This window comes from Salvelinus fontinalis, chromosome 23 (genome assembly GCF_029448725.1).
Source record: "Salvelinus fontinalis isolate EN_2023a chromosome 23, ASM2944872v1, whole genome shotgun sequence".
Taxonomy (NCBI): Eukaryota; Metazoa; Chordata; class Actinopteri; order Salmoniformes; family Salmonidae; genus Salvelinus; species Salvelinus fontinalis.
In genome coordinates this window covers 37910962-37983050 of record NC_074687.1, presented here as the reverse complement: position 1 = coordinate 37983050, position 72089 = coordinate 37910962, and the positions used below count along the sequence as shown (strand labels likewise).

Below are 72089 nucleotides of genomic sequence, written 5' to 3'. Positions count from 1 at the left end.
GTGAGTTTTAATGTGCTTGGCCAGGTGGTCGCTCCGCATGAAGCGCTTGGAACATTCCGGGCAGACAAACTTCTTCTCCCCTGTCAGAGAGAAAGAGAAACCAGACAAGTTTTAACAGTAGGACAGACCAAACCATGTCACTTCTGCATCACTACTATGAACTCATTATGTCATCTGTTTTACAGAACTAATGCTATTATACTGAATGATATCTTTCCAAAGACACAAGAGGACACTTTACATTGGTGATAAACACAACCTACAAGGTATGTTTTCAAAATGTAAAATGTAATGCAAATGTTGAGGTGTGGGAGGGTGCACCTGTATGTGTCCTTCTGTGTCTCTGTAGTTCGTCGCTGCGCGTGAACCTCTTCCCACAGTACATCCAGCTGCAGACGAAGGGCCGCTCCCCTGAATGCCAGCGCAGGTGCGCTCGCAGGTGGGACGTTTTCCCGTACACCTTCCCACAGCCCAGAATGTGACAGATGTGTTGCTTCTTCTTCCCCATGTTGGATCCTCTGAGAGAACACAAACAAACACACTCATATACTGCATTTACAGCCTTATAGATGTGGACTTCCTCTGTTTTTTGGGCCTTTGCGTGCCAATGCTGGTGAGGGGGGGGGGGGGGGGGGGTACAGTAAGACTGTTAGTAACCAGACAGAATATATAATATGTATGAAAACATTTGTCTTTCCCATTCAGACCCCAAAACCCTTGAGAACTAGTATTCTAAACACCATAAGTATTTTTCTGACCACTCTAAGCTGTTAAGCACTGTAAGCGTAGTCGCTATAAGCAGGTGAGCTCACTCACCTCCCCCCAGCCTCTTTGCAATTGGGGCAGGTGCAGGCCACTCTGCGTAGCCGCTTGCCCCCCTCGCCGAGCTGGTCCTCTTCGTCCTCTAGCCTGACCCGCAGGTGGGAAAGGTCACTGGTGTTCAGAGTGGAGTCACTGCCCAGCTGCCAGTCCTCTGAGTCCGGCTCCTCCTTTATCTGGACGTCTGGAGGGAGACCAATCAATCCACACATCAATATCAACACAACCTTTAACAATTGCATGCTAAATGGACTGCAAAAGCCACACAGTGAAAAGTGCTTCTTCGCTAAATGCTTTTAAAAAGATTTCATGACAGTTTGGCTATGAACAAATTCAAATCCCCTGTTCAAACTTGACAATGTGTGGATGGACAGCTTGACACAAAACCATTTGATGATTTACACACCCTTCAAATCTTCAAAGAATTAATCATACGATTGTTTATATCTCACAGATCTATAAAGGGTGTTGATTATATGGTCAGAGAATTGTTTAAATTGTAACATTTGTCATTTAGCAGACGATTTTATCCAGAGCAACTTACAGGAACAATTAGGGTTAAGTGCTTTGCTCAAGGGCACAGACATATATTTCAGCTATTCGGCTGAAAATGTTATTGTTACACACACATGTTTTGTTGTTAAATGTGTGTTCTTACATTAACAACTTTGTTCTTTACTTTATAAGAAAATATTTGCAAATCTGACAAGAATATACAGCTAATAATCCTCACCAGAGAAGCACAAATCATGCCTGATGCCTCAGGAGGCTTATATCAGGTGACTCAATAATTAAATAGTCTACTTCCTGTAGTCTACTTCCTGGGGATCATTTGTTTCAGACCCCCGTGGTTTCCTACATATAGTGCCTTCAAAAAGTATTCACACCCCTTCACTTTTTCAAAATGTTGTTGTTTTACAAAGTGGGATTCAAATTGATTTAATTGTCATTGTTTTGTATGAAAAATAAAACACTAATATATCTTGATTAGATAAGTATCCAACCCTGAGGCAACACATGCTAGAATCACCTTTGGCCGCAAGTTGTGAGTGTTTCTGGGTAAGAGCTTTCTAAGAGCTTTCCACACCTGGATTAAGAAAACATCTGCCCATTATTCTTTTAAAAATACTTCCAAGCTCAGTCAAATTGGTTGTTGATCATTGCTAGACAACCAGTTTCAGGTCTTGCCATAGACTTAAGCCGATTTAAGTCAAAACTGTAACTCGGAAACATTCACTGTCTTCTTTGTAAGCGTCTCCAGTGTAGATTTAGCCTTGTGTTTAAGGTTATTGTCCTGTTGAAAGGTGAATTAAATTTCCTAGTGTCTGGTGGAATGCAGACAACCAGGTTTTCCTCTAGGATTTTGCCTGTGCCTAGCACCATTCCATTTCTTTTTTTATCCTGAAAAACTCCCCATTTCTTAACGATTACAGTTATACCACAACCTGATGCAGCCCCCCCCCCCCCCCCCCCCCCCCACTATGCTTGAAAATATGGAGAGTGGTACTCAGTAATGTGTTGCAATGAATTTGCACAAAAACATAACACTTTAGTCAGGACAAAAAGTTAATAGCGCTGCAATTGTTTTGCAGTATTACTTTAGTGCCTTGTGGCAAACAGGATGCAAGTTTTAGAATAATTGTATTCTGTACAGGCTTCATTCTTTTCACTTTGGCAATTAGGTTAGTATTGTGGAGTAACTACAATGTTGTTGATCCATCCTCAGTTCTCCTAACCATCCAATAAACTCTGTAACTGTTTTGAAGTCACCATTGCCTCATGGTGAAATCCCTAAGCTGTTTCTTTCCTCTCCAGCAACTGAGTTAGAAAAGAAACCTGTATCTTTGTAGTGACTGTGTATTGATACACCATCCAAAGTATAATTAATAACTTCACAATGTTCAAAGGGATATAATTTATTGTTTTACCCATCTACCAATAGGTGCCCTTCTTTGCGAGGCATTGGAAAACCTCCCTGGTCTTTTTGGTTGAATCTGTGTTTGAAATTCCCTGCTCGACTGAGGGACCTTACAGATAATTTTATGTGTGAGGTACAGAGATGAGGTAGTAAAAATCATGTTAAATACTATTATTGCACACCAGTGGAGGCTGGTTGAAGGAGCTATAGGAGGACAGGCTCATTGTAACGGCTAGAATGGAATAAATGGAACGGTGTCAAATATGTGGTTTCCATATGTTTGATACCATTCAATTTCAGCCATAATAATGAGCCCATCCTCCTATAGCACCTCCCACCAGCCCCCACTGTTGCACACACAGTGAGTCCATGCAACATATTATGTGACTTGTTAAGCATATTTTTACTCCTGAACTTACTTAGGCTTGCCATAACAAAAGGGTTGAATACTTACTGACTCAAGACATTTTTTAAAAACATTTTAATTAACTTTTTTAACATTTCAAAAAACATCATTCCAATTTGACATTATTGTGTGTAGTATTGTGTGTAGGCCAGTGACAAAAAAAGTTACATTTAATCGATTTTAAATTCAGGCTGTAGCACAACAAAATGTGGAAAAAGTCAAGGGGTGTGAAAACTTTCAAATGTGCTGTACAACCACCAGTGTTACTAACTATTATGGTGTGCATGTCTGCTGGATGTGTACATGATGCAGGGGGAGACCATACCTCCAGGGCTGTTGGTGTCCTCTGCCTGCTGGTACTGAATCCCTGCCTGGACCAAAGAGTTGACAGTCACAGTCTGCAGGTTGGGGATCTGTTGCGCTTCTCCCTGGCCCAGAGACAGGGTTTGCAATGGGGCAAGTGTGATCTGCTGGGCTGGGTTGGTGGACAGCTGGAGGTTCTGGAGGTTCTGGACCCCCTGCACCTGAAAGGTCTGCCACTGGATCTGCCCTGAGGCCGTGACGGTCTGGGCCTGGATGATGAAGGTCCCTGGGTTGATGAGCTGAACGTTCTGCATGGTCTGTCCCCCTGCTGCCTGGACCACCTGACCATCACTGGTCTGGACTGGCACCTGTTGCAGCTGGATGATGGACTGGCCTGAGGACACCTGGATGTTCTGGACCTGGTTCTGCTGAATGTAGCCCTCCTGGAGGCCAGAGGGGTCTGTCTGCTCTGGGGCTTGGGTTAGAACACCCGTCTCATCCATGGCCTCAGGCAGCTGGGCGGAGGACGTTGGCACATACATGTCTGCATTAGCATTCGAGTCATTTACAGACAGTGTTTGCGAGAGCTGATCACCTGTCTTCTCCAAACTCTCAGAGCTGTCCACACGCTGACTGGTCATGATGAGCTGGCCATCAGAAGTGACCCCTGTTGCTATAGTCTGAGCACCAGAGAGGCCCAGGGAGTCCAAGTCCACACTGCTAATGGGGACAAAGGTGATGTTCCCTGGCAACCCCATAGGCACATTAGTGACAACCTGTCCCTGGTTGTTAAAGGTGGAGCTGCTGATAGAAACACCCTGGATCTGCTGGACATGACCAGTCTGTGATATGAGGTTCTGGTTATTAGTAAGGATGTCTCCAGCCCCAGTCACACTTATAGTCTGAGTTCCGTCAGGCAAGATCTGGATCTGCCCTGTGGCATCTTGGCTCAGAGTGGCCCCCTCCTCACTGGAGGTGGAGAAGCTCAGCTGCTGTCCATCAGCTGTCTGAATGTACTGAATGTTAGGCACTGTGTTGGCGGATGTGTCGCTTCCTGATGTCACAAAGATAGGTTGGCTCTGAAGGTTCTGGAGAGGAAGAACATACTGTCCGTTTGATGTCACGATCCCCCGACTCTGGATATGGACCGCGCCAGGTTCCTCCTTCCGTGTTGTTGTGGGGGTCAAAACCTCCCATCTATCTGGGTTCCCTGTTAACTGGATGGATGTTAGGTCTGTCGTCTGCAGGATAAAACATCTTGTTTTGGTGAATAAAAACTATTCATTTGCATAGAAAGTGCCTCATTGCAACATTGAGATGAATTATGTAATGTTAGAGATAGCAGTGAAATAATTACTTACATTAAAAAAACAGTAAGCCAATTATTTATTGTATTCAGCCAGTTGGAAACGCCATAGCATGATTAGTTATGAATAACTATGTGCATTAAAAAAGTTATTACCATTCATGAAGAATATAGGAATAAGAGCTTGGTGCTGCTTGTTCACACGATTTAGCAACATATTTGAAGATTGGTTTAGAGGTGTTTAATGACCAGAGTATTGTTTGCCTAGAAGGTGCATGAGAACCCTAACTTCATATTTATATTGTGTGAACCAAATATGAGCTCACTACATGATGACCTTTGGGCATATCTCTGCCGACACAACTCGCGTTCTATTGATAAAAGATAACTACATTTTGGGGTCGTCCACATTCTAGCAGAGCCAGTGGTGGTGACTTACCACTACAGCGGCAGCACCGTTACCCCCATCTGATGATGCCGACTCGATCTTGCTGCAGGTAGCTGCCAGCAGAGCGAGCGATGACGACTGAGTGTCCTACCCACAATGGGCGGGTTTAAAAGGAAGAAAGTGGGTGGCCGTTAGTCCGGTGCCACACAGGAAGTTCGACTTTTACTACAAATGTTAAAACGTGTGAACTTCACAAAACACCACGCACTTACTGAAACCCTAACCGAGAAGCATACGAGGGTAATTTCTAAATAGCAACGTTAGCTACCTGATCTCCTGTGCCACAGTCTTGCTGCAGAAACTCGCTTTGATTGCTGTCCACGTCCAAGGCAGCCATTTCCTCTTGTTTCACTGGCTGTTCTGGGGCTAACGTTACAAGGTACAGAATGAAGGAAACGGAGCAAAACAAACCAGCGTTAAATTCAATCTCCACACGGGAAACGGCAGCAAATTTGTTTCTAGCTATTCCACTAGCTATAACGTAACACTTCATGCTGGACTGACCTCCATTACAGCTGCGGTGTGGAGTTGATCAAACTGTCTGAAGCCTTAGCTAGCTAGCTACGTATGTTGTAGTTGTGGCTAGCATGCAGGCTAACGTTCACTGTTGGCTAAGCTGTTGGAAAAATATTAGACAGCTAGCTAACATTAGCTTAGCTAAAGGGTGCAAACATACCGATGGTTAGGTTGAACATTACATACCAGTCATTGCGTGAATTATTTTATTTCGCAGAATCTCTGTATTACCACAAGCGAAACATGCTTACAGTATTCGAAGGCTGGCTGCAATCCGTGATTCTAGTCAATTGTTTCTATTTTGATTGACGGTGCGGGAAACACAAAGGGTGGGGTCTCCAAGATTGGGTAACGCACAGGAAATCCCTCCGTTCTTCTTAAACCCAATTGGCTACCGTATTTTATTCACTACAGTATCATTCGCCAGTGTACATGTCAGTCATCTTCTGACGAATTCCTTTCCTGTTTATTTTTCTCTCAACAAGAATATGGTGACAAAAAATAATATGGAGCCAGGAGCTATGCTGTCCATTGATAACCGTTAATGTATACACGCGTTCTGCAGCCACAGTGGATTTTAAACATACTCTTAATTGATTTCACTGACCTCTCAATTTAGATGATTTATGCCTAGCCTAAATTTAAAGCCAGTTAGTGTAACTATTAGCCAATTAATCTGTCATTGCATGGAGATTTCAGTGCAGGTCGACCCTTGGTTTTTCAAAATAAGATGTGATGGCTGCATTTGTAGCTAGATACTTCCCTTGTGTTGGCAGCTGAATAAAATAGATTGGCCCAATTTAGATGTCAATTTTCACTAATCATAGTATCGATTGTCAACTGTTCATCACCGTGATTTTGACAGTCTGCCAGTAGTTGAGATTATGGGTGCGTTCGTAAATTCACTCTGGCTATCTACTCCGATTTCAGAGCACTCTCGTCTGAGTGTGCCAGAGCGCAGAATAGTTGATTCATTTACGAACGCTCAACACCTGTTGAATATGGCCGGTGTCAGTAACGGCCGGAAAAACAGTGTAAATAAATTGTCGTCAGCAGCACAGTTACCAACGCTCTGGATAACAGCTCTGCTAGAGCGAGTAAAATGGTCAGAGTGATGTGTTCTCTCATTTATGTCTGGAAGTAGCTAGCCTATATTAGCCTTTTAGCTTGGATGCTTGACTAACGTTGTGAGGTCAGAACGCTCGGATCAACCCTATTCCTCTGCCAGAGCGTTCAGTGTACGCTCCGAGAGCGAAACGCTCTAAATTTACGAACGGACAATCTGACAACGCTCGGAATTTACGAACTCCCAGAGCGCACTCTGGCACAGAGCAGACCCTATGCTCAAAGCTAGGAACACCAAAAGTAGTCAAACATCATTGTACACTGTTATACTCTATGTACATATAATATTTTTCTTTCTCTAATAAGTAAACTGTTCAGTTATATAATGAAGTATGGCTGTGGTATTTTATGTTCATATTGAATGTTGGTTTTGGAATTCTCACTGAGGTGAGCTCATGCACCAAAGGTGACCTTTCTTGCAGTAAGAATAATACATTCTACCATACTTGTCATCATACCTAAGGAAATGTAATTTCCACCTTGTTTCTATCATGGAAGGTAGCACAGAGGTCCTTCAAAAAATACTGGTAGGGCATTAGGCAAGGGTACAATGACTTAACAGCTGCTATCCAGTTTACTGCTAGTGCTTTCCTGTAAAGTGAGTTATAGCATGTATCTAATTTTTTCATTAACTATCTTGTACATATAATGCAATATTGGCAAGATTGTGTTGAAATTGAATATAATTGTGTTGTATTGCCTCTCCTCTGTCTGTGATGCAAGGCCCTCACTTCTTCTCCAGAGCATTATTTGCGGTGTGTCAGTTCCTCACAGAGTGCGACCAGAGTGGGGCCATTTCTCTCAACCTTCAATTCAAACTTGGCCCATTACAAGCAGACTACAAAAGCACTTTTCTGGCACTCAGGAGCTCACGCCAGTGAATGGTGGATATTTCCAATCACTCTGCTGTCAATCCAAGTGTCAGGTAAACACAGGCCTACGGAAACAGCCTTTAGAAATTCTTGCAGCTATGTCTGTCTGTCTTACTCCAGTCCAAGGAAAGTTATCAGCAATTTCAACAAAGAAATCCAAGTTAAAAGGGAAAGTAAAATATAGATCCTAATAAGAGCAGACATCTAATCCAATATCCTAGAAGACATGAGAATGCCATGAGTAGACTAACTTTTCATAGCAATTACCCAGTAGGAGTTTTGATGCAACAACGAGCAAGCTGTTCAATACAATGGTCTGTATAGCTCTGTACAGTTCCATCAATATTCAGTTTATCTTTCAATATTACAGTATATTTACACCAAATGTAAGTTGAATTAAATGGCATCACATCTTTCAGTACTACTGTATTTTAGCACTGCAATTGATTGCGTATTCAGTAACAACAATAGCTTACAGTGGGTTAAAAAGGAAAATGAGATAAGCACAAGGTTAAACGATTCTGGATAAGATTAATCATATTAATTAAAGCAGACAACCCCTGTAATATCTGTCATTGTCCAGAATTAAGCATTGAGGCAGAGCGTGTTCTTGGTCAGCCAGGATGAAAAGAACAGGATCAAAACTCATATTAACGTATTGACAGTTGTGTCATGAGGGCCAGTCCAAGAGAGAGGTGACCCCATGGGGAGAAACTGCCCTGCTGGAGACACCTTGTGGGACACTGTAAATGGCGCCTCAGAGGGAAAATGTAAAATGGTGCAAGGAGGGAGAATTGTGGGTAGAATACCAAATGGATCTGGATTACAACTTTGAAAAAGGCCCAAATACGGACACAGAAACATTATTCTGGTTTTCTAGGAGTCACTCGGGTTCAGCTGTGGAGCAGGAGGTCCAAAGTATAGGTACCCACTTATCTCCTGTATTGTAGCAGGTTGGACTTATTCAGTGAAAGTCACTCCCTGAACGTCATTTACGCCTAATGAAACCCGGTTTACTATATCAAGGGCAAATAACACAGGCCTGCAATGTACACAACAGCCTCATCTCAGAACTTGAAAAAGGCATACATTCTGGAATGATGCCCCTTTGGAAAAATAATATTTCTTCCCATTTTGAGTATAAAATGTTACTTCATACTTTCTGGGGGAGAATCATATTCAAATGAATTCCAATCCATCTGTCAGATCAGCCTGTGACCTTTGGGTCTATCAATAAACAACCCGTTTTGGTAAATGTATAGAAATCCTAGATCTGTCAACATCTTGCAGCAAGCCATGGACACTCCCCCACATGATTTCTTAAAATGAGTAAAAAAATGGCATTGACTTTATTGTAGGTTTGTTCAGCCTGAAGGTGACAGTAATAAATCAACTTTAAGTTATGCTCTTCCTGTTGTAACAACTTCTAAATGGAAAGCTACGGTGCACCGGCTTTGACAACAGCATCATTCCGGATAACCTAGACACACTCCAATTCGCATACCGCCCCAATAGATCCACAGATGACGCAATCTCAATCGCACTCCACATTGTCCTTTCCCACCGTGACAAAAGGAACACCTATATGAGAATGCTGTTCATTGACTACATCTCAGCGTTCAACACCATAGTGCCCACAAAGCTCATCACTAAATTAAAGACATTTACATTTACATTTTGGTCATTTAGCAGACGCTCTTATCCAGAGCGACTTACAGTAGAGTGCATACATTTTATTACATTTTTACATACTGAGACAAGGATATCCCTACCGGCCAGACCCTCCCTAACCCAGATGACGCTATGCCAATTGTGCGTCGCCCCTCGGACCTCCCGGTTGCGGCCGGCTGCGACAGAGCCTGGGCGCGAACCCAGCCCAGCCTGGGCGCGAACCCAGAGACTCTGGTGGCGCAGCTAGCACTGCGATGCAGTGCCCTAGACCACTGCCCCACCCGGGAGGCAGACCCTGGGACTAAACATCTCCCTCTGCAGCTGGATCCTGGACTTCCTGGTGGGCCGCCCCCAGGTGGTAAGGGTAGTCAACAACACGTCTGCCACACTGATCCTCAACACTGGTGCCCCTCAGGGGTGCGTGGTTAGTCTCCTGTACTCCCTGTTCACCCACGACTGCTTGGCCAAACACAACTCCAACACCATCATTAAGTTTGCAGATAATACAACAGTGGTAGGCCTGATTACCGACAACGATGAAACGGCCTATAGGGAGAAGGTCAGAGACGTGGCAGTGTGGTGCCAGGACAACAACCTCTCCCTCAAGACAAAGAAACTGATTGTGGACTACAGGAAAAGGTGGGAAGAACAGGCCCCCATTAACATCGACGAGGCTGTAGTGGAGCAGGTCGAGAGTTTCAAGTTCCTCTGTGTCAACATCACCAACAAACTATCATGGTCCAAACACACCAAGACACATTTTGTCCCCTCAGGAGACTGAAAAGATTTGGCATGGATCCCCAGATCCTCAAAAAGTTCTACAGCTGCACCATCGAGAGCATCTTGACCGGTTGCATCACCGCCTGGTATGACAACTGCTCGGCATCTGACTGTAAGGTGCTACAGAGGGTAGTGCATACGGCCCAGTACATCACTGGGGCCAAGCTTCCTGCCATCCAGGACCTATATACTAGACGTGTCAGAGGAAAGCCCAAAACATTGTCAAAGACTCCAGTAGCCCAAGTCATAGACTGTTCTCTTTGCTACCGCACGGCAAGCGGTATCGGAGCGCCAAGTCTAGGACCAAAAGGCTCCTTAACAGCTTCTACCCCCAAGCCAAAATAGTGCTGAATCAAATGGCCACCCGGACTATTTACATTTACAGTCTCCATGGAATTTCCAAACACATATACTTTGTGTGTGCATTGTTTGTACTCAACATGTCAAGGTTATTTATGTGTTTATTTATCATCCCATAAATTCTTTGTAAATTCTCATTCTTTTGGGGTTAAGGCTGAACTATTATGACTGCAACCTGGACTCAGGGGTAGATGTAACATAGTAAATACAAATCTGGACACCCAAATTAGCATGATATATTACGTTTGGTATGGTTTGTATTAATTGGGGATGTCCATCATCCATTTCATATATGTTACAAATTACAATTCATAATATGTTATTGCAATTACAATTAGTTGTTGCTAACGTTAGCTAAGTGGCTAATGCTAACATTAGCTAGGTGGCTAACGTTAGCTAGGCTAGGGGTTAGGGGTTAAATGCCCAAATCAGTAGAAATCCACTTTTTTGAGCTGAAAGACGATGGCTGAAAGACGACTACAACATTTATTCCATGGGACAAAACTAGGTCCAGAGTATGACTGTGGCAGTGAGTAGGTCCAGAGACATGTTGGACAAAACCCACTGAGTCGATGATGGCTCCGAAATACTTTTGGAGTGGGTCTGTGGACTTCTCCATATGAATATTAAAATCACCAAAAATTAGAATATGATCTGCTATGACTACAAGGTCTGATAGGAATTCAGGGAACTCAGAGAGGAACGCTGTATATGGCCCAGGAGGCCTGTAAACAGTAGCTATAAAAAGTGATTAGATTTCATGACTAGAAGCTCAAAAGACGAAAAAGTCATTTTTTTTTTTGTAAATTGAAATTTGCTATCGTAAATGTTAGCAACACCTCCGCCTTTGCGGGATGCACGGGGGATATGGTCACTAGTGTAACCAGGAGGTGAGGCCTCATTTAACACAGTGAATTCATCAGGCTTAAGCCATGTTTCAGTCAGGCCAATCACATCAAGATTATGATCAGTGATTAGTTCATTGACTATGACTGCCTTTGAAGTGAGGGATCTAACATTAAGTAACCCTATTTTGAGATGTGAGGTATCATGATCTCTTTCAATAATGGCAGGAATGGAGGAGGTCTTTATCCTAATAAGATTGCTAAGGCGAACACCGCCATGTTTAGTTTTGCCCAACCTAGGTCGAGACACAGACACAGTCTCAATGGGTATGGCTGAGCTGACTACACTGACTGTGCTATTGGCAGACTCCACTAAGCTGGCAGGTTGGCTAACAGCCTGCTGCCTGGCCTGCACCCTATTTCATTGTGGGGCTAGAGGAGTTAGAGCCCTATCTATGTTGGTAGATAAGATGAGAGCACCCCTCCAGCTAGGATGGAGTCCGTCACTCCTCAGCAGGTCAGGCTTGGTCCTGTTTGTGGGTGAGTCCCAGAAAGAGGGCCAATTATCTACAAATTCTATCTTTTGGGAGGGGCAGAAAACAGTTTTCGACCAGCGATTGAGTGCTGAGACTCTGCTGTAGAGCTCGTCACTCCCCCTAACTGGGAGGGGGCCAGAGACAATTACTCGATGCCGACACATCTTTCTAGCTGATTTACACGCTGAAGCTGTTGCACTTGGTGACCTCTGACTGTTTCATCCTAACATCGTTGGTGCCGACGTGGATAACAATATCTCTATACTCTCTACACTCGCCAGATTTAGCTTTAGCCAGCACCATCTTTAGATTAGCCTTAACGTCGGTTGCCCTGCCCCCTGGTAAACAGTGTATGATCGCTGGGTGATTAGTTTTAAGTCTAATACTGCGGGTAATGGAGTCGCCAATGACTAGGGTTTTCAATTTGTCAGAGCTAATGGTTGGAGCCTTCGGCGTCTCAGACCCCGTAGCGGGAGGAGTAGAGACAAGAGAAGACTCAGCCTCAGACTCCGACTCGCTACATAATGGGGAGAACCGGTTGAAAGTTTCTGTCGGCTGAATGAGCGACACCAGTTGAGCATTCCTACAGCATTTCCCTTCAGAAGCCATGAGAAAGTTGTCCGGCTGCGGGGACTGTGCGGGGGGTTTATACTAACGTTACTATCTGTACTTACTGGTGGCACAGACGCTGTTTCTTCCTTTCCTACACTGAAATTACCCTTGCCTAACGATTGCGTCTGAAGCTGGGCTTGTAGCACAGCTATCCTCGCCGTAAGGCGATCGTTCTCCTGTATATTATGAGTACAGCGACTGCAATTAGAAGACATCATGTTAATGTTACTACTTAGCTTCGGCTGTTGAAGGTGCTGACGAACCATGTCCAGATAAAGCGTCCGGAGTGAAAAAGTTGAATGAGGGAAAAAAAGTTGCGATGGAAAAACTAAAAATATAAACGGTAATTAAAAAGAAAAAAAACAAAAACGTAAAGTTGTCAGCTAGCAAAGTAAAGTTGGCAGCAAAACGCACAGCAACAAAACGCACAGCAACACGTCTGCAAATTCAACAGTGGTGTATCGCTGTATCGATGGTGTATCGCTGCAGACTGCTCAAGTGTGCCTTGAATTCTAAACAAATCACAGACAGGGTCAACAGCAAAGCACCCCCACACTATCACACCTCCTCCTTCATGCTTCACGGTGGGAACCACACATGAGGAGATCATCCGTTCACCTACTCTGCGTCTCACAAAGACACGGCGGTTGTAACCAAAAATCTCAAATTTGGACTCATCAGACCAAAGGACAGACTTCCCACCGGTCTAATGTCCATTGCTCATGTTTCTTGGCCCAAGCAAGTCTCTTCTTATTATTGGTGTCCTTTCGTAGTGGTTTCTTTGTAGCAATTAGACCATGAAGGCCTGATTCACGCAGTCTCCTCTGAACAGTTGATGTTGAGATGTGTCTTTTACTTGAACTCTGTGAAGCATTTATTTAGTCTGCAATTTCTGAGGCTGGTAACTCTACTGAACTTGTGCTTTGCAGCAAAGGTAACTCTGGGTCTTCCTTTCCTGTGGCAGTCCTCATGAGAGCCAGTTTGATGATTTTTGCAACTGCACTTGATTCTTGAAAACTTTCCGGATTGATTGACCTTCATGTCTTAAAGTAATGATGGACTGTCGTTTCCCTTTGCTTATTTGAGCTATTCTTACCATAATATAGACTTGGTCTTTTACCAAATAGGGCTATCTTCCCTATACCAACCCTACCTTGTCACAAATGCATTAAGAAGGAAAGAAATTCCACAAAATAACTTTTAACAATGCACACTTGTTAATTGAAATGCATTCCACGTGACTACCTCATGAAGCTGGTTGAGAGAATGCCAAGAGTGTGCAAAACTGTCATCAAAGCAAAGGGTGGCTACTTTGAAGAATATAAAATATATTTTGATTTGTTTCACTTTCTTGGTTACTACATGATTCCATATGTATTATTTCATAGTTTTGATGTCATCACTATTGATCTACAATGTAGAAAATAGCAAAGATAAAGAAAAACCCTTGAATGAGTAGGTGTGTCTAAAATTTTGACTGGTACTGTGTATATAAATAAATACTACCATTCAAAAGTTTGGGGTCACTTAGAGATGTCCTTGTTTTTGAAAGAAAAGCAAATTTTTTGTCCATTGAAATAACATAAAATTGATCAGAAATACAGTGTAGATGTTGTTAACGTTGTAAATGACTATTGTAGCTGGAAATGGCAGATTTTTAATGGAATATCTACATAGGAGTACAGAGGCTCATTATCAGCAACCATCACTCCTGTGTTGGAATGGCATGTTGTGTTAGTTAATCCAATATATCATTTTAAAAGGCTAATTGATCATTAGAAACCCATTTTGCAATTATGTTAGCACAGCTGAAAACTGTTGTTCTGATTAAAGAAGCAATAAAACTTCTTTAGACTAGTTGAGTATCTGGAGCATCAGCATTTGTGGGTTCGATTACAGGCTCAAAATGGTTAGAAACAAAGAACTTTCTTCTGAAACTCGTCAGTCTATTCTTGTTCTGAGAAATGAAGGCTATTCCATGCGAGAAATTGCCAAGAAACTGAAGATCTCGTACAACGCTGTGTACTACTCCCTTCACAGAACAGTGCAAACTGGCTCTAACCAGAATAGAAAGAGGAGTGGGAGGTCCCGGTGCACAACTGAGCAAGAGGACAAGTGTATTAGAGTGTCTAGTTTGAGAAACAGACGCCTCACAAGTCCTCAACTGGCAGCTTCATTAAATAGTACCTGCAAAACACCAGTCTCAACATCAACAGTGAAGAGGTGATTCCGGGATGCTGGCTTTCTAGGCAGAGTTGCAAAGAAAAGCCATATCTCAGACTGGCCAATAGAAATAAAAGATTAAGATGGGCAGAAGAACACAGACACTGGACAGAGGAACTCTGCTTAGAAGGCCAGCATCCAGGAGTCGCCTCTTCACTGTTGACATTGAGACTGGTCTTTTGCGGGTAAAATGGTATAATTCCATGATATGATAGCATTGCCAACCCACTCTCCCCGTTGCCCCAAGATGAATGGCTTTGGCCACTAAAGTATTTCTTCGTTACGCACTTCACTGCTTTGTTTGGTGTAACGTTAGCTAGAAACCACAAGTGTCTATCCAGATAATGAAAAGGCACCCACACAAGAAAATTCAAGGAACTTATAATTGCAAGTCATTTGCGGCGTGCATGATCGTGAGCAAAGTCATTGTAGGCTATCATTTCACTTCCCATGTGAGAACTATGAGCACAGGCTGGCTTTAATGTACCGAAGCCTGCCAGCAGCCTAGCTACCATAGGTTGCACTGTGTCCATTACAATGTTGAAAAACGCATATCAGCTATCTTTCAACAGTTATCCATATTACCGTAGCATCATCTCATAGAAATAGATCATCATCATCTATTTCAATGGCAGATTCGTGGCCGCAATTAATGGAAGATACCAAAACTTTGGATATAACAGTAGATGGTGACGTCTAAAATAGGCCAGTGGTTTCCATCTATTTAAATCCAGCTCCAGAACCGGCCATAGAGCCAGCTGTCTAATCTTTTGAATACGGTGTAGTAAAAAAAAAAGATAGGTTAGCAAGATAGCTAGCTAGATAAGGTTAGCATGCTAGCTAGCTACACTGACAGCTGTCAGTGGCCTATTTGTTGATGTTAATCAATTCCACGTGGAAATTCTCACACCCGATTTGTGAATATGTATAAGTAGCCTTCGTCATTCTTCGGAGGGGGAACCTAAATGTGCGTTTCCTCACTATGACAGGAAATTACATCAAAATAGAGATGGCAACTTCCTCTGCGGGGAGTCCTTTAAGGTTAGGGTTAGGAGTTAGGTTAAATGGTTAGGGCTAGGGGAAGGGTTAACTAACATGCTAATTAGTTGCAAAGTATCTCAAAAGTAGTTTCAAAGTTGCTAATTAGCTCAAATGCTAAAGTTGTCCTTGATGAGATTCAAACACACAAGCATTGGTTTGCTAGACATTCATGTTATTTGTCATAAGTAACCCTCTGTCTTATGTAACCGTACCAAACGTAACATATCATACTAATTTCAGTGTCCCAGATTTTCATTTACTATGTTATGTCTAGTCTATGAGACCAGGCTGGTGATTTACAATAGCAGGCTTTGGTCTTTCATGAGTGCACTTTTTAGAACTGGCTTTTTACTCTTTGCCATTCTTGATTTGGTGCCATTGTGGTTAGCCTCTGGCCGGAGTGGCACCACTTGATTGATGATGCTGACAGAACGTTTGTACCAATAGACAGAGAGGGCCCTAACAGCTACTAATCGTTGTTGATGTCCCTATATCCAACTACTGTCCTTCATTCTGTAAATTCATTGGAATTGATCTAGATTTAAAAATATAACTACTTTCAACACATTAAATAATTTCAATGTCAGATATGATACCACAAATTGTTCAACCAAGTGTGAAATAAGGGAATCATTTTACAGTAAAGCAAGCAGAGAGATCATCAAAGCTGTTCTCCAATAAAGTCTAAAAACATTCATTTACTTTTTTAATAAAAAAATAAATATATTATTTAACCTTTATTTTATTTAACTAGGCAAGTCAGTTAAGAACAAATTCTTATTTACAATGATGGCCTACACCGGCCAAACCCGGACGACGCTGGGCCAATTGTGCGCCACCTTATGGGACTCCCAATCACGGCCGGTTGTGATACAGCCTGGATTAGACAGCTAAATTAGACAGCTTGAATTATTTGCCTTCTGCTAATGGAAACTATTTAACAAGACATGATATACAGGCAGATGTGGAGTTCCCTTACAGAAAGGAGATCAAATTAGCCCTACTCTGGCTCTTTGATAGCAAGCTTGTTGGTATTAAACACTAAAATGGCCTACTTATGACATGATTAAAGACCAGAATACTTTTATGGTGTTTTTTCTTAAAGGGTACATCTGTATGATTCTAAATAACTTTATTACCTTTCCTAAGAAATTTACTGTCACTGCATTATATGAAAAACAAAACACTGAAGGCAGACCACAGAGAACAATTTGTCAATCCAAGGCCCTTAAAACTACACTAGATGAATGGGCCTCAAAGTAGGGTTTGGGGGTTGGCTAACAACAACAACACCACTCTTGCCTAAAAAGAATGTGAAAGAATGTCTTTAGCCCCCGCTGTAGTCCCTGGAGAAACTTCATGGTTTCACTCACACAATGAGTAACCTAAAATACCCCCAGTAGCTTAACTTACACAAGCATATAGAACATACATGGCAACTATGATGGCTAGAGAAAGTTGAGTGTTCTTAATGGGGCTACTGTAGGAGGAAGACTTGTAATGCCGCAAGACCTACAATGCCGTGAAAAAGTATTTGCCCCCTTTCTGATTTTCTCTATTTTTGATACTGAATGTTATCAGATCTTCAACCAAATCCTAATATTAGATAAAGGGAACCTGAGTTTACAATGAATAAAAACAAAGTATACTTATTTTATTTATTTAATTAACACAGTTATGCAACACCCAATTCCCCTGTGTGAAAAAGTAATTGCCCCCTTACACTCAATAAGTGGTTGTTATTCCTGTAGTTGTTGATCAGTCTCTCACATCGTTGTGAGGGGAATTTCAGCCCACTCTTGCATGCAGAACTGCTTTAACTCAGTGACATTTGTGGGTTTTCAAGCATGGACTTCTCGTTTCATGTCCTGCCACAACACCTTGGGATTAGGTCTGGACTTTGACTAGGCCATTCCAAAAATTCTAAATTGAATTATTGCTTTTTAGCCATTTTCATGTAAACTTGATTGTGTGTTTTGGATCATTGTCTTGCTGTATTACCCAGCTGCCCTTCAGCTTCAGCTCACAGATGAATAGCTGATATTCTCCTGTAGAATTATCTGATACAGAGCAGAATTCATGGTTCCTTCTATTAAGGCAAGTCGTCCAGGTCCTGAGGCAGCAAAGCATCCCCAAACCATCAGACTACCACCACCATGCTTGACCGTTGGTATGAGGTTCTTACTGTGGAATGCAATGTTTGGTTTTCCACAGGAAAAATGGGACCCATGTCATCCAAAAAGTTATACTTTTGACTCATCTGTCCATATAACATTCTTCCAAGAGTATTGGTGATCTTCCAGGTGCTTTTTTAGCTAAATTTAGTCAACTTTTTGGACAAGGGTCCCATTATGCCTGGCGAAAACCAAACACTGCATTCCACAGTAAGAACCTCATACCAACGGTCACGCATGGTGGTGGCAGTGTGATAATTTGGGGATGCTTTGCTGCCTCAGGACCTGGACAACTTGCCTTAATAGAAGGAGCCATGAATTCTGCTCTGTATCAGAGAATTCTACAGGAGAATATCAGGCCATCCGTTTTCCGCCGCCCTCAACATCCCCCAACAAACATGATCCTAGTTTTTGGTCATGATTCCATTTTTGATTATATCTTGAAGACAGTAATACAACTTTATTTCAATGCCAAACACTATGCTTTGTAGGGTTTGTGCAGTCTTTGTTTGGTCAACACACAATTTCTTTAAGCTAGTGCATGCAATGCACTTGCAGAGAAATGACAATTTTTATTCAATCTTTGTGCCTCCATGAGAAGGCCATTTTGTTCTCTGCAGAGAGGGGTATTTATAGAGGCAAGATATTCAGCGAAGGAGCTTGATCCGCTCTGTGTTCTCACTCCTGTGGAGCAGACAATTTCACTTTGCAGCACCGTCCGCAGCTCCAGCCATACCATTCCATCAGCATAAATGCCTCAAAAACACTTACACACAAAGTATACAGGTGAGAAAAACACTACTTCAGTGGGACTAGGAATGTTTTTTTTTTTTTTAGTTGTGCTCCTGAATTGTGGCTTCTATTTTCTTTTCAGAATTTAATATAAATAAAGACTTCTGTGAAGACTATTCGAATGGAAATTGTTTTGGTTTAGTTGTTGCATTTTCCCGGTCATTCAGTAGAATGGCGACACAGAGCAATTATTACAAAAACAGCCTTCAGGCATACCTAAGTCTAATGATAATGGCACTCTCATTAATAATGGGGTGCACATTTATAAGCAGTCTCTTTAAATACAGAACATCTCAGAATATCGGGACTAAGCATGGAGAGGAAAGGTTCATTCAAACAATTTCACCTGACCAATTCTCTTGTGTGAAATAATCAATATCCAACACTTAGGCCTCTACAATAAGAATCGCTTTACAGATACAATTATGGTTGTCCTCTCTCTGCCAGAGCCACTGTCAACTGTGTCTTTTAATTCTGTAATCAGTTGCCAGCAGGACCCACTATCGCCGTCTGCAACCCGCGCGCCAGTCAATACAGACATCCCCAAACACACACAGGCTGGTTTTTGTCAAATGTTTTATTGAGTATAGACATCTGGGCTACTGTAAAACATGCATTATCTCTGGAAGGGGGAGAGGAGCAGGTCGCATTGTCCCTGCTGTCAGCTGTGTCAGGCCTGGCACCAGTGATGGAGATTAATGAAGTATCAAGAGAGTAATACGCTTCTTCAAATGCTCCTACCAAAAGCTGTCAACGTTTAGTGGACCTGTTCTTTGGCAAGGGGGACTGTATGGAATTCTCCTGAACCAAAAACAAACAGGGATAATGTGGCAGAGTGGGCAGTAGGTAGGACTGAGCCGACCTGGCAGGTATCAATCACAATCTCCAGCTTCATTCTGTCTAAAACAAAGAAGACGAATTATCTAACTGCACAGTCCATTCTGGTAGCCAACAGACTGTGACTGAGTCACTTCTTAGTCTTGGGCTGGTTCGGCGTGTTGAATTTGAAAAAGATGACGTCTCCGTCCTCCACAACGTAGGTTTTTCCCTGTTGTCTGTATTTCCCGGCTGCCTGTAAAACAGAGAAACACAACACCTAATTAATGACAGTAATGAAAAACAAGAAATAGCTATAAATAGCAAATTAGCAATGAACACACGTGATCATCTCACTCTTTCCTGAAAACAGCATACACACACACAGTCATGTTTTATTCATGGGGTGACTAGATTCCCACTGAGTGAATAACCCTCTTCTCTGTCAATTTCCATTCATATGTACAAGTAAAATGTTAATAACACTCTTCATTATAGCAACCTCAAACTTCTCAAGGAAACAAAATAAGTTCCAACATTTCTTTTGTATACATTAGATCTGTTTGTTCCCCTTCCCGGGCAAACTCAAAATAATTGACTTGAAGTGCTAATACGGACGGGTTTATGCATTCTGGTTCTGCACAAGGCACAATTAATTAGAAGAATCAATGTCCCTTTAAAGGCTCAGGAGACCATTTAATCCAGACTCTATAGCACCAGAAACACTGCTTGGAGAGGGAGACAGGGGGGGGGGCAAATCAATGGCTATTTGTGATTCCAGAGTATGTATTAAACCAGACACGTCTAACTGGTTCATTTGCACTTGAAAGCAGCCATCTGGAGGAGCAGGCTTGGCTTAAGCAGATATGATTCCTAATAATGTGATATCCCTGTACGCTGGCCTATTCAAACAGCCCGTTCCCACAACTGACATGAACTAGCATTGGCCTTAATGCTGCAGTCAAAAATGCTCCGTGTCCATATATACACGAGGGAACGGGGATTGGAAAGAGAGCATGCAACAGGACCTGAGGCTCTGATGTCAGGCTTCTATAACAATCATGTTCAAACCCCTAGAGCCCTGCGCATTTCACCCTCTACTGACACTTTAGGAACTAGTAACCAGCAATACATGACAGAGGATTTATACACATTTTACAAAGAGTTGAGGTGAAATATTATTGAATTATTCAAATGTTTTGGTCATTTCCAGATCCCTATAGGGCTACTAATGTAGTGCATGAATATCTGCCAGACAGAGGATTTGGAGATCTACTGGGTGACATTAGGAGTCAGTATGCCAAGCTCTCACTACTTGCCAGTGCTAATCACACATCTCCTGCACGGGATTTAGGAGGGATTACTGTCTGATACTCATCTAGAAACTCTGTGATCTCCACATTGTCCACATCCCTAATTGTTTAATCCATATATTCCATTGGTGAAACAAATACTTACTGTTACTTTTAGACCTGCTGCATTTTAAACAGAACCCAGGCCAATTTCAGGTTAAAAAGTATCCAATTACCACATGGTTTGATGTCATCAACAGCTATTGGCTGGGGGTCAAGTTTAATCGTGTTTGAAGCTTAAGTACCACAACTATCTACATAATAGGACTGTGAAGGGCTTTGTACCCACTAATAACAGATGCCAGTCAAGGTTCTGGAGGTAAACCAATAGAGGCACTTCCTCCAGACACGTGCTAACCACTGACACGGACAGATTCATGTCCTGCTGTGTCAAGGGCAGGACCATACAAGACAAACCAACAGCATCAGACACACTAGTCACGGTGGGTGTCGGGAAATTGCTACAATCCATTGTGTGACATGGAACACTTTGGAATGTTGTTCCTTGCCCCGAGCTTTCTTCTGAAAAAAGAAAACGTAAGACCCAATAGCATTAACTCAACCAGGCGGATGAGAGGTGTTGTAGATGAGGCCAATGTCTTACAGTTACCCTGAGCATTTCCACACACTCATAGACTGAGAATAAAAACGTTTAAAGATCCAATGCAGCCATTTTTTAACTCAATATCAAATCATTTCTGGGTAACAATTAAGTACCTTACTGTGATTGTTTTCAATTAAAATGGACAAAAAGAAACAAAAATAGCTAGGACTGTTGGGGAGTGGTCTGAGTGGGGAGGGGCAAACTCAAAACTAGCTGTTATTGGCAGAGAGATTTGGAACTCTTTCTTATTGATCTATTAACCAATTTACCGCCTGGTGATGTTACCAGGCAGGCCAAAACTTAACCCTAACAAAACAGGCTGAGATTTCAGGCATTTTCAAACAGCTCTTACACTAAAAGGGCATTATCATCATTTTCACAGTATTATTCCAACCTCATAGTGTGGACAACCACAGGCAAATCAAGTTTTTGACTGCACTGGGCCTTTATGCGCTCAGCGACATAACCTGCTGTATTTATCGCAGAGCTATTGTCTTCACAAATTCACCATGAAGTACAGTGATTATATTTGACAGAGCAGAGCCCATTTAAAAGCCACATCCCAGTAAAAAGGTCAAAACAAACATTGGCAGTTATAAAAGAAGATTTGCAGGCCACACTTATGTGCTGTTCATCCGTGAAACAGTCCTTATGTAAAAAATGTCACACTTTATTTAACTTGCCCCTTTATATCGCTGTAACAGTGCTGCTACAGCGGCTTGGGGATTTGGTGGCAAAGAGTGTAAAGCTAACGGTCCGCTCTATAGATGTGGCTGGTTAACGCCTGGTGGGGTACAGAGAGCTTCCTCTGAGCCGCTGGTCTGAGGTATAAGAAAGGCCTACCATGAGCCTGTTAGAGCAGATTGGGATAAAGATATGCGCAGCAGGAGTAGAATTGCAGTGTTTAGAGACAGAATCAGTTGGCTTGTCAGGTGCGCTGGCGGAGTGTGTGCAGTAATTTCTTCCCCTGAGTAAAGGTGAAGAGCATTTGCAGTGCGAGCAGTGTGGTGACTGTCAGCTCCACTGATCACAGGAGACTTCCCTCATCTCCTGGCGCACCCCGACGGCTCACCTTGACAGCGTTCTCACTGCCTCCCTCTTTAAAATCCTCAAATTTCATTACTTCAGCCATAATGAAGCCCTTCTCAAAGTCCGTGTGGATCTTGCCGGCTGCCTGTGGAGCCTTGGTTCCTTTCTGTCAGGAGGAAGAAAGAGAAAGGACACACAAGGTAAATTAATTGTTTTGGAGAAGATGGATTACAGCACAGGACTGACATGCTGTTTGATAGGGGGATGGTGAAGTGAGCATGGCTAGGGGGTGTGTTGGGGGTTATTCTTACCTCGCTCCTGATTTTTGGATAGCACTACACACAGTTGTGCATTGGTAGAGCAGCCTTGAGGCCGATAAGGAGTCAGAGCTGCTATCAATGCCCACCAGCAATTTCTGATTCCCATTCCAGGGTGCTATTGATTTCTGTCCAAGCAATCTTGCCTCATTGTGGGTTGCTACTCTGGCCTCAGGTCATCAGAGAGCGAGAGAGGCCGTGTTGCAGTGGGAGAGACACTATATTGACCTGGCTGTATCATACCTGACCATTTTGAAATAGAAACGTTCACTATATTTTATACACAGTGTATACTATCTGCATATGTATTTGTAGAATATTATACCGTCCTCCCCTTTGTCGTGTTTGAACTTCTTCAAAATGTTTTCATAGCACAGCAGATGATTGAAAGGAAATGTAAAAGTTCCCTTTATGGAATATACATTTGAATTTAAACGGAACTTACATTATAATGGAATAACCATGGGAAATATCAAATTGGTTGTTTTAGATGTCCATTCCGAGAACCAAAAACAACTGTTTTCCCTAACTGTTTTATAAATTCTTTCTACATTAAATCCCATTTAGCACTAGAAGTCACAACTGTCTCTGATAAAATACGCAATTTATATGCATTGAAATAAAGCTGGGGGAAATTGACAAATGACCCAAATAAGTGACATCCCTGCTCTGCATCATTATGACTTGTGCCTGTCGACCTGCTCTCCCTCTCTCTCTCTGCTCTGTAGCACTGTGCCTCGAAACTGTTGAGCACCTTTAATTATGTATATAATCAGGTTGGGGTCAACATATTTCATGCCAAAAGAATGATGTGTATTTAATGACTCCAATACATTACCATCCCTATGCAATCTCATTGACGGAGTGCTTGTAAGTTTAACTACCATTAATCAGCATCAAGGTTTGTCTAGGTGGAGAAAAATAGATTAGGGGATGATTTTGTCCTATGCCACACTACAAGAGGTACACATCATAGTAGTTAACAGCTATGCAGAGCAGCCTGATAGATAATGGTCACCTCGAGGCTGCCTAATAAAGCATGCTAAAGGGCTTAGCAGCACCACGTTACAGAGTGTAGTTTTTACAATGTAAGATGTATTGGGTTAATATAGCTACTCACTGATGCTTACCAGACTAAATGCCTCTCACACACAATCAAGGCTAGCTGTAATCAGTTATGTCAAAGGAGACAAGCCCATAGGAGAGAAAGGCTTGGAGGACTTCTGTTACTTTCCTAAACACACTGAGGACATCACTCATGGCTGGGAGGAGGTGGCTCATATATTTAACCACTATGTCTCCCAAATAAAATGTTGCGTTTATTGTTCATCTAAAACTTTAAGCTCAAAGTGGTCTTTTTCTTAAGAACATACTGTACATACTTTCAGTTGAGTTAGTTGTCTTAAATACTGCTCACGTTACTTACATGTGTTAGGATTGACCAATGCATCGGTATGCTACTCCTGAGAGGTAGAATACATTATTAGGACGGCCCTTAATCCTTTTATTCCCTCTAAAACATTTGCACAATACCAGTGTGCCGAGCCAACATCTGTATCGATGTCAATCCTCCTGTGATTCAGTGTCACCCAGCCTCTCGGCGGGCTCAGTAAACTGAGACACAGGGAGGAGGAGCCCACAGCAGGGCCCACAAATGGTCAAATGAAAAGCCACATCAATTTCAGCCCAGACAACCCCCGTCACACAGATTAGGCAGGCACAATGCTAGGGCCCCTTATCTCCCGCGGCAGGAGGAGGGCAGGCAGATCTGCGCTGGATGGAAACATTCTCAGGACGTAATGGGCAAAATCAATTGTTGCCCTCCTCAATCAATGTAGCCCCCCACTTTCACTGTTCAGCAGCTCACCAGTAATTGAAGTTATCCTTGGCCTGTAATGACTAGCTAAAGCAGGACCATGACAAAGTTGAAAGTGGCTGATATCAGGCTGGATGCCAGCAGGGTGGAACGGTGCGCGGCGCGGCCAGCCGCTGGGACAGGGTCTTACCCGGATGGTCCACGCACGGACCTCGTCTGGTCCAGCTGTGAAGAAGTACTCCAACTGTAGGGCTCCATAGCCAGCCTTGATGATCCTTGTCAGAACGCTGTCAGAATAAGCAGGGTGAAAGCAATATCAATTTTCATGTTGTTCACGGTGCTGTAAATGCTAAGTCATTTAGGGTATTTTAGTATTGCTTTGATTCGTAGCCACCTCTCTGGCAAGACCACATCAATCCCAGCATATAAAGTCATTAAATAAATAAAATAGGATCACTTCGTTTAACATAGAGCATTTAATTCTCCAGTGATTTTTTGGGGATTAATTGGCACGCTTGCCGTCTCATTTAGCACCTTTAAGAATTCATCCCAACGTCTCTCAGAGCTCGGGAGAAAAAAAAATCTGCTGTCACAATTTCTCTTCCTCCATAGAGGTTTCCACATACGAACAATACACCCAAAATGCCCAAGTTATAATTATACCTGTAGATGACAGATGACAGTTAAAAACTTAATTTAGAAGAAAACCCTTTGACTGAGTTGTTCCCGTTAAGAGAGGGATCCTTGCTTTATAATGGTAATTACTCTCCCATTTATTATTCTATCAGCACATGCAATTAAAGGAGTGCGTGGAGGGCACAGTTGATAATAAAGTGTGGGGAGACTGAATGCTAATTAACCTCTGAGCCTTGTGCTCGGTGCAGTACTTCTGAATCTCCTCTTCACTCATGTCCTGCAGGACACTCTCCACTCCTCCGCTGAAGGGGATGACCAGCGCCCCGGGGTCGTGACTGTCCACCCACTCCTTGATTTTCACCAACCTGGATGGTAGACACAACAACAACACAGGCAGGATGGAGCTTCGTGGTGTTGGTGTTGACTGACAGAACAGAGTAGCGTTTGTTATCCGTCGGCTGGCCTATGCATATTCATGAGAGAACAGCCCGGCCTGTTTACCATGCCGTTTCGGAACATTGCCCTGCCAAGGTCGCCCTGCGATTGCACAGTTTCACTTTGTTGCTAAGTTTCGGTTATTAACAAGTTCCCAGTTCAGGACTACATTTATGTGACATGTCATGTGTAGGTATGAAAGAATGCATGCAATGACATCCCATTAAGAAAAAGCAGATTGTTGACAATTATATAGTTAAAATGGCAATGCTTTACCCCAAATCCATCCTTACTGTAGGTTGAATCTTTACTGTGAAGGACAAGTAGATTTATTTCAAACCGTTAGCACCCAGTCCAATAATTGCCCTAAGGCCTGGAGGATGGATGTAAGTATAGTGTTCCCACTTATGAACGTCTTAGTCATTCACTACCCTTAAAGCCCTTTTAAGAGGTTTTTCTGCCCTGTGACTCAGCGGGACACCTGACATTGCAGGACAAAGATATCCTCACAGTTAATGGTAACTCTCTGCCAGAACAATGTGTGGGGAGGGGGGTCGGATAATTATGAGATTAGCCCCACACGCTTTCAGCCTGGCCTGGGATTGGACGAAACCCAACGAGCAGCATCACACAGACCCATTTTAACACTTTGGGCCCGACAGAGAGAGCTCCCAGACTTCTAGATTGATTCTAAAGTCCCCTGTCATTATCTGTAATCCTACTTTCCTGTTTAAAAACCTATAAGAAATCAAAGGCAGGGAGTGACCGCACAACCTCAATGCCACAGCTATTCCAATAACAATGTCACCCGTTTATCATCCAGCTATTGGATCACTGGTTCAGTCAATCAAATCTAGTGTATTTCTACCGCTTACAGCTGAACAATACAATCAATGCTAAATATGGGAAAAGAATGACAACTTCAGGGAAATGTCATAGCAGCGTCATAGCGGCGGTTGCTTGGATGCTTTTTTGATCATTTGATTTATCTTACTGAGTGATGCCAAAAGCGCTTCTTACACCATCAATGGATTCTCTCTGCAGTAAACATAACTATCTATCTAGATCCATCGCCTAATATTTCCCTTCCTGCTAAGAGTGAGGCTGTGATGCGCTTAAACTAGAGTTGAGGATTTGACAGCCGCCACTATGAGCTGGCCACCACTTCTCATGAAGGGAAAGAAATAACATTTAGTGGAAACCTCCAGCTTGAAAGCCAAGGAGATGACTGCCTCTCCAAGAGGGGAAAAGAATCCAATCTGGGATAATAACAGCTGTAGCCTGTCACTTTTAGGAGCCCAGCCGTCTATTCGCTGGCAGATTATTTGCATTCCTCAGGTATCGCATTCTCTACAGGCAGCCGAATAATGATTCACAAATCACTCTCCCCACACCAGTCAAGGGCTGTGATCCTGTGAATAGACCATTGTACCTGCGACTGTAATTGGTGAAGACTTGACAGAAGCGAGCTTCGCCAGCCAAGTAACAAAGAGGCTCTTGGTGGAGCGCTGAGGGATGATTTTAATAATGCGGATGCCGAGATGGAGAATGTGAGCGCCAAATGAGCACGAGGGTCCCTGGGTCCTTGCATCGAGTGACACAGGAGCAGACAAACACCTTGCCACAGGAACAAGGTACACCCCCTTCTCCCAACAGAGGCAACGCAGCACTGTCAATTAAGAGATTTGATGTTCTGTCAACATGACTTCTCCGACCAATTTCAGGAACTTCGCCACTGTCTAGTCACGCCACTTTACAGTAGTATTTACATCCTCTCCAATTATTTGTGTGAGAACGCATCTTGACAAATGAATCGGGTAAATGTTCATGCCAAAACATCAAAAATATTGCTTCTCTCCAAGAAGATATTCCATCACGCATACATTGGTAAATAATGACGTACAAAGTGTCATGTGATGTCAGTCCGTCATGTCAAAGTCGGACCATGCAGTTAATAAGTGAAAAGTTGTCTGCACTCAGATGGGTCTATGTCCTGCATCTTAATGTGCTGACAATTTGATACTGAGTCTGGGCCATCTGTCTCAACTATGCACTCTACAATCTAAGCAATGCCGAGCTTAATTCATCAGAAACTGGCAAATAAAATGTATATTCTGTTGTCGAAATGTTTCACTTTCAGTATACAGTTTACACAATGTTGACTCAATCCAAGAATGCTTCAAAGTACCCGTACTATTTGAGAAAAAAATATGTTCCTTAACATGCTGTGCAATTGAGAGTTCAAATGTGTTGTTTGTAAAAGCAGGGTGACCACTGTCAAAGATGCCAAAATATCAAAGTAGATACAATACATTACTGGGGGAAAGAACAAAAGACTATGAAAGAAAAGACACTGTGTGTGTGTGTGTGTGTGTGTGTGTGTGTGTGTGTGTGTGTGTGTGCGTGCGTGCGTGCGTGTGTGTGTCTTGTCACTGTTCCATTATGCCTCAGTATAGAGTGCCATCTCTCACAGCTCTGCTAATAGAAAGATTCAGCACTTTCAAATCTAGATCTCCTTCTCTGAACAAATGACGCCTGAAATTTTTATTCTTTTTATAATGGAATTTCAATGGCCTTCGCTGCAAATCTAGTGGAAATTTTTGCATATCAAGTAGGAAAAATTAAATGTTAACCACGTTTTAATGTGATTAAGGGTGACAGGGACATTATTTCTGCTAATCACTCACCGGCCTAAAAGCCTCAAAGAAGACTGGGGAACGAGCCAGGTTTCTGCTGCTTTTCCTGCTAGTCTCCTAAAAAAAGTATGTATATATATCCAGTATATAATCATTTAAAAGCAGATATAATATATCAATATTTTCTTTAAAACCGCCCTCTTCAACGATTTCTATTTCTAAATGTATTTATTTTCATCTCTATTCAACCTAATATATATATTCATCAAATGATGCATATTTCTGGTATGTCTTCATAATACTCTAACGGTAATTTCTTGCGGTCATGTTGTTTAGATTATTCAAAACAACCACATCCTAAACATGCTGTTATTCGATACCCTAATAGCCTTTTTGTGTCGCCTACATATTTTATTCCACAATAAGCCAACTGTCACGTTCCTGACCTGTTTCTGTTAGTTTTTTATGTGTTAGTTGGTCAGGACGTGAGTTTGGGTGGGCAGTCTATGTTTTCTGTTTCTATGTTTGTTTAAGGGTTGCCTGGTATGGCTCTCAATTAGAGGCAGGTGTTTGGCGTTTCCTCTAATTGAGAGTCATATTAAGGTAGGTTGTTTCACATTGTTTGTTGTGGGTGGTTGTCTCCTGTGTCTGTGTATGTCGTTGTGCCACACGGGACTGTTTTCGGTTTGTTTGTTTGTTCGTTCTTTTATGTAGTCAGTTTTCCCTGCTCATGCGTTCTTCGTGTTTCATGTAAGTTCGTCGTCAAGGTCTGTCTACATCGTTTATTTGTTTTGTAATTATCCAAGTGTATTTCGTTTCGTCTTCGTCTTGTAAAATAAATCATCATGTCATATCACAACGCTGCGTTTTGGTCAAATCCCTGCTCCTCCTCTTCGGATGAAGAGGAGGAGGAAAGCCATTACACCAACAATACCTACACCTACATTAACACTGGTTATTAGCTCTACAATACATGCCTGCAGCAATTACAATACGTCTGTCTATTCAACGGAACAACCTATGGTAAAGTAATGGCAACCTACTAAAAACAAAAGAACTTCCAACACACAGTAGGCTGGAATGAACACTTCCCACAGGGGTGCCTTGTCTATTTGTCTTGTTCTGTGAGAGAATCCTGAAGGGGGAATAATTCCTGTGTTTCCGCCTGCCTGGGGCTGCCCTGGGCTTTGTCACAGCTTTGATCTGCTTAAACGACTCAGGAGGGAGGACACAATGGGAGCTCCTAAAGTACAGGTGCAGCTACCTGGGCCTGTGACCTGGGCCTGTGTCTGCCGTGCATTCATACGGACCGGATTCATTATCACTGCTTAGTCAGGTAAGCCTGTAAAAGGTGGGGACAAAGGGACCCAGCACCTAGGCCCAGAGTGCCTCCTTTCAGATGCAATTGAATGCTGACAGGACTGAGAAGTAATCCTCTAACAATCTCTCCCTCTCCACTACTTCATTACTGACCCACCCACAGGTGGACAGACACACAGCCAAACAAAGCACCTCAGCACTTGAACCTGGATATCACGCACACACACACACACACACACACACACACACACACACACACACACACACACACACACACACACACACACACACACACACACACACACACACACACACACACACACACACACACACACACACACACACACACGTGCTGCTGAAGGATTCCCCATCTGTCTGCTGTTGCCGCTGCTGGCTTGCATGCCATGCACCAACTAATACAATAACAACCCAGTGGCTTTATCCCCCCCTCTCTGTTTCCCAGTTCCCGCTGAACGCTCGGGAGCACACAGCATCTCGACCAGCTCTCCACCCCTCCTCCCTCAGTGGAGGGGGGAAATGAGAGGTATGAGCTCACGGTGCCGTTTGAGGCTGGGAAGTCAGGGGCTCTGTGGGACGCTTTTCATCTTCCCAGTGGTGCGCTCCTGTGAGGACATGAGTGCAGAAGCTCTCTGCTCCTCGTGGCCACGGCTGGATGAAGAGGCGAAGAGAGGCAATACATACAGCCCTGAGAGGCAAGCAGCCAGCACAGAACCTCAGCCTCTCTCACTACTTTCCTCACATCACAGCCAATATTGTGAACTTGTTTCCCTCTTCACGGCTAAGGGAAGCAGAGCGGTACCGGTACAATGGGAAGAGGCTTAATTAAGAGCGTCCTCTTGCTCTCTTTTCTCAAGCTGCACAACAAGGCCATGCTAACAACAGGCTTTTTTGATTGTTTCTTCGCTAACAACTTTCCTTCGTGAAGTACAAATACTTGAAAACAAACATAGATGAAATCCATAGTGAATTTGGCTTTATTGAATGAACAAACACTCAATTTAAAAAAAAACACGAATATCACGATCAGAAATTCAAACAGTAACTCCCAGGAGTACATACTACATCACCCTAAATAATTCTCTATACGGGACAGCAGGGCTGTCATTCATTGCAATTGACTGCGAGCAAGAACACGAGGGGGGAGAAAGTCATCAAGATGTGACAATTGTGACAAGAGCAGGCAGCAGAATGTAAAGCGGTGGATTTCTCCATCTCTCCCTCTCTCTTCCTGGATGACAGCTTAATGTGTACCACATGCAATATTTATTCTCATCTTGTGTCAGACTGTCTACCCGTCCAAGGGAGTACAAAGAATGGCACTTATTAGAATAAAAGCAGAGGGAAGGTAATCAAGGACATATGGAACATCAGCCAATCATGCCCCCCCATCCTTTTTCCCCCCTCCGTTTCCTTTTTCCATTCATAACAGTTCAACAATCACTCTGATAACAAGCTTTCAGGAGCTGTATGTGGCAACACTAAATTCATTTATTTATCTCATTAAAGCTGCCAAGCTGCAGGACACTTGCTGTGACATGTGTGTTTTGTTTTAAACCTTATCGCAAAGATAATAAACAGCACAACTTGCCACAGCCAAAGCTATCAAAATATATCATTAGCCTGACTTAAAACACACAGAGATTCTTATGCTCTCAATAGCACAAAGAATGCTTCTGAGGGCTTCTTTTTTTCCCACCACAGAGCTGCATCTGAATGCTTTGGAAGAGGTTAGCATATTGTGTTACAACAGAAATGGCTGTTCTTATCAAAAGAACAGGGACTGAACTGAATGAGGCTGTGATGATGTATTATATGCTGACACACGGATTCAAACCAAATCCAGTGTTGTCACAACAGTTGATCTAGTTAGTAACACAGAAAGTATGGCAAAAAGTAGTGACACAATAATCATTATGTGTCCTATGAGCGGGTCAAGAGCAAGAGGTAAGCGAGCTTTACTCAGTTAAATGGGACTTCTGATCTGTATCTAACCTGAAGCTATTCCCTCTGGTCAAGTATGTAGCCCGGTTCACCCACTGATTGGCATTGTCCCAATCTTTATTACACAAGGGGACCGTTTTGGGGAACAAGTCGCTGTCTTGTGAGGTCAACAGAGAACAAACGAGTGTCTGCTTTGTTCCTATGGCCAGGACGGAAGGCTGTGACACTCACCGTTAGGATCTCATTAGTGATAACAACAACCGAACAGAGCCGTCCCTGCCTGCATGTCTTCCCCAACAAGCCCCATCAGACCTCACCAGACCAGACCACAACAAAGGCAGCCAGACTACCCAATGTCTTCTACTAATCCAACATGGTGAACAACAACAGTGTGATAGACCAGGCAGACAGACCAGGGATGGTCAATAACAAAGCCAAGTGAACTGATGCTCCGGGACCTTTATTAAAGACCATCTGGATATGGTTTACTCCTCTCCGAGCCTCTCAAAGTCATCCACACTCATTACAAAGCCTAACTGAAGGCTTCCACTAGGAGTGTGTATTTTCAGCAGGGTACATGTCTTCCTACCACAGGAACGCATTTTTTTTCCTCCAGGATCCCACAGTACATAAGGGGAGAGGGGATGGCTATGGACAGAGTGAAAGCGGACCCACTGGTCAATTATCTCCCACATCGCTTTTGAAAGGCAAACCGTGACTCCCTAGACAGTAGTTCCTTAAAACTTGGATGGAGCCAGCGGTTTTGCACTCAATAAACGTTCAATTCTGTTTACAGGAATTATGGTTTGGTGTAGCAGAAGTGGGCTGCTGCCACCGCTTTCCTGTAACGGTTCTCAGCAGACCACAACAATGCCTTCCCTCGGTGACAGTCTGCCTCAAAATCTCATGGAGACCAAGATGTGCTCGCTTGCCAGTTCATTAACAAGTCCTCTAACATTATAGAAAATGTACAGTTATCATTACTCTGCACCAAAATATAAGTTAAACATAAAGTCCATCCTGAAATCAAATGAATAGAAGACCTGAACAAAACATGGATGAGTAGGTTGTAGAGAGAAACCGAGGGACAAACGGAGCACATCCTTTCAGACAGTGGGATCTTAAAACTAAACGTGGCTAGACCATCACCCTGCTGCGATTCACTGCAGAGGTACCTTTACTTTAATTGTCAAAGCACCATCTACAGGCTAGCTGGGGTAGTTCACTAAGCAAACATACCTGCTGGTTCACTTTCCATATCAAGAGAGAAATGAAGAGACAGTCAGTAAGAACAAAGTAACATGTCTGGAGACACACAACATAAGCAGGAAGAAAGCAATAAACATACGACTTATCCACAGACAGACACGTGCCAGACACACACACGCAGACAGAGACAGACAGACCCCTTGCATGTAAAAGCCCCCTGTGAAGAGCCGTACTACCCTGACATTCCTCTCCCCGCTCACGGTACAAACGCTGCACACTCAGAGAGGTCACGCTTTCCGGTTTTCTTAAAGGTCAACACACCTACTTAAGAGGCTCCAATTTACTTTAAAGCACATTATGAGATAAAAAAAACTCTTCAGCAAAACAGGCTGGCTCTCAAGTGGAGCTTTGCGTTTACTAAATGCGATGGCAGTTGGTTGTCTGCTAAGGACCTTGGATTAAATATCTGATAATATTGAGGCTAATGAAAATATTAAAAAGGTTGAAAACTCCACTGACCAGGAGCTTTTAAATTACCAGCTTGTGCCTTGACAAGTGAAAACATACAAACAGCAGACAAACACCCACATTATAAACTGAGGAGTAATGACCCTCTCTAATACACAAACTATGTGACACAGACAAAAGTGTTCCAGGCAGCCTACTGACGCCGAGGGAAGAGAAAGCCTCTTGGTAGACTCTTGTAGATGCCATTCCCTATCACGCAATGCCTCTCAGTCATAAACACATGACAAATGCGGCCTTAATCATTTTTTACGAGCGGGGATGTGCAGGGGGCAGCGCATGGCTGGAGGGGAGAGGGGAGCGGCGCGAGCAGCAGGCAGCCCCCGCTCCACAGAGGAGAGGGCCGCGTGGTAAAGGCTCCTCTGGAACATCACTCGGCCAGCCGGCCTTTGATCTCCACACCGCAATTACGCCAACATCCAAATGAGCATGGAGTCGCCTCGGCAACAGACTTCAAACATGCACATGTACACATTCTCATACACACGCACTGTACTGTACTGTATGGAATTATACCCACGTGCTCCTCTCTACAGTAAATGATGTACCATCTCCAGCAGAGAACCTGGGGATGAAAGGGGGCCCTGTTCCCTCTCTGATCCCACCATTAATGATGGCTGCTTGCTAACGCTAATACGGTTTACTCTTGTTGAAATGAGGTCAGCTTGGTATGTAGAGGTTACAACACTGCACTCCAAACAGGGTGCAAACAGGGATGGTCTAGCAAATGGACGTGTTTTCCTCTGGTAGAATTCTTTCCCTACGTTATATAACATGGAAGTATTTCGCTGATGTAAAGACACACCATTACAATAGTAGGCCTATATATGTCAGGGCCGTGCACAGACCTTTCGGGGGGGCAGGTCCAAAACGCTTACTTTCATAATTCATTACTCGGAATTCATAAAATACAAATTGTCTTTGTATCAGAAAATTTATATTATGGCCTATTTATTTTCTGCAATATCACATTCGTCACTCATTGTAAGCAAGCTAGAGCCAATGACTCCTAGTAGGCTACTAACTAGAGATGAGATGAGTGACATCAGAAAAGTGTCTACCAGCTGACCATAATGGATGATGATGTAAATCTGCTGGTTAGCTAGCTAGTTAGCGATGCTGTCAAAACAAACAATTTTACTTGATGTCAGTTTGTTCTGCTGATGACATTTGCTTATTACTACCAAACACTTGAATTGGCCCATTCTCTGTCCATAACAGTGAGAGACACACATAACAGGTCCAACTCAAAAGTAGCCTACCAGTAGGCCTTTTCAAACTATCCACCCGGCGCCCGTAGCAAGCACAGTGCACTTCATGCAAAAGTCAGGCGAGTGCACGCTTGATGCGGGGGAGGATTTATGAGCTAGTTTGATTTGCAATTCGTTACATTTTTTGGGGGGGGGATAAAATTCAAAATAAAATAATTCCACCTAGCTGCGAAAGCACTTTCTCATAGGAGGGCAAAAGGGCAGGTGCTCGAGCACTGGTTGAGCCCTATCTGTGCACGTGCCTGTCTGTTCCTCAACAAAAGGCCTTTCCATTTGCAACGCTATCTGAGCATGGTGATCAAACAGGAAATGATTGAAAAGGAAAGTGTGTAGACAAAACGTATGCTTGTGACAAAAATATGAGAACATACCATCAACAATAACAACTAAAAAGTATGCCTGAAAGTGAATATGTGATTAACAGACATTGCAAACATTGTACTATGTAAATGAACACCCTTATACCGCGCTCCTCTTTCTTCTCTGTTCACATTAAAAACTGAGATTACAATTTGTCTTGCTGTTTGCTTTGAATAGTCTTTAACCGTATCATCATCTCAACTGTTCTGGGGGAAACAAGGGAGCATGGCGACAGCCAAATGGCAGTCTGGCGTCGCCACAGCAGACTGCCTGCTATTAGGGCTGAGAGCAGGATTTAGTATACATTTAGGGGCAGCTAAATCTACCTGTAATCATCTCCGTACAGGTGTGGGCTCCACTCTGGACAAGGGAAGTGGCCCATCACTTGTCAATCAGAAACACTTTGATGTCTGCATTGTTCCATGCTGAGCCCTCAGGACACAACGGCACTACTGTTTGCCCATTTGAAAACGCCCGAGATTTATTGCATTTCTCACAGTAAAATAAAATCCTGCACATGACTGATGTTCCGCAACGTCATGATTCATCAGATTTATGTGTTTCTGTTGCAGCGTTCCCTCCTCCCGCCGCCAGACAGACAGACAGACAGACAGACTGTTATGTCAGGAACATTTTGAACAGACAGTCATCAGTTGAACAACTTCCCTCCGAATCGAACGTGTCTGCCAAGCGAAGCAGAGATAAACAAACGCAGGAACAAACTGTTTGACACCAAATCCTAGAGTGCAATTGAAAAAGTGCGATACCAATCCACAGGTGAGCGGTTATTGACAGTATGTGACTGTTGCGTAGATAAGACAAGTATCCCTTTCACCTGTAATGGCCATATCCCACTCTGCTCTCCCTGTGGCCAGGGAAGCTCCACTCTCCTCAAGGTGCTCAAGCGAAAAAGCCCGCTCTCATCACCCCTATGGCCACACTAGCACTCTGCAACAGGCCACGGCTATACCATATGGCCCATATATCAGGTACTGCATGAATGGGACATGGAGAACACTGTTTACCAGACCAGAGCTAAACAAATAAACGTGGAAACATTCTGACACAATCTCATTTAGTATGAGTTCACCTCTAGAGTTTATGAGACAGAGATAAGTCGGGCAGGGCTTGAGATGACAAGTCAAATAGAACTGCCTGATTACACCAAGAACCCCACTGACCTGTTTACTAGGAAATAAATACAGTAGTTGAAAGCACATGTTTGTGAGTCACTGTGAAAATCTAAGTTGCAGATGTCATTCTGATCTCACTTGAATTCCATGTAAAATATGTATTTGGAGATGGCGACTCAACCCAGTAAGACATAAAGTATTCATATTTTCGAAGAGGAGCAAACACATGTAAACAGTGAACTCTTCAGACAAAACCAAACATTTGGGGGAAAACAATTGTAGACATCATAATATTTAAAGAGAACCATCCTTGTGATTTATTGGCCCTCTCCATACGACATTCATTGCTATTTTGGCTATGAGTCTATGAATGTTCATTTTTGTTGTCATTTAAAGCCTTTCCCCCTTTGATATCGTATGGAAACGTGCCATTTCTCATGGAAAATGGAAACCAGATGGTCTTAATACTTAACGAAGTGCAGAGTTTGGGGGCTGCTTTGGTTTTGCAGGGTTGACTGTGACTGGAGTGTCAGAGCGGGCTGAGTGCCACCCCCAGGCAAGTATTGTCACAGAGAGACTATCTTATTGGTCTGGAGTCAGTAGAGCAGCGTGGGTACTGTAGTAGTAGACAAACCAACTCCACAGTGACTGAGGGATCACTTTAGCATGGGGAGAATAAAGAAGCTTCACAATAGGACTTTACTCTGAGCACTGTAGGCCTATTGTATCTAACATCACTCATAACTATCTGCAGTTACTGGTTAGAAGGGGGACACGCTTTAAAACTGTTATTGAATATTGGAAATTGACAATGGAAGTTCCTTGGAAAACATTGGTTAAATGTCTCACAGTTTGAGCTGATATCACATAAACTGAAAATAGGAATCATCAATTCATGGTTATGGATGGGTGAGATGTAAGGGAGTCAACAATTAATAGGAAAATACACATTTTGTAAAAGGGAAGGTCCATGGTTGTCCATGCTGGATGTAAAGTCAGTGGGGTTCCTCCCTATTTCTGAGCACTGACTCACCATTTGTTCTTTCTTCTGATGTAGTCTTTCTCTGAGAGGTTAATGAGGTAAATCATTGGCTTGGATGTCAAAAACAAGTATTTGTTCAACACTTCGATCTGTGAAAGAGAGAGAGAGAGGACAAGAACTGAGGATCCAAACTTTCCAAAGTAGCCTTTGAGCAGGATGCGGAATAAAAAGTGAAGCCAAATCAAATTAGGATCTTGTCTGGACTCTGCAGGGAGCCTCTATAAAGCGTTTAGATCAATATCAGGCCGGACTGATGTCATTAGTTTGTTAAAAAAGTAATATAGAAATACCCCCCAAAAAGACAGCATGCACATTCAATTGTGATTTGCATATCAGACCCATTTGGCTCAAAAGCAGGAGTCTGACTTTCAGGCCAGATGAAAAGATAAAGCTGATAAATGGCACTAATACATTTGAGTGTAACATCAAAGTCTTACCTCCTTCTCAGTCCAATCGCGACAGTAGCGGACATGTTTCTTTTCATCCACTACCCAGTTCTTGATTTTGAGCATTACGTCCTGTTCGGGATTAAAAAAGAATGAACAAGAAGCCATTAAAGGAGATGAAAAAGAATATAAACCCAGCAGGGTACAGGGTAATTATTTCCTAAATGCATGGCATCCTGATGACCAAATGAACAATGCCTGCTCGTATTGAAACAGGAGAGGCTGGGCTTTGACAAGGATGGCACGCACAAGGCCCCCCCTTCGCTCTCTTAAAACAGAATAAAATGCCCTCTAGTGAGTCGCACTAAGTTCACCTGTTTGGCACACGCTATATTCAATAAGGACCATCCAATAATAAAAGTATGAAGAGAGAAAGAAAGGGTAAGAAAGAGAGAAAAGGTAAGGCTAGTTGGTTAGTAATGTGTGTGTTATTTGAAATCCCTCTGGCTCTCTGCAGTGAGCAGTCATTGAATATGCACTAGTCAGGTACTAATTACACACTGTTCCTCCTGGAGAAAATATTAGGCTTTTCCAGCAATGTTTGCCATATTCATTACTGAAGCAGTTGTGGGTTGAGAACCCACAGGCAAGACTGGGCCATGACAGGATCTGGGAGCGGGAATGGGTGGGAACATGGGAGGGAGGCAGTTATAAAAATTTGTAATAAAGAAATTGAGCCTATTATTGTTGATCCGGCCCCCACAGAAATTAGCGGAACACATTCTTTTTGTTCCTTTCAACTTAACCTCCCCCTTCATATAAAAACTCCTCCACCCCCTGCAACACTCCCCCTACCTCCTCTTTCCTCCCCAAACCCTCGCAGCACTTCACAATCACACAACCCTTTAAAGAACAGAGGAAAAGAGCTTGCCAGAGCCTCAATTACACAATGGCAGAAAAAGCTCCACACACTGACCCCCAGGCAGCTGCATTCACTCTCTGCACATCTCTCTCCGCAGGAATTCTAAAGGCCTTTTAGTCAGGCAGCCAGAGTGCAGCCAGCAGGAGAGAGAGCAGGAAGAGCACCGCACAGTCCGCCCGCGTCAGCCCAAGTCTTCACAGAGAGATTAATCATGTGTGAAATGGAAACAGCAAACGGCCAGTGACATAAGCTGAACCCGCTCCAGGTTTCCCTCATCAGCTCTGGGCCTCCGTGCAGCACTCCTCTAACAGGCAGGTGTTAATAAAAGGCATATGGGTCCCACAGGGGTCAAACACATACGCCTGCCACCAGGAAACACTGCTGGGGGTCCTAGCTGCTGAATATTATTGTTTGTTACGTACAGGGAATTCTGGGATGAAACATTGTCCTTGTTCAATGTACATTATGATCTCAAATGGATTGAAGTGATCATAACAACAATCTTTTAATGTGAGTTCGAATAGCCCATTATGTTGCAACATAAGGCCTATACAGTGTTTCACAATATACACAGACATATTTGCTTGTGAACCCACAATCAGCCAGTTGAATTCATGCTGAATAAATACCTGCATGGTTCAATTGGCCGAGTATTCTCAGAAAAAGGCAGATGGCATGGTTTCAATCACTTTTGAACAAGTGCAGATATCATGTCTATTTTATAACAGGAATAATCAGCTTCAGTTATAAAACACCCCATGTTTGTCTCCGTCCTATCAATACCCAACACATGTAGGTAGCTATAGAATATTGAGTAACATCATCATTTTGTATATAAACGTGTATAATATGTCACACTACAGAAATGTAAATATCTGTATTTAAATGCGTGTTAATTCAGTATTCAGGCGTATTTTCGAAAGAGAGAGGACTAAGTGAGGAGCTCGGGGAAAACACGCTGCAGCTACAGAAATCAGTGCTTCATTCTACGTTCTCGTTAATTACTCAGTAAGTGCTAATTATTACCGTTTAAATTCAAATACATGGTATTTACCTGGTTATTTTATGGTACTCAAGGCACTATAAAAGGACGTACTGCTAAACCATTTATTTATTTACATTAAGGAGAATCATGGTATACGGTGGCAGAGGTACTGCCTCCCCTAAACCTGGACATAAACAGAAAGACGAAGGATGCTCTCAGTAACACAAAATTCAACTCAGCTGAACGTGTCAAATACCAAATTCAGCCTGTAAGAAATGCAGCCTTTGATAAGGACCATTCTCTCACTTCTAAAGGAGCTTTCTATAGATTTCACTTGGCAAGGCATACACAACCTTTGACAAGTAATGTAAATTATTTTTATTCATTGCCTAAAATTGTCAGCAATTATGTGCGTCAGCGGCCACCTGCCTGGCCTGAATGGCTGCCCGTCTGCCGGGCTGCTAAGGGGGATTACTCTGAGGGGGACCGATCGGCCGGGGCCCCTGCAGCAGGTGAAATGGCCCCGCTCGTTAGTGTAATGAGCGGTCAGAGGCTCCATGTGCCGGGGTTCTGAAATTGAGCACGTCGCTCCCTCTGAAAGGCCAGATTACCTCGCTTACTCGCCCATTCTGCATTGGGTCACACTCCCTCTGCCCTGCACAGAGCACATCATGCAATCACAACAGAAGCAGAACGACCGCAGTAAATACTGCAAAGCTTCATTATATATCAATATGATTACTTAGGTTTGGGCCCCGCATGCATTTCCACATGATATACAGTATATTTCGACGCCCTCTAATCTGACACAGTCTATTCTGTGTATCACTGCGGAGAACCGAAGAATGTTCTGTCAAAGCACATTTATTGTATTCATAGCTGGATGTGGGATTGTGGGTCACCCATTGTATGGCCTCACCCAATTTCCAGAAACTGCCGTGGGTGCGAGAGCGAGCTAGCGAGAGCTGTGCTGTGATTTGAGTATTACTTCAGATGAAAAGAGGCTTGTGAAAACACTTTCATTAGCCCAGCACTGTGACCCAGGGTTAGCAGCTGAATACCTAACTCTCTATTCATGATTTCAACAGCAGAAAACCCCTGACCCCCGATCACTTTCAATCTCAGAAAAAGAGAGAGAATGGCGCGAAGAGAGGAAGGAGACCCTATGGGGGGGAGAACAGAAAAATACATTTTTCCTCATTGACACTGTGTGTGGAACGCTGGGTTATTATTTGTGCTCACGTGCTGTGTTGGAGCTGCATTGGACATGCTGGGACATTGACTCACGTATTCAGGTTTGAGTTTCTTGTCGCTTCCCCTCACGGCCACCTTCTCCAGCTTCTCCATAATGGGCCCGATCATCTCCTCATCCTTCAGCCTCAGCTCCTCATGGATGATCTCAATGTCCCTCACTGGGTCCACGTTCCCCTCCACGTGGACAATGTCCTCATCCTCAAACGCACCTAGAACACAGCAACAGGATCACATCACTGTAACACACTACCTCATACACAAGTACTTGAACCTTTGCTGTAGGTACAGAAATACACACAAGCACACACCACAGGAGGTTGGTGGCACCTTAATTGGGGAGGACGGGCTCGTGGTAATGACTGGAGCGGAATCAGTGGAATGGTATCAAATACATCAAACATATAGTTTCCATGTGTTTGATGCCATTCCATTTGCTCTGTTCTGGCCATTATTATGAGCCGTTCTCCCCTCAGCAGCCTCCACTGATACACGCACGCACACACACACACACACACACACACCATCATCAGGATCAATGGCATCGACTGTTCCTCAGGTCACAAGTTGTACTATGAGTACTGAGATCACCAACAATGATTACATTCTCAGGGGAAAATTGGAAAAAATAAATGCATCCACTTCAAAAAGCACAGTGGGAGAAAACCATGGTAAATGTAATAGCCAAATCACAATACATTTGACTATTCTACAAAATACATACCGTAAGCAAGCACACGTTTTGTAAGCACCACTATGAATCTTCAACTTGCAGTGTCATGGTAAATTCCTCTAACAGTTGTGGGCTCCCCCTTTTACTTACATGGAAAACCTGAACTCTTTGCCAACTTTGGTACCACAATATGTGAGTTTAGCCAAAGGCGTTTCTGTTTTTTATTGTGCTGAGAAACAAGACAACTTTCTGTACCTGTGCCTGTGCCAGAATGTACATCTGTATGGTGTGTAGCTAGTTAATTTCTAAGAGGCTGTCTGGCACAGCCTCTTAAAATGGTGAGGTATAAACCAAACACAAAGAGTTAAATAATGCCCACCTGGAAATAAAATGTATTCATACGTAAAATGTTACTGTAAATATGAATACATAAAAACAGGGCCTTCCCTCTGCTAATCAATGGCCTAGTTGCAATGGTCTTGATGGTGATTAGATAATGAAGCACTTAACCACACGATTTAGCCAGCCACTGATGATGTCCTCCTCCTGATTCTGGAGAAGGGCTCAGGGTTCCGGCCACGGGGCAGGAATGGAGGGGTAGTGGGGTGTGGGAGGCATCTGTCAGACGGGGACTGACATCCTTTAACACCAGTCATGGCCATCTCTCTGGCCCACTATCTACTATGTCATTAACTAGTGTCAGCACGGTGATCGTTAACATTCACACAACTGGCAGGTGACAAGAATCAATTATGGCTTCTAGGACATCCGGCTGATATTTTAACTTGTTTTCTGAAACCTTTACTTCTATTAAGCCACGAGTAAAACACCATGTAACTAAACACAAAGATGTTGTTTCTGTGTGTGTTTAAGCTCATTAGCAGCATACCCTACACATCTTCTACCTGACAAGCATTAACAATGAGTTTTTTGAAAATCCTGACATCATCAGTTGAAACACTGACATCATCAGTTGCACTTAAACCTTACATGTTCACGATAAAGGAAGCTTTATCATCCACCTGTGTAGCAGGGTTGCGCTAAATTCAAAATTTAATTGAGAAAGCCTCGGAAATTCCAATTAAATTCTAGAAGTTTAATTAAATTTGTCGTAAACAGGATACAGAATTGCAAATTGAATTTGAATGAAAGGAAATAGAATTTAATTTAGTGAAATTAAATAAAATTTAAATGCCTCTCCTATTCTGTATTAGGTGTAATCTACAACAATATACACATTGTACATAAAACATAAAACGTGTCATTATATACATGCATCGCTCATCCATATATTTATATGTACATGTTCTTATTCATTCCTTTACACTTGTATGTATAAGGTAGTTGTGAAATTGTTAGATTACTTTTTAGATATTACTGCATGGTCAGAACTAGAAGCACAAGCATTTCGCTACACTCGCATTAACATCTGCTAACCATGTGTATGTGACCAATAAAATTTGATTTGATGAAACAATAGATTTTCAGGACAAACTCTTAAAATGAATGATTAATGAAAACAAAACCTATATGCGAATATTCAAAGTTATTATTTTTCATTAATCACAACAACCAAAAATATGGGGGAAATACTACATTTCCCAGGATCCATTACTTTAATCCTCAAGTTGGCCCTAAAGCTTTTTAAAAAACGCCAAACAAATGAAATGATTCGTTGCCATAAAATTGCTTATTCTAAGCAATAACGTTAAAAGAGTACAATATATAAACATTGTTTCCAGAGAAAAGTGATATACTATTTGTTATCTAGTGACTAGTGATTTGAATTGCACTGAATTAAATTCTACTTCCTGTCACTCAAATTCAAATTCTAATTCCTGTTGGGTTTGGCCAATTCAATTTGAATTTTAAATCGTGAGTTGAATGGGAGTCAGTTCCAAAATTCTGAATTGAGCACAATCCTGCAGTGTAGTGTCTGTCAGGACATTGAAGCTCAGGTTAAAGCATTGCTGTGTTAATGGATGATGCATGATACATTTGGCATCTGCGTGTTTTGGCGATGAGTTACTTTATTCGAACAGCACTCCCGCTTGAAGTGTTAACACCTCAGTGGAGAGGAGTGTTGACAGTTGAGGCCCAGTGAGGAAAGTACATCATTTGATTGATTCATGCCACTTATCATGGCTGTCATACTTCTGATTTAGAACAAGTTTCAACTATGATTCATGTTGGAAATATTGATGATTCATGGCGTGGACGGGTGTTTTAACAGGTATTACAACACTGCAGTTTCCTGAGACTTCCTCTCCCCTGGTTAACTAATTGAGTTATGTGCTGTGTTATATTTAAGCAATAAGGCCCAAGGGTGGCCAATATATGTCAAATATATCACGGCTAAGGGCTGTTCTTAAGCACGATGCAATGCGGAGTGCCTGAATACAGCCGTTAGCCGTGGTACTGTATATTGGCTATATAACACAAACCCCAGAGGTGCCTTATTTCTATTATAAACTGGCAACCAAAGTAATTAGAAAGTAAAAAGTATTTTTTGGTCATACCCCTGGTATACGGTCTGATATACACTACCGTTCAAAGAATTTGGATACTCAACTAGTCTAAAGAAGACCAGTTTAATTGCTTCTTTAAATCAGAACAACTGTTTTCAGCTGTGCTAACATAATTGCAAAAGGGGTTTCTCATGATCAATTAGCCTTTATAAATGATAAACTTGGATTAGCTACCACAACGTGCCATTGGAACACAGGAGTGATGGTTGCTGATAATGGGCCTCTGTACACCTATGTAGATATTCCATAAAAAAATCTCCAGCTAGTTTCCAGCTACAATAGTCATTTACAACATTAACAATGTCTACACTGTATTTCTGATCAATTTGATGTTATTTTAATGGCCAAAAAATGTGCTTTCTTTAAAAAAAACAAGGACATTTCTAAGTGACCCCAAACCTTTGAATGGTAGTATACATATAGATATATTATTCTTTATGTGCATGTTACACTGGCTTCTTCTTCTTCTGACATTACACAAAAAACAAGCGATCTATGGAAATGCAACTGCTTACGTCACCATTCAATCATTTTGAACTCTGATAGCGTGATGAGATCAACAACAAAATGACAGATTAACATGAAATCAAATTTGCCAGTCTCATTCGAGTCAACAGAAGCTCTACACCTTGGTGCAAGCTGTCATGATCATGCGTGTCGTTGTCATACTCATGGTAAAATGAACTTATCCAATTACACTTTGCCTAATCAGGCTGTTTTGGTTCCTCTCCTCTTCCAGAGGTACTCCACAGTATAAACAGTTCACTTACGCCACACAGAAAGAGGCCAATCAGTGGAATTATTGTTTTGCTGCTCCAATTTGCCAGCTCCCAGTTCTACACTGATTGGAATGAAAATGTGCTATTGTGTGCACGGTCCCTTCATGAACTTAAAGTGAAAATAGCGCAATGTGAATCATCTGTGATAGGCATAAATGTATATACTGACAAAGGATTGTCATTCTTTTTTGGGATAGATAAAACAAGAATGTGTGTGAGGGTTAATTGTTCTATAGGCTATATCTCTAATATGCATTCGTTGGAAAGGCTGGACATAACAATAATAGTCATATTTTGACATTGTTAATCTTCTAAATAACAGCCCACCCAACAAACGGATAACTCACTATTACACACACAGAATTGAGAAGTGGATTGCGAGGAAGAAGCTGTACCTCTAGGTTGAGGAACAGCTGATCCACCACCCCTTCAGTGATCTACCAACAGGCTTTACTGAACACTACATTCCAAAGTCATTTACTTTCATTTCCTCTAATTTCACATTTACACCACACCAGGCCCATTCAGGCCTTTTAGTAACTGGGCTACTATCTATGCATGAGGAGAAAGAGGGAAGAAGAAGAAAAAACGGAGGAGGTAAATCTCCACAATTAGGCATTTAACGACTGGGTCTGGGTAGGCCTCTGTGAAGACGGCACTTATGAGACTGCGGCGCCACACAAAGCCACAAGGAAGACAGTAAAAAAAAAAGAAGCGGGGGGAAGAGAGCCTGGTTTCAGGAGTCAAGTCTATCTTACAATTAACATTTTACTGCTTTGTTTCAAATACGGTATGTTTTGAAGAGACCATTAGCAGGTGTTCCTTTATTGACAGAACAAAGGGCTTTATCTTTTAAGGGCCCGAGTGGCACAACAATGCTCTGACCAGAGGATGGCCGTAAGGAGTGGAGTCTGGGGAAGCCTTGCCTCAGCAAAGTCATGGGATAGGACTCTTACGTTAGACCACCAGTGAGAGCACCAGTAGCAGCACCAATGAGAGCACCAGTGGGAGCACCAGTGGGAGCACCAGTGGGAGCACCAGTAGCAGCACCAGTGGGAGCTAGGGACTAGGGAAACAGAGCAACAGTGCCTATCTCTCTAACATGCACTGCCTTCTCTTTTGTTAGCATGTCTCAATAGATTGACTTTGCCTTTTACAGCATCTGCAATGTAGAATTCCATTCCCATAGTAAATATAATACAATTCACAGAAAAGAAATTACAAATAGGTACTGAACAAGGTCTGTTACGTCTCTAGTTCAATTCATTTGGCACAATAATGGGCTCATTGATTGTTTTTGGTTTTACAGCTTGTTCCTCCTCTGGGGTGCTGACATGTGAGCTTTCAATGAACCAGGGTGACAACTGTTTCAAGAAGCCATATATTTTCAGTTCGTAGAAGTGAAACACTTGAAAACATGCAGCTAGTTTAAAGGGGCTGATGTCATTACTTTTCTGTCAAGTACAAAGACAAGGAGAGACAGGAGAAACATGTCACAAGTAAATACTGATCAAACTGACTCCTCTAGGCCTCCCTGAGTGGCGCAGCGGTCTAAGGCACTGCATCACAGTGCTAGAGGCATCACTACAGACCAGGGTTCGATCCCTGGCTGTTTCACAATCCCGGCCATGATCGGGAGTCCCATAGGGATTGGCCCGGCGTCGTCCGGGTTTGGCCGGGGGGGCTTTATAAGTAGGCTGTCAATGTAAATAAAAATCTGACTTGCCAAGCTAAATAAAGGTTAAATAAAAAGATTATAAATAATGTTGCTACCTGGAGAGGCTATGTGGTCAGCATAATTCAGTCAAATTACAATCATCGCTGGGGCCGAGCTCCCTGCCGCTCGTACACCAGGCAGTGTCAGAGGAAGGTACATAGAATTGTGTTAATAATATTTATTTTTTTGCGTTGTTTGGAACTTCTTTTTTTACTTATTTTGTACATAATGTTGCTGCTACCATCTCCTGTGACCGAAAATAACTTCTGGACATCAGAACAGCGATTACTCACCACGAACTGGTAGAAGCTTTTCCTTTAACGAGTCCGACGAGAAGGATATACTGCATTCCCGGAAACAGGCCCAAATCCACGTCATTTGCGTGAAGAGAAGACAGAGAAAAAGGGGGTGGAGGTCGGGCTGCCTTCTGAGAATTCGTAGGCGAGCGAGTAAAACCCCAGTGCCATCCGTTCTATTGACAAACATGCAATCATTGGAAAATAAAATAAATGACCTAAAAGCAAGACTAAACTGCCAACGGGACATTAAAAATGAATATCTTATGTTTCACCTAGTCGTGGCTGAACGACGACATGAACATCATACAGCTGACGGTTTCTACACTGTATCGGCAGGACAGAACAGTAGCCTATGGTAAGACAAGAGGGGGCGGTCTAAGTATATTTTTAAACAACAGCTGGTGCATGATATCTATGGAAGTCTCGATGTTTTGCTCGCCTGAGGTAGAGTATCTCATGATAAGCTGTAGACCACACTATCTACCGAGAGAGTGTTCATCTGAATTCTTCGTAGCTGAATTACATACCACCACAGACCGATGCGGGCACTAAGACCACACTCAATGAACTGTATACCCCCATAAGCAAACAGGAAAATGTTAATCCAGAGGCGGTGCTCCTAGTGGCTGGGGACTTTAATGCAGGTAAACTTAAATCCGTTTATCCAAATTTCCACCAGCATGTTAAATGTGCAACCAGAGGGGAAAAGAACTCTAGACCACCTTTACCCCACACACAACACGTACAAAGCTCTCCCTCGCCCTCCATTTGGCAAATCTGACCATAATTCTATCCTCCTCATCAAACAGGCAAAGCGTCAATATAAGACTAAGATCGAATCGTACTACACCGGCTCCGACGCTCGTCGGATGTGGCAGGGCTTGCAAACTATTACAGACTACAAAGGGAAGCACATCCCAACACACACATACAGATGTAGGATTCAAATTTGAGCCAGTTTGGTACAGCAGGAGAATAATCCTGCAGCAACAGGAAATGTGAATTATTATGTGGATTATAATTAATTAAACATTTTTCATTCGGTCAAATCGTGTCTGAAATTTTAAAACTCAAATACACTAAAAGTTTGCATTTCTCAGCAACAAAAGAGCGATCAAATTAAGATCCTACATCTGTACACACACTACATATGCCCACACATACATAGCAGGTGCACACATACATACTGAGTCCACACACACTCATTCACACGTACCACATACGCTGCTGCTACTGTCTATTATCTATCCTGTTGCCTAATCACTTTACCCCTACCTACATGTATATAGCTACTTCAATTACCTCGTACCCCTGCACATCGACTTCGGTACTGGTACTTCCTGTATATAGCCACGTTACTTTAAGTCGTTATAGTTATTCACTATGTATTTATTCCTCGTGACACTATTTCTATATTTTTTTAATCTTTATTGTTACCTCTGCATTGTTGGAAAGGGACCCGTAAGTAAGCATTTCACTATTAGTCTACCACGGTTGTTTAAGAAGCATGTGACAAATAACAGTTTATTGATTTGATTTGATTCACTGGCTGCTAACTTCCTGTGCATGTTTTCACATGCGAGAGGGGGAAGAGCAGATCTAAAGCGCTTGCATTCCTGGCTCCGCTTTTAAGATGTTCTATACAAATCTAATACCGCAATTCTCCTGGTATTCAAAGCAGTAAAACTACTTTATGAGTTTGTCAGGAAAAGCCCATTATGGCCATCTTCCCTGCATCAAAACACTGGCAATGTAGACAGGATTATTTATGTTGAGCTCTTTTTATATATATCATGAAGAAAAAAAATGTTGATAGCAGACTTACATGTAGGACTCATCTCACTTGTTTTGGGTTATTTAGTTTCTCAACGGATTGAAAAAATGTTTAAATACATCTGTATCTAAAAACAAATGTTTAAAGACATCAGAAATTGTATGTTTGTATATCTAAAAGGACATCCTCATGTTTCCGGCAAGATACCATATTTCCGAATTGATTGTAAAGAAATGACAGTGTTTCATCCTATGAATATCAGTCGGCTACCTCAAGGTATCTCCCATTCCAATATAATCTCAAGCCAATTGCAGTACTTCCAAACAAACCGATGTATCAAATGTGTATCCTTTCAGCAATATTTTTGTCACTGAAAATAGGTGCCAAAGTGAAGAGCTGACATCTGACTGGGAAGATAACCTCTCAGTCTAGTTGGATATTTATGCAGTTGAAGAATGAATGTACTGGGGAGGCTCCAGTTTTCATTAACTCTGATAGACAATAATGGTGTTCATTCCCTTTTCATTTAAGTCCCCTCTGTCATTTTTTTTAAGCCAGTGGGTCCGAGAGCGCCTTGATTGAAAGGAACCATCATATGCACATCACTGTTGTCCCACATCATTCAGAGAACAAACCTTTTTAGATTCTTAACTACCATAGCGGTGCTGATTGCACAGGCACCAGCAATTTCCTAACCAACCGCAACCTGAACAATGATGTGTTCGGCTTTCAGACCCTCCAGCCTTTCAAAGGTGAATCATTTTACAGTTTGGAAAGGGATCACCATAGCAACTCCTCTTTGAGGGGTTTAGAATCACCGTCCAATAATTCTATGATCATCGGGCCCAGCCATTCCCAATGGTTCTTTTCACAGCAGACAGGGAAGGGGGGCAGGAGGAGGAAGCAGAAAAATTCTACAGTCTATTTCAGGCAATTCATCCGCCAGCCCCATTAGAATTCAAAATATTTCGACCTTCAATCACCAAGCATGTTATCTGGAGCTGCTGTGATCTCCAGTCAAGATGGGTAGACGTTTTAGTCTAATCACCCACGATGAGTGGAGGCTGACAAAAACTCTTCATTCTGCCAGAATCCAAATGCTCATTTAAACGGTGAGACAGTATATATCAACACAGGCCACAAACACGCTGGAGGAGGATTCATGGTCTCCACCGGTAAATAGAGCAAAATGCCGTGGATCCGCTCTGTGTCTCTAGGAAATCACATCACTCTGTAAGACAGCAGATGATATAATTGCAGGAGCACACACACACACACACACACACACACACACACACACACACACACACACACACACACACACACACACACACACCAGCACATAGGCTGCATTTCTAAAAAATAAATTATTGCGCTCTTACAGAACATAAATAGGAAGTAACTTATCCCATCGTTTCTTTGCTCTGCCGACTAAATGCAACTATGGAAATGCTGTAATAATTGAATATACATACATAGAATACTTGTAAATGGGTCTGGGGTCATTTCAGATACTATTTCTCTGAATACTGGAAATAGTTTGGAGTATGTTGTAATGACTAGTGAGTACAAATCACACCGTGTTCAAACTGCTCAACAAAGCAGTGACACATACAAAACATGAGTTTAGACTAGTTCAACATGAAGTACCTCTCTAGTAACGGAAACAAAGGTAAAACACAACGATTTGTGCATTTCGTGGCTATCCAACTGAACAATAATATCTGTGAATGCAGTGTGACTAGCTACAAGCATTTCACTACGCAACAAGCATTTCGCTACACCCGCAATAACATCTGCTAAATATGTCTTTGTGACCAACACATTTTGATTTGATTTACTAGGACGCTACAGAGTGCTGCCAATTCATTATTCTTTCATCACAGTCGTTTCCTTTCCATCACAAACAGTATTTTACAATGTTACCAGTGGATGATTCTGTCAGTCATATTTTTACCCAGGGGACACAGACACTAGAAGTGCCTGAAGGTCAGAAGTGGGGAACAGGGTGAGTTGTCATCACCAGAGGTTCCTGTCTACAACTTCTCTGTGAGTCACATGATCACCCTCCAAACCAACACCAGAGGGGCCTCCACACAGGAAGGCCAGCATTCAGTCTCATTCCCAGACTCCCTTTGACGTAATTTGGCAGATAAATCAATGCAATAGGTGGCCTCCCGGGTGGCGCAGTGGTCTAGGGCACTGCATCGCAGTGCTAACTGCGCCACCAGAGTCTCTGGGTTCGCGCCCAGGCTCTGTCGCAGCCGGCTGCGACCGGGAGGTCCGTGGGGCGACGCACAATTGGCATAGCGTCGTCCGGGGTAGGGAGGGTTTGGCCAGTAGGGATATCCTTGTCTCATCGCGCTCCAGCGACTCCTGTGGCGGGCCGGGCGCAGTGCGCGCCAGCCAAGGGGGCCAGGTACACGGTGTTTCCTCCGACACATTGGTGCGGCTGGCTTCCGGGTTGGAGGCGCGCTGTGTTAAGAAGCAGTACGGCTGGTTGGGTTGTGCTTCGGAGGACGCATGGCTTTCGACCTTCGTCTCTCCCGAGCCCGTACGGGAGTTGTAGCGATGAGACAAGGTAGTAATTACTAGCGATTGGATACCACGAAAATTGGGGAGAAAATGGGATAAAATTAAAAATTTTTTTTTAAAAAGAATCAATGCAATGGGTAAACACTACCAGTGTCTGGGTTGTTGACTGGCAATTTCTTAAGTTCACATGTTCAAGTTCAACGTTTTTATTTATCAAATTACAGACAGCAAGCACTCCCTGAAATACTTGATATTACTGTTAAAGATTCAATACTCTCTCAATATGTCCACATGTAAGATATAGTATAGTAATGCTTTGCTCTGCCTTTTCCCGCTGGTTTAAGAAGAATCTTGGTTAAACGTAGTAGTATGCAGGTGCTCAAGGCATTCGAGTGAGAAGAGCGGGAGACAAGAAAAACTGCTCTTTTCCAATTGATTGACCACATCCAGTCTTTGTGGATGAATGTACTACATTGTCTGCTACTTCTTTGGCTACGCACATTGAGCAATTAATACACATGGATGAGAACGACTCACAACTATGTACAGTATCAGGCTATGGCGACAGATTCATACGCATAAGATTTCTGATACTGCCTTTGGCCTGCTCATGCAGCTACTAGGGACTAGTCTGTGAGCATCCTGTTTCTTCAATAAATAGTTGGAGATCAAACCAGTGTGAATTAGGCCATGTGAGGAAGCATATGGTTGCTGGTGAGGGACACAGAACAGCCGAGCTAGAACGTATCCGTGTCTGAGGAAGAGGATCCAACGGTGTTCCAGTCACTGTAGAAGCACTGGGAGCACATACCCTTCAAACCATTCCCTTATGAAATATGGGAAACTAAGGCATTCAATAGAATCAGCTTTCAGGATGCCAAAATGCCCCTTAATAGTTTTTGGAAGGTTACGTTAAAAGCAAATTCACTGTTTATACCATTTTTTTTTAAACCATAGGGGTTGAAAAATGTTCATAACATGCACACTACTGGGAGAATTGAGCAACTTGGTCTGACTTGACTTCAAAGTTCCAACGCCAGGCTGAAAAGCCTGTTTGACAACTGTCTGGCTTCAATAAGGCTCCAGCTGAGGTATGTAAAGTCGGAGAATGCACTGTTTAGAATATAACCATGCACTTCATCAATATGCCAACAAGTTAATGATACAAATATACATAAACAAGAAAGTGTTTTTTGACTATAAAACAAATCATAATAGGAACCTATCGCCCTTGACAATAATTGAATTGAAATGCGGAGGGAAAAGTAGTGTCTAGTGTCATTCAAGGAAAATGAATGAAACAATAGCATATAGGCCTACATTTACAAAGAGTTTCCATAATGGTAATTGGGAATAAATCAAAAGTAAAAGGGTTCAGTTTTACAGCTGATCTAGTGTACAGTATGGCTGAGGGTTCACAAACCTCCACCTCATTGGATCAGAATCAGGTCAACCAGTCCCCCAGTTTGACACAGGCACAGGCACATGCACTAACAAGCACTTCACTGACACTCAGCTAGTGCTCTGCTCTGTAGGATGTTTGGAGAAACACGTTTCTAATTTTCAGACAAACATACTGTTCCAGACAAGAAAAAGTGTGCTCACCCCAACCGTATAATCAAGCAATATAAAAGAAGTGCCTGGAATATTGCAGCCTGTACTGTAATTGCAAAACAAAACCAGCAATGTTTTATGGTTAACTTGTGGAACATACCGCTTAGTCTCTAAGGAGTCCACAGTGGGAAAACAATGGTATGTCAAAACAGATAGTCGTAAAGTCCCAGTAAAAGCATCCACATAATTTCATCCCTATTTAGAAAGACTGTTTTCTACACACAGAAACAACAGAACTGGTTTTGGTTTGAGGATCTGCTTCCTTCTTTGTGTCAATAAAAAAGCAAGCACATACAGTGTCTAGTGAAAGCCTACACATCCCTGGCAAAGCTTTCACATTTTGCTGCCTTAAAATTAAATAAACATTTATTTTTTAAATTGGGGAGTTTCCGAGCGATCTGCATAACCTACTCCACACTTTCAAAGTGAAAGAAAAATGATAAAAATGGTCCAAATTAATACAAATAAAAAAACGAAGTCTTGATCGTGCATGTCCTCACACCCAAGAGGTACTACTTGGTGGAAGCGCTTTTGGCAGCCATTACAGTTCTGAATAATTTTGAATACGATTTTTCCAACTTCTCAACACCTCTTGGAAAACCATTCTGGTAAGTGTTTTGCATTCACATGTGTGTAATTGACCTGCTGAAAAATATAACTCCATCCCAGGGTTAGGTATTCAGAAGACAGAGTCAGGGATTCCTCTAACTTTTTACTGAGGCTTTCACTTTTATTTTGATCCTGACAAACTCCCCAGTCCCTTGTCAATGACAAGCATACTCATAACATGATGCTGCCACCACAATACTTAAATACAGAGGATCAACATTGCATTCACTCCACATTACTGGCCTGTATGGCAAAGTGAAAAGAAGCCGGTGTTAAAAAATCTATTCCAAACCATCCAGTATATTTGCAACAAGCCCATTAAGTAATACTGCAAAACAACACAGCAAAATGCACTTTTTGGCCTAACTTAAAAACGAAAGGTTTGGTTAAAATCCAATACAACACAACAGAGTGAAACCCTCTGTATTTCCAAGTATTGTGGTTGCAGCATCATGTTATGGATATGTTTGTCACTGGCAGGGACTGGGGAGTTTGTCAAGATCAAAGAACATATAAAAGGAGCAAAGCCCAGGTAAAAAGTTAGAGGAAAACCTGCCTCAGTCTTCTGAAAACTCAAGGACAATTACACACATTTTAATGGCAAAGACACACCAGAATGGCTTTCCAAGAGGTGTTGAGTGTTCCTGAGTGGTCCAGTCTCAGTTCTGGCTTACATTTGTTTGAAATCTGAGAAAATGTTTGAATATTGCTGTCCATCAATGATTATCGACAAAATTGACTGAGCTTGAAAAACTTTGACAAAAACAGTGCATGGGCCTACATGTTGCTACGCAATGCTCCTCAGCTCGGCAACAAAAACAATAACAATGGTGGTGGGGTGGTCAGTGGCGCTGTTACCCCCTACTGCGGATTCCATCTCTGAGGCAGCAAAATGTGAAGACTGCAAGGTGTGTGTAGACTTTCACTAGCGGCTGTACGTAAGCACATATCATTTGACGCAAAACCGAATAATAACATCTTGGAAATAATTTTCAATGCATCCATAAGTACAATGTCAAAACAAAATCATTCAGGTAGATATAAATATAAGCCTCTGGGAAGCCTCTAAACCACGTTTAGAAACAATATTAACATGGTTGCTTCTTTCTGAGGCCACTGCAGACAGAAGACAGTATCACAGGAAACATACTGTACCTGTATCTTTAGTCAGAATAGAAAGGGAGAAGGAGAGGGGGATACCTAGTCAGTTGTACAACTGAATGCCTTCAAATGAAATGCGTCTTCCTTCCTTAATCGGCATCCACGTCTTCGGCGCCTGGGGACACATTTATCTAGTGATGTCACATCTATATAGTACATGTTATACCTGTTAAAAACAGTACAACCTCACTAGAACAGGGATTTCCCAGAGAGAGTCCAGAAAAGTAATGGTTACCTCCGTAGGCAAATCTCATCTAACATGACTTTGTCCTAGTGAGTAAATCATTGCTATAGCTTAGTTACAGTGGGTGGTCCTCAATTGCATCAACAAAAGCAGACAACCTCCTCTGAGACCAGTGGTCTAAGGGAACTATATCCTTCCATACACAACACACCCACGAAAGTAATTCATGAAAGTAATTTAGTGTACACTGGCGCAGCCTCCACTTGATACTGTACAGTATATTTCAATGGTTTGTTATAATAGCTAGGAAAGGAGGCTGCATTGTGATGTGTTTCTGTATATTTGAAGAGAATATAACCTAATGCCTTCTTCATACCTTCTTAATCACAGGAGAAATAGTAACCATGTAGAAAGCAAATGGCAGCGGGATATCCGTTCCACGGCTGTGAAGAAATATGAAAATGTCACAAGCTACACATTTGAGATATTCATCAGAGTCCTGAGGTAGTTCACGACGTACAGTCTGTCACACAAAGTCAGTTGAAAGGCTATTGGAAAATGGCCTCGGATCTGAAATGACACACTTATACTGTCCACCAAGAAATCCCTTGCAGAGATGACCTGGGAACAATATGAGAAAATGGTCTGTATTTTAACCCTGTCCATTTGACTGCTCTCTGCCTGCCACAGCCTAGTCACTAATCAGAGCTCTTTTCATATAATGGCAAAGTCAATAGCTGCATACAATCAGTAAACAAATTCAGCAATTTTTATTATAGCCTCCATCCACATTTATGTAGCAGCAATTTAAATTATTCTAGCGTGTAACACTTTAATTATGTAAGACAAAGACGACGTCGAAGGCACAAAAGAACTTCAGGCGTTGACCTAGACAAGTGAGAAGTATTTTGTGGGGGTTCTTTTGCGAATGCACTCACATCTGTGTATTTACTGAGAATACAAAAGGCTGTTAGTGGGCATGTTAAACCCGAAAGCAACAATGCTGAATTGTACTTGTATTACAGAATGGCCTTTCAGCTTTCACTGAACAGCGCCAACTAACCCTAAAAAGCCATTTATCTGCACAAAATTGAGGGAAAACTCAGCAGTTTCAATATATTTAGTGTGATGTAGGCTGGTATTGCATTGATTTCGCATCATCTATAGGATATTTCATATAAAACACAGAAAAAAAATTATTAACGGCCCAGTGCAATCAATAATGTGATTTTACTGTGTTTTATATACACTGGAGTAAACAAAACATTAAGAACACCTCTTTCCATTACATACTATAGATTGACCAGGTGAATTGAGGTGAGCTATGATCCCTTATTGATATCCCTTGTTAAATCCACTTCAATCAGTGTAGAGGACGGGGAGGAGACAGGTTAAAGAAGGATGTTTAAGCCTTGAGACAATTGAGACATGGATTGGGTATGTGTGCCATTCAGAGGGTGAATGGGCAAGACAAAAGATTTAAGTGCCTTTGAACGGGGTATGCCAGGCGCACCGGTTTGTGTCTAGAACTGCACCACTGCTGGGTTTTTCATGCACAACAGTTGTTTCTAATGTTTGGTGTAGTCAGTGTATATTTCCACACTGAGGTTGGAATAATAGTGTGAAATTGTGAAAATTATGATAACGCCCTTTTGGTGTAAGAGCTGTTTGAAAAGACCACCTGAAATTTCAGTCTGTTTTGGCCTGCCTGAGGCATATCCTGCGTACCTGGTTTGAGGAGTTAGCGAGGTAATTTTGGTCAACTCTGAGTTCAACTTGGGATAACCAGTCATACGAAAGTGTCTCACCTTTTAGCCAGGTAAATTTCAATGGCAATGAATCCTTCAGAACTAACCTGCACCGTGGCAGGCTAACTCACAGCTAACTCCCCTTACCCTAAATGAAATGACTGAGCCGAGAGTTGAGGACCAATGAAATCAGATTCCCTCCCTCTTGCAAAGATTGCGTCATCATCCCCTTCATCTGAGGAAGACGACTGATTAAATATTTTATTAAATCAACAACAAAAAAATTGTGTGTTAGAAAATAGTAAAATGGTAAAATACCCTTCACATTATTTAGTAATGACAGAATGCTTTTGAAACAAAAAAACTTTTGCACGACTTAATAACATTATTTTATCGATAGGAGTGTGATGAAAGTTGCTCATGCATTGATAAGCACATCAAAGATGGCATTAACCATAAGTAATCAAATAAAGATGGCATTTCTTTAAGCCACCACAGCCAGCTGAATTTGCAATATACATTTTCCTTCTTTTTGATTTTGGCACAAGTGAAAATGTGGCCCATGGATTGACGGTTTCAACATTGTCTCAATGAAGAGTTCGGTGTTCGAACAGCGACATGCACACACAGCTACAAGCCTCCCAGAGTTAGCGGCAGGCGGACAAGCAATATCCACCATCGTAGTACGTACTGTAGTTCGGATGAATCCTGAGCTGGAATGTGATGCTAACTGAAGCTGGTTCGCTTTAGAAAAGGTTTGCTTCGCAGGATACCCCTCTGGTGACATCTCCAGGCGGTAAATTAGTTAATCGACCAATAAGAAATAGAGTTCCAAACCTCTCTGCCAATAACAGCTAGTTTTTATTTTACAATCCTAGCTAAATTATTGCTTAAGAAATTGCTGTTTGCTAAGAAGCTATTTTTGTTTCTTTTTGACCATTTTAATTGAAAACAATCACAGTAAGTTATTTAATTGTTAACCCAGAAATGAATTGATATTGAGATGAAAACGGCTGCATTGGACCTTTAATCTTACTGTATTTTTGCCATATAGGCTACTTACCGTTCTTGTGCTCAACCATAATCAATTGTGAGATTTCGGGATCAAGTTACAATAATCTGTGGTCACAGGACGCCACTAAAGACATCCCTCTGAGTCAAGTTTTATTTCCCAACCTCAGAGTATGCTACCGATTGTGTTAAGTGAGTCTACCAAACCAGACACGGCTCCTTTCATTCCCTTTTCTCTGATTCCAATTCAGGGAAAAACTCTGGATAGGAATGTGTGTTTTGAGTCTGGCTTCACCTGCACTATCCCTGAATTTTGTGTTTATCTTGGAACCCAGCAGACAGAACCATATAGGCCTCAGTAGAAAAGCTCTGTCAACTGCTTTCAACAACATCCTACAGGGAGGTATGAAGTACATTTTCAGTAATTGTTCTTTAACCAGATGAAAAGCGGGTCATTTTACAGAGTGATATGCAGTGTTCTATAGTCTGACAGGTGGGACTCACGTGTCATGTGGAAGATGCCATCGCAGGCACTGATGTGGGAGAGGAAGGCGTTGCCCAGGCCCTGGCCAGCATGAGCTCCCTTCACCAGTCCTGCTATGTCCACCACATTCAGAAAGGCTGGCACCTTGCTGCAGAACAGGCAGTGGGGTTAAGGCAGTGGAAAGGAAACAGGGGTTATATAAGTCAGCTAATGTCTAACGTCTAGTATAACATAATACAGAGACAAGCCCACAGTTTGTGAATCAGTCTTTCTTACGTTTTTGGATATGGATCAACACTACCAGGGTAGATTATTGGTGGTCAAACAGTTTCTAAGATTTCTATAAAAAATACACAACATACATAACAATAAAAAAAAATGTTTTTTTTTAATTCTCTGGCTACTGGGTATTAGATATCTATCAGAATAAGTGGTAGCCCTTGAGCCTCATGTCTCTGTCAGCCTTCCCACTCAATGTGGATAAATGAGAATAAAACCCAGCAGAAGCCTGTACACTAAGACTGTTTCTACACCTCGCGATTATACTTCTTCTACAACAACAGAGGTCGGTAGTGGTGCCTTACCTTGATTTCATCATCAGGCACCTATACCCTGGAATGTATGGTTTGAGACACAAGAGCTATGACTAAAGGGTGATGGTGTTTATGTCATGCTGCTCACGGAAAAGCCGTAGCAGAGTCATAATGAAACGTTTCACATTGTTCAGCGCTGAACATGTTATATTGCACTACCGTCAACCCCAGAGACAGCGAGACATTGGTTCACTGCTGTGATTTATGAGTCTCTCACATTAAACCAATAGGCTGGTCTAACCTCGCTCATAATGACATACGATAGGCAGCCACTGACACATAAATGCCATGGCCTCTTACTTATAAAAAAACAAATAACACAAAAAACTGCAGTTATCATTATATGTAGAGTAAAGGACTGGCAACTTAATGTCAACAACATTTCTGTATCTTCTCATGTCGCTGAGGTGTATACTTGCGGTGGCCTATACATATTTGGCAGAGATCCCAAGTCTGAAGTGTGAATAATACGTGAACAGTGAGACCCCATACCTGACGGGCTTGTGGAATTGGCACAGGAAATCGTAGCGTTCATCTGGAATGGGCACTCTGCTTTCATTTGGGTCAATGGTGCAGAAGGGGAAATTCTCAGCTGCAGCTTGACTCTTTGTCAGTACGTTGAAAAAGGTTGACTTCCTAGAAATAAAAACAGCACAGAGGTCAACGCATCCCAGAAACTGTTGGTGGATCCTGATGGGTTGAGAGTATGATGTTGGTTTATTCAAAGACCTAAGCAAAGCCTGCAAGGCCGAAAGACCATTTCAGTCTCCACTATGAGAAAGAAGTCAATCTAATATATTGAACGTTTGATCTTCAGAATCATAAACGGCCTGATTGTGAAACACTAAGCCCAATTACAAGGTCAGATAATCCCATAATAGATCAATTGAGCTTGGAATCCAGGGGAAAATTACGTTCCTGACAGATCTGAGCTGTTGATCGGGTACAGCCAAACATAGCCCCATGTCGTGCTCACTAAGCGATTTCTGTTCCACAGCACAAGCACCTCAAGAGTGCTTCAGGTTGCACTGACTACTCAATGAATGCAAGTGTAATAATGGCAAGGCAGTTAAATATAATCCTGGACGTTTCTATCTTTATCCCCTCACCTGGTGCGCTCCACATTTCAAGGATTGGTTGGTTTAGACTCCAAAACCTACAGGACTGGAATTGCCCGGATATTGCTGTGATACAGCATGGATTCATCTTATAATCGCAGGATTGTTCCGTTATCATATATTTCAAGGATGTTTTAGATCACCCTCAGAAAAATACAATCTGCTTTAGATTTACATTTGTTATTCTGCCTACAGTGGTGGACAAAAACATGTCACTTCAATCAGCTCTCATGTCGCTATTCATCAGCCTGTCACAGTGCATGAGGCCAGGTCAACAGCAGTGGGGGCTATGCAGGGTGGGGAGCAGGGTGAGGACAGTGATCATGTTGAAGCCACACGCCTGCTATTATTTCATACGGGAGAAATGATCTCCAAAGAACACTCATGCTACCATCCTGATCCCTGTACAGTGGAAATGACAGGAAATAGCAGAACACCATAGTGTGAGAGCTGTTGCTGCTTGGTAGGCTTTCGGATTATACACCATGGTATCATTTGTTGTATGTCTTTATCTGAGTAGGATCTTATAATTCCCATGTATCAATCCAAAGCATTTTGTGTCTGTTTGTTCTAATCTTTTACGTTTGAGAGTGAGTCAATATTATGATTTATTGAATGACATTAGGCAAATTAAATGACTGGTGCAGCGTTTGCGACCTTTAGCTTCACGTGTACAGTGAATTGCATGAACTCCGCGACCTGTGTCCACTAGTCTAGTGAAAGCCTAATGGCATGTGGCCTGTAATGAACTAGTCAATGAATGACCAGAATACATTTACACTGGCTCATGGGAGCCATATGAATACATTTAGTACTGTACTTAAAAATGCATAGGCCATGTTGTTAAGCAGTCAAATGTATATTTCCAGTTTACATGTTACGACTATAGACATACCCTACATTGGGCAATCCGACGATTCCTATTTTCAAAGAAGTCCCAAACCGTCCAATCAGTGGTGGTGGCTGCTGTCCATCACCTCCCTTCTGCTAACAAAAACAACGTGTCAATGTCCATAGCGAGTCAGACCTCGTGGCATTATGTAATCGAGGCTACACATTCAGCTTTGGCCTGAGCTACTATAGTATACACAAAACACACCTTCTTGGGAGCCATGTCCTTTTCTTCAGTTTTCACTGCCTACTAAATCTACTCACAACTTAGAGTGAAAAAAACAACATGTATTGCTGGTAATGTAAGCTCTAGAGAAGAAGCTAATAGCGGTCTAGCTAACAGCAAGTTCAGTCGACCTCACTCACACTACTGGCTAACGCCTCACTCTCAAACTAGGACATGCGTCTGGTCGAAATGAAAGATGACACTGGTAGCTGACCCATGTTTCTAAATTTAGCAGACACTTGTTAATGTTAGGCCTACTGTACTTGTGAGCTGAGCCAAGCTTCACCACAGAACATAGACAACATATGTACAAGCCAATATCGGTAACTATAGGAGTTATTACAGGTGCCTATGCAAGTGTCAGGCATGTAAGCAAAATGACAGTCCCTCACACACAATATGACAGTGGCAGGGAGTGCTGGTTAGGCTGCACCTCTTATCAGGGAGGGTTAAATCAGTGCAAGTAAGCAGCTGTGGGATTATAGTGCCTTTAACAAGGCGAACAGGGGCAGAGCGGCCATCTGGCATTTTGGGCAAATGCCAGATGTGCTAGTCCATTTTGTGGGGACCTCAAGGAAAAAAAATGGGCTGGTGTGTTTGACATGTCAGGGCCGATTTCTGGTTCCATTCCGCCCCTGAAGGTGAATCTTCTAGGCTACTCCTTGCAACAGACTGGATTTGTCGCTCCGGTTTATCTCTCTCCCCAATAAAATTATATTTCATACTGAACAGGAATTTAATTCTATATCTTCCTGTTATGCACCATTATATAGTGAATACAAGTCTTCCCGCATATGTTTTTTTTTTACTCCCTTGACAACCAGAAAAATTACAAACATCGGATGCAAAATGTAAAAGGTGTCCAACAATACTTACTGTGCAAGAGCCGGGCAGACACGGCTGAGGAACAGGTTGAATTCTGTACATTGACAATTAATGGAAAACAGCATGGCATGCAAGTCTTTGCATACGCAAAATAGACTCACGTCGATGATCTCGTGCGTTAGTCTACAAATCTTATAAAAAGAGATATGTTATAGTTTTTACAATATAATAAAAACGCGAGTTAATGAGAAAATATAGTTTTCTATCTTAGAGGCTACCAATCACCATGACCCAAACAAGCTTGTAGGCTAGGCCTACTTGATTGAACATTTCTGTCGGATTTAATAGACTATCATACACCTGTTTTCAGATAATGATATCAATTAACATATAAAACTACTTAGAATTGAAGCATGACATCATTGCCCCTAAATTATTTCCCCTCTTAGACAGAAACAGGTGTAGGCCTGTGGACCTCCACCACTCTCGACCATGAGATTACACCGATTAGTTAATTGTTCACAAATAAACTTTCCTCAAAGCCAAAGCAAATGAATCCCTGCAGGGACCAACACGAAAACTTGGTCTAATCCAGCACCCTGAGTCGTTTAACATGCAGAAAACGAGCCTCTAATAATCTAGATTTGAAGCAAGTCAAAGGCCTTTTGTATCAAGAGTTTAAATTAATAGGTTTGGATTAATCATTTATCTTTTGTCGTTGAACGCCTTGATGGATGCACCGTCACTTAGCCTCACCACAATAGATGCACAGCGTTTTGTTCTACCAAATAAATCATTCTCATTGTTTAAGGTACATTGATCAATCTAATGACTTGTAATAGGCTCCTAATTGCCACAGAAAAGTGCTCTCGGGTGGAGTCCTGCATGCGAGATTCAACTCCAAATTCCCACTTGAATGACACTGTTCAAATATTTTTAATGACAAGATTTCGTCAAGGATGCTGGCATTGGGTAGGCCTACTACCAACTATTACGCAGGCTATCACATTGTTATTATGGTAGGCCTACATGATGAAATTCCAATTTACAATGGCATTCAAAAAGACTAAAAAGTCGACACAATTGAAAATGAGTATTGGCAATCATATGTGAACCAACACCTGTCATTTGGAAAGATAATCTAATCCTATTTTTTTTCGTGCTCTTTTGTTACTATCTGCCTGCACCTCTAAAGTTTTTGTTCGTTATACATTTCCTTACTTATTTTATTTTCAGAAGTGTTTCAATAATCAGTTAGATGTTGAATAGTGTCGGGATAAACACTCTAATTAAAAACGAGCACTCCATCGAGGGCCTTATCTTCGCCTTGTTCATTGATAAATCATTTATCTTTATTTTCGAACCAATAAAATAGATAAAACACGAAGAAACAGATAATACCAGAATACCATTACACATAGCAAAATAATCAAAATAAAAATCAACAATGAATGACATGGTACTCCTTTTAACCAAAGGTGCATTACACTACAAAACATTTAGAACTGTAGTTGAAAAAAAAGAAAAATATAAAAGAATAATTACACGCTCACGCTGTTCGAGACACTTTGGCATTGCAATCAAATTTGTTAATGCAGAATCGACATTTAATAGTGCTAATAGCACACCACTAAAATTGCAATGATTGCAAAAATGAAGCACTTTTCTTGGCTCCGTTCGTTGGATTTGATGAAATTGTTTTATATTCACCTCTCTAAAGGTGGGGATTTAAAGCAGAGAAAGCCTTTGAACAAATTGCGCTTGGTTGACTGGCAGAATTCAAGCTCAATAATGGTGCATTATTCGCCCGTTTTGAATACTGTAATACACAGCTTTTGGCGAAGCCTTTCTATGGAAAATTGCTTTAACTTTTTAAGGGATGATGAGTCACACCAAAGCAGGCCATTGTTACATTATGTCATTACCCCTAAATGTTTAACAAGCTGTGAAACACGTTGACATATATTGCATTGCGATCTTTAAAAAATGTATAAATTCCAGAGGAAGAAAAAATATATAGTAATTTGGCGGAAAAAAAGGGTTAACGTTGATGCGCTCCACATGTTTTTTCAATGGTTCAATTGAATCTCCAAACGTTATATTCAGTTAGCCTAAATCTTTAGTGTGGAATGCTCTATGGTTTCATTGTGCCATTTTAAAACAGCCTGCATCGTTGAATGAAATGCATTCACCAGGCTGACATGAGGGAAACAACATCTCGTGATTATTATGACTGCAATATTTTTGTAATATTTTTAGTTTCCAGGCTGTAGCACTTAGAACACCAACCACTCATCGAGTTAATTGTCACTTTTTAATTAACCAAAAAATCCCCACTGTACAGCCTCAACACACGCGCGTAAATTGGCACAGACAGGCAGGGGGACGGGCGCGAGCGCACTCCACGCACACACGCGCACACACACACACAGATTAAAAACAAGTCCCCAATAGCCTCTTAAACGCACACATGGCAACACCGCTTGAGCCTATGGAAACTTTTAAGATAATTCACCTGTTGTATGACATACCTTGTATTGTAAGCGTCTTCACTTTAGTCAGCCATTATTTATTGATAATGGGTCGGCTTATTGCACTTCTGCCCCCCTGGTGAGTGTATGGGAACTTCTGCTTAACTTCATGGATGGTGTAAGCAAGCACATGCACTGCGCCTATGAAGACGTCTCCATTCCTGTAAGTGCATGACATCTTTAGTTTTGACAAATATGAAGGCACCGCAATTCGTAAAGATATATATTTTTTAAATAATCACCAATCCCCTCATGTCATGACATGAAACAAAACACAATTTGGGACTCCACGAGGGATAAAAGCAGAGGCAGCTATACATCAGAACATTATATTTTACAATTATGTCTATATAGGCCTAGAGAAACCAAGAACCTGCAGTTGAAAAAAATGACAATTGGTCAGAAAGCTTTATGAAATGCAACAGAAACAAAATACCTCTAAATAAATCACATCAAATTCTTACCTCTTGCAGAGAACTAGCTTAAACCAAAATGATCTCGATTCTACAATAAAGAGCACATTGAGCCTTGATGGGAGAATTCATAACATGTATAAAAATACCAAATCGTATCTTGCTTGACAGTCAAATCCGCACAAGAGTTATTGATTGACATGAAGCTTTAGCGTTTCTGTCCTTAGTCGAATCTCTCATTGGCTGACGTCGTCCTCTTGCCAAGAATCCAGCGCTTAGATTGGCTGCTTGCTCTTGCCAGCTGTACTTCAAAGAACGCGCTCTCTACAACTAGGTAGTGTAGGAGCTCCGAGCCAAGAGAGAAATCGTGTGACTACGGAAAAGCAAAGTGTCTGAGTCGAATTGGAAAAGTACACTATTGCAGAATTGTGACCAATTCAACATAGCAAAGACCCTGGATATGGCTACGTCTATACTTGGGGTAAGCCGACAAAATATTGGTTTTCATGTTAGAAGTAGGCTTTATACGTTCACACTTACTAAATAGTGTAGGCTACTTTTCGGTCATTGTTCTCTTATCGTTGAGCTTTGTTGTTACTGTAGGTATTGAAAGTGCTTGTTTAGATGTTGTAATTTTCCTCAATCAAAATAATCTTTGCTTTTGCCAACTTTCATAATAGGCTACCCACATGAGCAAACTTTCGAGACCTGCAGTAAACTATCTACTGAGTGACGTTACTGTATTTCCTCCATGATGGTGTCTGTTTATTTGGTTCAGTGGATATTTAGTTCACATTTTGATACATTCTTTATGAATGAACATTTTCACTAAATGTATGTTTGAATCCAATACGGTAAATAATTGTGTAGCCTATGCACTAATTGCTATCCAGACAAGCACAACAACCGAACGGTTGGACGACCACATAGGCAGACGCAAATCATACTTATAGCAAATGCATGCATCTTATTTACAGAAAGAAAATGGTAAATGTTGCTTGCAATGTTCTAAAGTACAGTGATTTATCTCTTTGCAGGAAGAACCACGATTCGGAACTACACCTCTAGCTATGCTGGCTGCTACTTGTAACAAAATTGGCAATACCAGTCCCCTTACCACTTTACCTGATTCCAGTGCTTTTTCAAAAGGCGGATTTCATCCTTGGAAAAGATCCTCTAGTTGCAACTTGGGATCCAGTCTCCCTGGATTCACTGTAGCAACAAGCCGCGGATCGACCGGACTAACATCAACTACTGGCACAGGCAACAGCGCGTTCTGCTTAGCCTCCACTTCCCCGACCACCTCTGCGTTTTCCACAGAGTACAGCAGTCTGTTTTCCAACTCAGCGAGCATTTCGTCTCAAGAGCCTGGGCAATCAGCCTTCATTTCCAAAGTCCACACATCAGCAGAAACCTTGTACCCGAGGGTAGGGATGGCACATCCGTATGAGTCGTGGTACAAGTCTGGTTTCCATTCAACCATCTCGGGCGATGTTACTAATGGGGCGTCCGCGTGGTGGGACGTTCATACCAACCCTGGCTCATGGCTCGAGGTCCAGAACCCTGCAAGCTCGCTGCAGACCTCCCTGCACTCCGGGACCCCCCAAGCCATACACTCTCAGCTCAGTGGCTATAACCCTGACTTCTCCACTTTGACACACTCGGCATTCAGCTCAACCGGTATAAGTCCCACGGCATCGCATCTTCTATCAACTAGCCAACACCTGTTAACACAAGAGGGATTCAAAACAGTCATTCCAACATACACGGACGCCTCTGCCGCCAACGCTATGATTTCAGGTTCCAGTTCTGGTTCCTCAAGGTCATCCAGGAGGTACTCCGGCAGAGCCACGTGCGACTGTCCGAACTGTCAGGAGGCTGAGCGGCTGGGGCCTGCAGGGGCCAGCCTCCGGAGGAAAGGACTTCACAGCTGTCACATTCCAGGCTGCGGTAAGGTGTATGGCAAAACCTCTCACCTTAAAGCCCATTTGAGATGGCATACTGGCGAGCGGCCATTTGTCTGCAATTGGCTTTTTTGTGGCAAAAGATTTACAAGATCAGATGAACTTCAGAGACACCTCCGTACCCACACCGGTGAGAAAAGGTTTGCTTGCCCAGTATGCAACAAGCGCTTTATGAGGAGCGACCATTTGAGCAAGCACATTAAAACCCACACTGCCGGTGGTGGTGAAGGCAAAAAGGGAAGCGACAGTGACACCGACACCAGTAACCTGGAGACCCCCAGGTCCGAGTCCCCAGAACTCATTTTAGACGGGGTAAACCCCAGAATCAAGGATCCATCTCCTCATGACGAGCACTGAATGGCTGTTATTTGAATGACCTTGAAACTAACTTTATAAAGCAAATTACCAGTAGGTTATCAAAACTGGTACATGTATTAAAAACGGGTCTGGTTTTGAGAGATAGTATTGGAGGAAAATACGATTTTACGCAAAGCATTTGAAAACAAAAAATAATTAAAACTTAACACCATCTTGATTGAATATGTTCAACTCGTTATTCACCATCAAACGAAAAGCAGAATTATTCTATATTATGTGAAAATGACATAACTATAAAGCTGTCAACTTAAAAATTAACCGCGGGGTACTTTTTACGATCAGTGCTTAAAAGGGGCGAGCTAACCCAAATGAACTTGGTTGGCCCATGTGAGTCGCCATCATATTGTACATTCTGACAACAAACAATGTGTTATTTTCATGTAAATGTGAATTATGATTGTTTTATTCGTGTTTGGGATCCTGAAATTCAGGCAGTTTACTTTCAACGCACTTTGTGGATATGTATGTACACAGCTTTTTAAATTCAGTTAACCATTTCATTTCTTTGCAAAAAAAATATATAAATGTTTACTTGTATAAAGTCACACGTATAAGACTTTCATTTTGTCATAATTAAAACGATCTAAAATCTGAGGCAGTAGTCGTGTGAATGGGAATGTTTCACTATATTGGGTCCCATACTTGTTTTCATTATGCGAAATGAAAATAAATGATGAACCAAGGTATTTTATGTGATGGTATAAATGGTAAAAATGAACGATTGCCAAACGTAAAATGTAGATAGGCAAGAGTGTTCCTTTACATAAAATCAATCATACATTGCTGATATAGGCAATCGCACATTGACGTGCATTCTCTCTGAGGAATAAATCAATAGTTAATGCCTCGGAAAAGACATTTCATGCCCAAATGAAAATCTTGTTAAATGGTATTAATTGTGACTTGGAGCACATCGCAACCCCATGTGTCTTGTATTTGCGATTAGGGATTCGTGTCTTATCAAATATCTAATTAATCTCCGAGACATCATTTGTTCAGCTTTACTTTATCTGGGGGCTTCCAGGGGGTTTTGATGACAAAGGCTCCCTGAATATTTATTTTAATTGTCCAAATTAACTGCTTTAATTTGCATGTCAAACGGAAAGATGGCAGTCCAAGAATAAGGATAAAGCATCTCTAAGCTTTCCTTGAAACTCTACACTTGATTTGATGTTATGGGAACTGTTTCTAAACTTTTGAAAAGGAAAAGGGGTAAAAAGCCATATGCAAATGATGAATTTGAAATGCTCTTGTCGCGGCGCAGTCAAATGGTTCCTGCATGTTATTTGAATATCAGTGGCCCCGTATTGAAAGGGTTCAAGGATGCTCTCTGACTTCTTTGTGCTTACCCAGTGCAGCGTCCGATCTCAAAGAAAAACCCGGGGAATAATTACAGCGTGAGCCCAGGCCTGGGAATATGTTAGGGACAGGCATCTCATCTAGATAACCTCTTTCTGAAGAGGAAGTTAAATTGACCAGAAGGCAATAGAGGAAAATTATTTTCATTTCCTTTTGTGTGGCTGGCTTTGAGATCACGAAAATAACGACAAAAAATAAAATGTAAATTTTTCTATAACCACGAATTCGAGTTTAAGAATAAACAGCTTAGAAAAGACAACGTATTATAGCCTATATTTTGCATTTAATATGTGAACTTTTAAATAAAGCCAACAGGCAAAATAAAACAGGGCTATTATTATATAACCGAACGTTCATGATAAATTAATACAACCTTCAGTTAAAAGTGTGTTTATTTTTTTATAAAATGGCGGTTTATTTGCAGTGACTTTATGTTCTTTTTTTTCTCCAGAAAAAATGTTTTAGTTATTTTGCCGCATAGGCACACTAAGTAAATGACAGTTCTCTTGTGGGTAAATATAATATTTTCATTACACTTTAGTGAATTTGAAATTCGAACCATTTTCATAACGACGGAAATAACTATTAATCTGTAATTCATGAGCATAGTTTGCTATTTTATGGCTACAAAATGACGTTAAATTCAACACGAGTTAAGTGAGTCAAAATGCTTCGGGAAGAGAGACGCTTGGGGTTGCGGACAGTAAAGTGCTGCCATTTATCGCTTTGTTACTTTTCCATGGAATGCCCTCTCGCTGAGCATTAGGCAGAAGTCATCTTTGTTTTCAAGCCACAATCAAAGAGAACCAGTGAGACTTTACGGGACACGGAAAACATCTCACTGCTCAAGGCCTCAGGCGACTCTCCTCTTGTCTCCAGGATTTAAAAAAAATGTCCATCACTCACTATGGAAGGTCACAAAAAATACTTGTATTGTGATAATGATAAAATAACAATGAATCAAAACAATTGGCATAGGTCTACAGTATTTAGGTGCACACCTCGCTGCATCATTGCAAAAGGTTAAATGGTCTGTCTATACAGAACATACAAATCTGAAGCGACTGAAATAAAATAAAACATGAAAGAAATTCTCTATTTTAATTTTCCTGATCAGGAATTCTTAATAACAAATCATATCGACATATATGATATATTTTCTTTGCAACAAAATATATGGCTCCTAAACAAATAGGAAGTCGTATGTTACACAGTTCAATATGTCAAATGAACCCCGATGACCTCATCGTTTCTTCTGTTTTGTCCATCATGATGATAATGTCATGCAAGTAATGCAACAAGTAATCTCTAAAGGCCGATAGGCGCGCAATGTTGCGTAAATCATGCACTGGGTTTTGCAGAAAGAGTACAGTTCCATGCATTGATCTCGATTCAGAATTAAGTATTCATTATTAAATATTTGAAACAAACTTGATGTCTCCACACTAATCACTTACGCAGACCTAATCGTATGCATGGCATAATGAACAATCATAGATTGATTGTCATTAGTCAACCATGCTCCCGCTTAGGCCACTTCCAGAAGACCACTTTGAAACAAGCCTACATAATTAAGCTAGACTTGTAACACATGTAATGAAGAACGGTCACAACCATGTGAGCAGTTTACTATTTTTAAAGTTCGAGTTGCAATAATATTTTTTTATAGTATTGTAAAGAGGGTTCTCTGGACTAAAGTGACAACCATGAATAATAGTGCATGCAAGACATTCATTTGTTCAATAATCTGAGAAATGCAAAATATTTCTGTGGTTCAAGTTATTTTAGATCTACTGCTGCCCTCTAGTGGATGAAAATAAGAACTATTTGAGGAGCAGGGGTGTAATCACTAGTCCTAACAGTAGCAAAATGGAACATTTTAAACAACTTCTATTGGTCAAATTCAGCTAGGCCCCTTCCCGTTTCATTCCGTTTGCTTCTGCTCAACATTTTGCAACAGAATCGGCATAATGAATACGCCCCTGCACTCACTTTACCGTGGCAGCCAACTAGCAAGCAACACCAAAACATGGTGTTACTAAAACTTTGGTTTCTATGTGTTTGTTTAATAAGTGGGCCCACCAAGAAAAATGTACATATTAACAATAGCATCATAAAACCTTCAAAACATTACACTTTCGTGTCAAAAATGTTTACATCAGCAAAATAAAATGGTATCACTGGCCCACTTTGTAAGATTGTCTACTCTCACAGTTCAGTGCTTTTTCTCAGATCTCCCTCTGGCTCTTTTCTCATTCTCCCTCCCTCTGCTCCTGCCTTTGCCTCCACTCTCTCCCCATCTAGGATCCTACTCCTCCCTTTGCCTCCCCTCTCTCCCCTCCCTCCATCTAGGATCCTACTCCTCCCTTTGCCTCCCCTCTCTCCCCCTCCCTCCATCTAGGATCCTACTCCTCCCTTTGCCTCCCCTCTCTCTCCCTCCCTCCATAGAGGATCCTACTCCTCCCTTTGCCTCCCCTCCCTCCATCTAGGATCCTACTCCTCCCTTTGCCTCCCCTCTCTCTCCCTCCCTCCATAGAGGATCCTACTCCTCGCTTTGCGGCTGCTTTATTCTTTGCTCCATCTCTGCTACTACTTCTATCCATCTCTCTTCTACCGTTTGCCTCATCTCTACTGTGAACCTTGTCTTTATATCTCTCTCCTTCTGCTTCTGTCTGGGCCAGGCTGAGAGCTGCTGCTGGTTCTCTGCCTCTCCCTGCTGTCGTGTCTCATCTCTACTGTTTCCTTCTTCTCTCTGGTATCATCTTTGTGCTGTTTCTGTCTGGAGGTTGGGCCTGGTCTTACTCTTGACTCATCCATCACTCTCAGTGTTGTCATCACGACAGGAGTCCTTTCTCTTGCCCTTCTTCTTTCTCTTCTGACTCTTAGTCACTGCTGCTGCTACTTTCACTGGAGCTGTCAGTCAGTCACTGCTGCTGCTTTCACTAGAGCTGTCAGTCAGTCACTGCTGCTGCTACTTTCACTGGAGCTGTCAGTCAGTCACTGCTGCTACTTTCACTGGAGCTGTCAGTCAGTCACTGCTGCTGCTACTTTCACTGGAGCTGTCAGTCAGTCACTGCTGCTACTTTCACTGAAGCTGTCAGTCAGTCACTGCTGCTACTTTCACTAGAGCTGTCAGTCAGTCACTGCTGCTACTTTCACTAGAGCTGTCAGTCTGAGTCACTGCTGCTACTTTCACTAGAGCTGTCAGTCTGAGTCACTGCTGCTACTTTCACTAGAGCTGTCACTACTATCACAGTTCTTCTTCTGATTCCCTTCACTCTTCTTTTGTAGACGGTCAAGTTTCCTTTAAAATGAAAACAATTTGTTATATTCGTAGTTCATGTTTATTTTTTTGCAAGAATCATCTTTTGTCTTATTTTACAATAAGCATATTATATTCAAAACAACTAAACGTATGAATGGTAGTGCTCTCCTATCTGAGGAGCTTCTCTTTCTGTTTAGTGGTCAACGACTTCAGGAATTCAACCTCAGGATCCTCCTCTTCTTCATTGACAACATACTCCTATAGCATAAAAACAATTAGTAATAAATCAAACAATGAACATTTTAAAAAGCATGCATCAAACGCTAACAAAACATGAATAAAGAATTCACAAATGGTTAGAAGTGAAGCGAGTAAGAGCAGAATAACCTCTGATTTCTGTTTGAGGGGAGATTATTGGGGGGGGGGGGTTAAACTATATACTGCTACATCTGGTGTTGCAACACTCCTATAATTTTAGCAGTTAGTCTCATCACATCTGCCCAATTGACTAAACTTGCAGCGACTGGAAGAGCTCGGTGGTTTACTCTGATAATTGGCCATTTTGCAGCAATCACATTTAGACCATGGATATTGTTGGTCTTTTTCTTCATGCGGGGAAGAAGAACAGAAGATTACCTGCGATGGATCACAAACAG

General features: G+C 42.1%; 3 protein-coding genes and 1 long non-coding RNA gene across 15 annotated transcripts in view; 1 reads left to right on the top strand and 3 right to left on the bottom strand.

The window, feature by feature from the left end:
* LOC129821263 (transcription factor Sp3-like) overlaps nt 1–6098 on the bottom strand; it is a 9404-nt gene extending 3306 nt beyond the window's left edge. Inside the window, exons 1-8 of one of the 8 annotated variants that reach the window (XM_055878721.1) lie at nt 5903–6096; nt 5705–5816; nt 5469–5566; nt 5192–5287; nt 3469–4687; nt 817–1003; nt 322–518; nt 1–80 (exon numbers count right to left, since the gene is read on the bottom strand). The exon at nt 1–80 is cut by the window's left edge and continues 3306 nt beyond it. In XM_055878721.1, coding sequence (XP_055734696.1) covers nt 1–80; nt 322–518; nt 817–1003; nt 3469–4687; nt 5192–5287; nt 5469–5537 — 1848 coding nt within the window. In that variant the 5' untranslated portion in view covers nt 5538–5566; nt 5705–5816; nt 5903–6096. Of the gene's footprint in view, nt 81–321; nt 519–816; nt 1004–3468; nt 4688–5191; nt 5288–5468; nt 5567–5704; nt 5817–5902 lie in introns of all 8 variants that reach the window. The other 7 variants (XM_055878722.1, XM_055878719.1, XM_055878723.1 and 4 more) reach the window with 7 other exon arrangements.
* A 13208-nt stretch (nt 6099–19306) lies between these two features.
* On the bottom strand, nt 19307–64584 carry LOC129821261 (obg-like ATPase 1). Of its 3 annotated transcripts, none has more exons than XM_055878714.1 (11): nt 60681–63157; nt 60477–60568; nt 58956–59099; nt 57891–58018; nt 40791–40966; nt 37648–37728; nt 37202–37299; nt 25542–25682; nt 24872–24968; nt 22592–22714; nt 19307–19819 (listed from the first exon to the last, which is right to left on the bottom strand). In XM_055878714.1, the coding sequence occupies exons 1-11, from the start codon at nt 60693–60695 to the stop codon at nt 19715–19717; spliced, it is 1200 nt and encodes a 399-aa protein (XP_055734689.1). In that variant the 5' UTR covers nt 60696–63157; the 3' UTR covers nt 19307–19714. The 3 variants fall into 3 exon arrangements, with proteins under 3 accessions (XP_055734689.1, XP_055734690.1, XP_055734691.1); XM_055878715.1 differs by having other exon boundaries at nt 60477–60565; nt 60681–63156; XM_055878716.1 differs by lacking the exons at nt 60477–60568; nt 60681–63157 and adding an exon at nt 64519–64584.
* A 196-nt stretch (nt 64585–64780) lies between these two features.
* LOC129821259 (transcription factor Sp9-like) lies at nt 64781–67403 on the top strand. The gene is made up of 2 exons (XM_055878713.1): nt 64781–64948; nt 65505–67403. The coding sequence occupies exons 1-2, from the start codon at nt 64928–64930 to the stop codon at nt 66786–66788; spliced, it is 1305 nt and encodes a 434-aa protein (XP_055734688.1). The 5' UTR covers nt 64781–64927; the 3' UTR covers nt 66789–67403.
* Nucleotides 67404–69078: 1675 nt separating this feature from the next.
* The window catches only part of LOC129821262 (uncharacterized), a 5755-nt gene continuing 2744 nt past the window's right edge, over nt 69079–72089 (bottom strand). For all 3 annotated transcript variants that reach the window (XR_008754289.1, XR_008754290.1, XR_008754288.1), the window contains 2 exons: nt 72070–72089; nt 69079–71691 (listed from right to left, as the gene is read on the bottom strand). The exon at nt 72070–72089 is cut by the window's right edge and continues 87 nt beyond it. This is a non-coding gene — a long non-coding RNA (uncharacterized LOC129821262). The remainder of the gene's footprint in view (nt 71692–72069) is intronic.

Coding starts and splice junctions, on each gene's coding strand:
- LOC129821261 (XM_055878714.1), bottom strand. Junction 59,100..60,476: donor GTCGGATTGCCCAATGTAGG/GTATGTCTATAG, acceptor TTTTATTTCTAG/GAAGTCAACCTTTTTCAACG. Junction 25,683..37,201: donor ATCAGAAGAAAGAACAAATG/GTGAGTCAGTGC, acceptor TCTACCATCCAG/GTTGGTGAAAATCAAGGAGT.
- LOC129821259 (XM_055878713.1), top strand. CDS start 64,928: ATGGCTACGTCTATACTTGGG. Junction 64,949..65,504: donor TGGCTACGTCTATACTTGGG/GTAAGCCGACAA, acceptor ATCTCTTTGCAG/GAAGAACCACGATTCGGAAC.